Raw genomic sequence first — 72089 nt, forward strand, 5'->3', positions numbered from 1 at the left:
CTCTCACTCCCAGTGCATGGGCATTCGTCTTAGTATCGGATTAGCCGAAGTTGGCTTACCAGAGTATGTGACTAGTACTACAAAGTGTCTCGTTTAGAAGATTCACAATGAGTGGCCTTTAAGCGACATAGTCGGCAACATTACCCAATATTCAAGATAAGTCACCTGACTAGTCTCTAGTTCATTCTACCTTCTTTCTTTCTTTGGCCGGGATGTCATCTTTGATTGTATCGAAACTTTTACTTTGAAAGCATACTAAGCATTCTACGCCTTTGTAAATGAAATCATCTTCAAGGATGGTAAACAATTAACAAGGTAGGCAATGCATCAAGTAGGTAACATTCAAAATAATCAACTTAATGCAATAGATAACATAGGTGATAAACTTTTCAAAGTAAACAAGGTAATGGTTTAATGCATAAACCGGGGCTTGCCTTCGTTGACGATCTCGGGTTTCGGTTCAGTACCACAAATATCGAATCCCGAGACAACCGGGGATTCTTCCACAACTTGCTCAACTAGGATCGGTTCACTCTCGGATTCTACATGAAATAATAATATATGCTTCAACATGATGATAATGTAAACATGATGCTTTCATGGTACATGAAATATAATAACACCTTGAGTACAACTTTCCTTCACGGTACAGTTGCAAGCCAACAAAACCAACTTGCAATTCTACTATCTAGGACGACACAAGTGACTTGACCAAATTGATCTTGAAACCCTACCGGTCATAAAACATGACCAAAACAAGATCAAACCCTAAACTAACACTTAGGGTTTGCTTTTATCCATTTTTGAATTAAATTTGGAATTAAGCTAAAAATGAACTTGTTCCAAATGACCTCAAAATTTTATGCAAGCTTCCTCATGACAAATTAGTGTACCAAAACAAATTTCATAATTTTTGAAGTTATACAATGGCCTACAAAAATCATGGAAATTTCATTTATTAATTAATTGAGTAATTTTCATCACATTCAAAAAGTACTGTAAATCAATATTTCATATTTTTCCTAAATAATATTCATCACAGAGAGGTCACACAAAAATTTTCATAATTTTTGGAGCTCTAAATAAATCTACACAAAAATAACAAAAATAGACACTATTCATCCATTTCTAAAAATAGAAAAATTCCATTTGAACTACACAGTCGCTGACATACGGGACCCACTTGTCATCCCTAACCTTCGGCTTTGACCGTGACGATGACGGCGCTGACCAACGCTAACTCGCCGACGGTGAGTCTAACGGCGAAGGCAAAGGCACCACGGTGATCACTACAACAAGGCGCAATGATTGGTGGCACAACCGAGACCCTATGCGGCCAGAACCGAGCACTACACCGGCCATGGCGGATGCGGTGGCACAGCAGCGCTACGCCGGCGAAACAAGGTCGGTAGAGATCAAACAAAAGGCTTAGAAAGGATCAGCAGCTCACCCCGAACATGTTGAAGCAAAGAACGAGACCGGAGAAGCTACGGTAACGCGGGTCGACGGTGACAGCGGTCACGGTAGAGCAGACTTCGTCGGCGACGGAGTTCCGACAACTGTAGTGGGCAAAACGACCAAGCAAGAATGGATTAAGCACCACAGCATCGAGACGAAGCTGTAGAGACAACAAGCAAGGACAACGGCTCACCGGATGACGCTGGCCGTAATGAAACGGAGCTTCGGGTGAGGTCGCCGGCCGCGAGGAAGAAGGGTCACTAGCGGCGGTTCTTGGTGGACTCAGTAAACCATAGTTGGTGGGATGGGTTCGCAAGGAGGAGACGGAGCTAGAACACTGCTTTGCCAAGACTGGCTTGCGCTGAGGAGGCGAGGGGAGCTCACCGGAGCTGAGGCGGCGGCGTCGGGAAACAGAGGAGAGAAAGAAAAGCAGACGACGGCGTCGGAGCTTTATAGCACGGCCAAGAGAGCGAGGGAACAACACGCAGTAAGCATCCCGTGCCAGCGCAAAGCCGAGGGCGGCCACGGGCGCGTCTGGAAGGCCGGAGAAAGGACGCCGGTGGTGGGGCGGTGGTCGTGCACTGTTCACCAGAATTATAGAATTGCCATCCGTTTTAAAATTCAAATTACTCCCAAATTTGTATAACAACTCAAAAATCTCCAAAAATAAAAGTTGTTCAAAATCAAAAGTTCTACAACTTTTCTTCAATGAACATTTTCAAATTCTGCCTCCATTTTGAAATTTGAATTTGGGTGTATTTGAGCATTTGAATCATTTCAAAATTACTCCAAATTTTATATGTAAACTTTAAAAACTTTGAATACCAAAGTTGATCCTTATAAAATAAGCTTCAACTTTGCTTTTTGTCAGACCCCCAAATTCCAAATGGATTTTGAAATAGACAGAAGGGGCAAAAAGGACTTTCATGGTTTGAATTTGAATTCAAATTTGATTTGTTTTCCTCTTTACTTAACTTTGATTTTTGACCAGTAACATGGCCCATTAGGGTTATTTGAGTCAATTGACACATGGTCTCACATGATCACATGAAATTTGACCCTTGTGGTCATGATCTTTATTTAAAGTTTTGGATCACATTACATCACATAAAATAACAACTTATGAAATAAAGCTTATTTAGTGAATGCATTCAAAATTTTCTACTTTATGAATGCTTTGCAATGCATATGATGACATGTCAAGTTTTAGTGCTAGGTCAAAACACCAGAGGTGTTACACACCAGTGCTAGGGCAGCTCACGGTCTTGATGAGGGCCAAGGCGAGAGTGGCCAGGCCCATGAGCACAATGGGGAGAGCCATGGGGCTCCACTTCTGGCTCCTCCTCCTCCGCCACCGCCGCCTCCGATGACCCACGCAGAGATGATGGCGGAGCTATTAGCTGCTCGCCGAGAGATAGCTCATGCCATGGAGATCATGGCACAAGCTATCACGGGCTTCGCCCGTGGAGGCCACGGGGGCAATGGTGGGAACGGGGGTGTGAAAGGTCCTAATGGCTAGAGGGGGTGAATAGCCTATTAAAAATTTCTACAACAACACTTAACAAACCGGTTAGACAATTATGAGGTGAAGCAAGTGTTACGCTAGCCTACTAAAATAGCAAGCCACCTACCACAATTCTAGTTTATATAGTTTCTATCCACACAATAGCTATGGCACTACACCAAGTTAGTGTGCTCTCAAAAGCTAACTAAAGAGCCACACTAACCAAACTAACAAGCTCTCACAACTAGCTATACTAAAGAGCTTGACAACTAGTTTACGGTAATGTAATGAGAGTGAGCAAGAAGGTTATACCACTATGTCGAGGAAGGAGCCAATCAATCACAAGAATGAATAATAATGAAGACCAATCACCTCGGAATCAAATGATAAACACAATGATTTTTTACTGAGGTTCACTTGCTTACCGGCAAGCTAGTCCTCATTATGGGGATTCACACACTTAGAGGTTCACGAGCTAATTGGCATCACACGCCAAACCCTCAATAGGGTGCCGCACAACCAACACAAGATGAGGATCACACAAGCCACGAGCAATCCACTAGAGTACCTTTTGGCTCTCCGCCGGGGAAAGGTCAAGAACCCCTCACAAACACCATGATCGGAGCCGGAGACAATCACCACCCTCCGCTCGACGATCCTCACTGCTCCAAGCCGTCTAGGTGGTGGCAACCACCAAGAGTAACAAGCGAATCCCGCAGCGAAACACGAACACCAAGTGCCTCTAGATGCAAACACTCAAGCAATGCACTTGGACTCTCCCAATCTCACAAAGATGATGAATCAATGATGGAGATGAGTAGGAGGGCTTTGGCTAAGCTCACAAGGTTGCTATGTCAATGCAAATGGCCAAGAGTATGAGCTTGAGCCGGCTATGGGGCTTAAATAGAAGCCCCCATGAAATAGAGCCATTGTATCCCTTCACTGGGCACATCATGGGGTGACTGGACGCTCCGGTCGGATCGACCGGATACTGGCCCTCAGCGTCTGGTCACGTGATACAAGCCACATGTCTCCTCTCTTTAATCACTGAACGCCCGATCTCAACGGTCATATGACGACCGGACGCTGCAGCACAAAGTGACCGGGCGCTGAACCCCAGTGTCCGGTCGTATCCAGTAAGGTTCTAGAAACGAATTTCTTCGACCGGACGTGTCCGGTCATGCTTGACCAGACACAGCCAGCGTTTGGTCACACGATGACTTTCTTCTACGCTGTCTGACAACACGACATGACGTAGCCTTCTAGTGTCTGGTCATGAGCAACCCAACGTTCGGTCAGTTGACCGACGCCAGCGTCCATGCTGCTACAATGGACCGAACGCGCCAGTCCCTCTGAGACCAGCGTCCAGTCACCTTGTGACCAGCGAGACTAACTCCTTTTCACCTCTAACTTCTTCACCCTTGCTCAAATGTACCAACCACCAAGTGTATCACCTTGTGCACATGTGTTAGCATATTTTCACAAACATTTTCAAGGGTGTTTGCATTCCACTAGATCCTAAATGCATATGCAATGAGTTAGAGCATCTAGTGGCACTTTGACAACCACATTTCGATACGAGTTTCACCCCTCTTAATAGTACGGTTATCAAACCTAAATGTGATCACACTCTCTAAGTGTCTTGATCACCAAAAAAAATAGCTCCTACCATTTATACCTTTGCCTTGAGCCTTTTGTTTTTCTCTTTCTTCTTTTCAAGTCCAAGCACTTGATCATCACCGTGGCATCACCATCATCATGTCATGATCTTCAATTGCTTTGCCACTTGGAATGTGCTACCTATGTCATGGTCACTTGATAAACTAGGTTAGCACTTAGGGTTCCATCAATTCACCAAAACCAAACTAGAGCTTTCAATCTCCCCCTTTTTGGTAATTGATGACAACCCTTTCACAAAGATATGAATGAAATTTAATTGAATCTATGTTGCTTGTCCAAGCATATTTACTATGTGTAAAAGGATATGGACAAGTTTCATGAACTTCATATGGTAGCAATTGCTCCCCCTACATATGTGCTAAGAGTTTGGATTGTAGCTTGCACATATGCTTAGATAGAAATATTGGAGACAATGTCTACCAAATGATGCTAAGGTGTAAAAGATGGACCTTTGAAGCGTGATATCAATCGAAGTGCACCATTATACCATCCATAGCACCATGGTTAGCTTGATACCACATGGAAATACTTGGAAATAAAATCATGAGATATCATATGCATGCTAGTTTTTCATTTTATCATTCAAACCTACAACTAGCATACACCACACAAGCATGAATATTGAAATTTAAAACATGTGCCATGCAAGCAAACATATGAAATGCATCATACAAGTTCATGAGCTTGCTCCCCCTACTTGTGTGCTCAAACCTTTGTCATATCTCTCCCCCTATGTCAAGTTCTCCCCCTATCACTTATATCTTTATTTCTTTCCCCCTTTGTTGTCCTTTCACCATCTTAGTACATTAATATCTTTGTTTTTCTCCCCATGTACTAATATCTTTGTTTTTCTCCCCCTTTGTCATCAATGACCACAAAGGTTCAAAATGTAGATAGGTAGAGATTATCAATGTCAATCAGTGGTGTGAGGATCATATTTCCAAATTTGGTTCAATCTAGATCATTTGCCAAAGATATTTAACTCAGTTTGATCTAAGGACAAGCTTCTTCACACCTCCAAATAAGGGTTATCTTGTACCATGTTGAGTTAAACACTTAGAGCTCATTTTCTAGATCAAACACTAGGTTTACAAGCCCACAAACATGTCATATGCTACCACTAGATCAAGTCAAGCATAGAAGCAATAGTGGTACTATACAATCATCAAAATCATTTGATTTTCATGAATGAGCCTATTAATTGTGAAAGATGTCTAGATGCACTAAACAAGTCCTTAGCAAGGATGTATGCCATGCCAATCAACTTTTACCTTGGATTGCTCGAAGGAGAGGCATGTCATATGAGTGGGGGGTGCATCAACACATATTTGAGAAATCCAATATGTTCAACTCATTCCTTAGCTTACAAAACCTTTTCTCATCCAATGGCTTGGTGAATATATCGGCAAGTTAATCTTTGGTGCCTACACTTTCAATGCAAATGTCCCCTTTTTGTTGGTGGTCCCTTATGAAATGGTGGCGGACATCAATGTGTTTTGTTCTTGCATGTTGAACCAGATTGTTGGTCAACTTGATTGCACTCTCATTGTCATATAGTAATGGCACTTTCTTGAACTTGATTCCAAAGTCACTCAAAGTGGCCTTCATCCAAAGTACTTGTGCACAAAAACTACCGGCGGATATGTATTTGGCTTTGGCGGTTGATAATGCAACACTATTTTGCTTCTTTGATGACCATGAAACAAGTGATCTTCTTAACAATTGACATGTGCCCGAGGTGCTCTTTCTTTCAACCTTGCATCCCGTATAATCCGAGTTGGAGTAACCAACTAACTCAAACATTGCTCCTTTGGGATACCACAAACCAACATTTGGTGTATGCTTCAACTACCTCAATATTCTCTTTGTAGCCTTCAAATGACATTCTCTTGGTGAGGCTTGAAATCTTGCACACATGCATACACTAAACATGACATCCGGCCTTGATGCGGTCACATAGAGTAGGCTTCCAATCATAGACTAATACAATTTTTGATCCACCATATTTTCACTTGCATCACTATCCAAGTTGCCATTGGTTCCTATTGGTGTGCTAATGGCCTTGCTATCACTCATGCCAAACTTCTTGATCATGTCCTTGATATACTTGCCTTGACTCACAAAAGTACCATTCTTCAATTGCTTGATTTAAAGACCAAGGAAGTAACTCAACTCTCCAATCATGGACATCTCAAACTCATTAGCCATCATCTTTCCAAACTCATCACAAAAATCTTGATTGGTTGATCCAAATATGATGTCATTAACATAGATTTACAACATAAACAAATCTTTTTCAATCTTCTTGATGAAGAGAGTGGTGTCAACCTTACCCATCATAAACCCTTTAGAGAGTAGGAAGTCCCTTAATCTCTCATACCATGCTCTAGGTGCTTGCTTCAAGCCATATAATGCCTTCTTCAACTTGTATACATGGTTGGGCTTCTTGTCATCTTCAAAACTAGGAGGTTGCTCAACATATAGTTCTTCATTGATGTAGCCATTGAGAAATGCACTCTTAACATCCATTTGATAGAGCTTGATGTTGTGGGCACAAGCATAGGCTAGCAAGATTCTAATTGCTTCCAATCTAGCAACCGGGGCATATGTTTCTCCAAAGTCAAGACCTTCAACTTGTGTATAGCCTTGTGCTACCAATCTTGCTTTGTTCCTTACTACTATCCTATCTTGATCTTGCTTGTTTCTAAAGACCCATTTGGTTCCAATCACATTGTGTCCTTTTGGTCTCTCTACTAATTCTCATACTTAATTTCTTGTGAAGTTATTCAATTCTTCATGCATAGCATTCACCCAATCAACATCATTCAATGCTTCATCTATCTTCTTTGGTTCAATGGATGACACAAATGAGAAATACTCACAAAATGAAGCCAATCTTGATCTAGTTTGCACACCTCTTGAAATATCACCAATGATAGTGTCCAATGGATGATCCCTTGCAATATTTGTTGGTTGGAGGATTGGAACTTGATTGCTTGCACTTGCTTGATCATTGGGTTGAGATGATGTACTAGCCACTTGATCTTGTTCACTATCATGAGAGCTACTTCTACTAACTTGATTTGTATCATCTTGCACATTTGAGTTAGAGAGCACTTGCACTTGATCATCTTCATCATCATTCACTTGCCTAGGCCTCAATTCACCAATATCCATGTTCTTCATGGCATTTGAAAGTTGAATGCCTCTAACATCTTCCAAGTTATTATTCTCTTCTTGTGAACCCTTGGTTTCATCAAATTCAATATCATGAACTTCCTCAAGAGTACCACTATCCAAATTCCAAACTCTATATGCTTTGCTTATAGTGGAATAACCAAGTAGGAATCCTTCATCACATTTCTTGTCAAACTTGCCCAATCTAGTGCCTTTCTTCAAGATATAGCATTTGCAACCAAAGACCCGAAAATATGCAATGTTGGGCTTTCTACCATTCAAGATCTCATATGGTGTCTTCTCTTTCCATGGGTGACAATAGAGGCGGTTGCTATAATAGCAAGCCGTGTTGATAGCTTTGGCCCAAAAGGATTGACTCACATTGTACTCACTAAGCATAGACCATGCCATATCAATGAGTGTTCTATTCTTCCTCTGTACAAGTCCATTTGATTGAGGTGTGTACTTGGCTGAGAATTGATGTCTAATTCCAAATTCATCACACAACTCATCAATTCTAGTGTTCTTGAACTCACTACCATTGTCACTTCTAACTCTCTTGATGGTTGTTTCAAACTCATTGTGAATGCCCTTGACAAATGATTTGAATGTTGCAAACACATCACTTTTGTCCATTAGAAAGAATACCCATGTGTATCTAGTATAATCATCCACTATCACAAAGCCATATTTATTTCCACCAATGCTAGTGTATTGTGTTGGCCCAAACAAGTCCATATGCAATAACTCAAATGCTTTATAAGTGCTGATCATGCTTTTCTTGGGATGGGTGTTTCCAACTTGTTTTTTGGCTTGACAAGAGCTACAAAGCTTATCTTTTTCAAACATAACATCTTTCAAGCCTCTAACCAAGTCATGCTTAACTAATCTATTCAATTATTTCATTTCAACATGACCAAGCCTTCCATAACCAACCCATGCTAGACTTAGTGAACAAGCATGTAGATAATCTAGCTTCACTAGTATTGAAATCAACCAAGTATAGATTCTTATATCTAAAACCTTTGAAGATCAAGTTAGAGACATCTACACTTATGATCTCTACATCACCTACCCCAAATATGCATTTGAATCCAAGATCACACAATTGAGCCACGGATAGAAAATTGAAGTTCAAGCTCTCTACTAGCAATACATTGGATATGCTCATGTCATTAGATATTGCAATCTTACCAAGCCCTTTGACCTTGCCTTTGCCATTATCACCAAATGTAATACTATCATAACCATCATTGCCATTGGTGTTGATTGAGTTGAACATTCTTGCATCACCGATCATGTGTTGAGTACACCCACTATCAAGAACCCAATGCCTTCCTCCGGCTTTATAATTGATCTACAAAAGAAGATCAATTCTTTTTAGGTACTCAAACTTGCTTGGGTCCTTGAAGGTTAGTTACTAAGCTCTTTGGTACCCAAATGGCTTTCTTCTTTGAGCCCATCAATGGTTTACCAATAAACTTAGCCTTTACACCATTTACACCCTTGGTAAGCATATAGAAAGAATCAAGCTTAATGGAGGATACATTAGCATTTTTGCTCTTGTTTTTGCATTCATGCTCTTTATGACCAACTTACTTGCAACTAGTGCAAAACCGACCATTGTTCTTCACAAAACTAGTCTTGTGAGGAGCAAAGGCTGCCTTGCCTTTCATGGGGGTATAGCCCAATCCCTCTTTGTATAGAGAAGCTCTTTGGCTACCCAAGCACATAAGCAAGCGGTTCTCACCACCATAGGCCTTAGCCAAGGTGTGAGTGAGCTTGTTGACCTCCTTCTTAAGGTTCTCATTCTCAACCATTAGTGAGGCATCACAAGTGAGACCATCACTACTAGATGAGGTCGAAGTAGAAGTACTACAAGAAGGGTTAGTGGGAGCAACAATGATAGGCATAGATAATGATTCATCAATTATATCACAAGTTAAACCTACATCGCAAGTTTCAACATGCTTCTTTTTATTTTGCTCATTAAGCAAAGAGGAATGAGCTTTTTCAAGCTTCTTGTGAGCCTTGCCAAGCTTCTCATGGGCTTCCCCTAGCCTCTCATAAGTTGCTTTGAGCTCATCAAGGGCTTGCTTAAGGGCTTTTACCTCCTTATTTAAGCTCTTGCATTCCCTTCTCTTAATGTCAAAGTGTTCTTTGGCATCTTCTAGCATGTCAAACAATTCATCTTTAGTAGGTTCATCATCATCACTATCACTATCATTTTTATTTTCATTTTTGTTATCATGTTCATCATCACTTCCATCATCACAAGTTTGTACCTTAGTGGCCTTAGCCATGAAGCATGATGGAGTGTCGAAGAGAGAAGGCTTCTCATTGATTGCAATACTTGCAAGAGCCTTCTTCTTGGTGGTCTTGTCATCATCACTATCATCATCATCACTTGAGGAAGCATCACTATCCCAAGTGACCACATATGAACCACCCTTCTTCTTCTTAAAGGTCATCTTGTCATTCTTCTCTTTCCTTTCCTTCTTGTCCTTCTTCTTATTCTTCTTGTTGTCATCATCATTGTCGCTATTGTATGGGCATTGAGCAACAAGATGATCTTTGCTTCCACATTTAAAGCACCTTCTTGACTCTTCCTTGTTCTTGGATGAAGATTTCTTTCTTCTAGCACGGTACCCTTTCTTCATCATGAACTTGTCAAATTTCTTGACAAAGAGAGCCATCTTCTCATCATCATCATCATCCCATGAGCCATCATCTTTACTTGATGTATCTTGCTTTGCCTTGCCCTTAGATGATGTGGCCTTGAATGCCATGCTCTTCTTCTTCTCATCCTTCTTCTCATCTTTCTTCTCCTTCTTTTCTTCCTTCTCATCATCATCTCTATATGTATCATCGGTCATTATATCTCCCAACACTTGGTTTGGTGTCATGATGTCCAAACCACTCCTCACTAGAATAGTGACCAATGTGCCAAATCTTGAAGGTAAGCATCTCAAGAACTTGTGGGGGAAGTCCTTGTCCTTTACCTCTTCTCCAAGTGCTTTGAGATCATTGACAAGCACTTGAAGCCTATGGAACATCTCTGACACACTCTCATCCTCCTTCATCTTGAAGCTTGCAAACTTCTCTTTAAGAATGTATACCTTTGCACCCTTCATGGCTTGAGTGCCCTCAAATGATTCTTCCAATTTCTTCCATGCCTCATGAGCTCTCTCAATGTTCTTGATTTGCTCAAATGTTCTTTCATCCAAAGAATCATGGATGGCACTAAGAGCAATATCATTATTTTGGAGTAGCATCTCTTCAGCGACGGTGGAAGCTTCTTCATCTTCTACCTCAATCTTTATTTCTACCACCTTCCAAACCTTTCTATTGATTGACTTAATATATGTTGTCATCTTAGCCTTCCAATAGGGATAATTTGAGCCATCAAATTAGGGTGGCTTCTTGGTGTTGTTGATTTGAGCCATTTTTACACCGAAGGTTGTTAAGCCTCAAATCACAGTGACCTTAGCTCCAATACCACTTGAAAGGTCCTAATGGCTAGAGGGGGAGGGGTGAATAGCCTATTAAAAATTTCTACAACAACACTTAACAAACTGGTCAGACAATTATGAGGCGAAGCAAGTGTTGCGCTAGCCTACTAAAATAGCAAGCCACCTACCACAATTCTAGTTTATATAGTTTCTATCTACACAATAGATATGACACTACACTAAGTTAGTGTGCTCTCAAAAGCTAACTAAAGAGCCACACTAACCAAACTAACAAGATCTCACAACTAGCTACACTAAAGAGCTTGACAACTAGTTTACGGTAATGTAATAAGAGTGACCAAGAAGGTTATACCGCCATGTCGAGGAAGGAACCAATCAATCACAAGAATGAATAATAATGAAGACCAATCACGTAGGAATCAAATGATGAACACAATGATTTTTTATCGAGGTTCACTTGCTTGCCGGCAAGCTAGTCCTCGTTGTGGCGATTCACTTACTTAGAGGTTCACGAGCTAATTGGCATCACACGCCAAACCCTCAATAGGGTGCCGCACAACCAACACAAGATGAGTATCACACAAGCCACGAGCAATCCACTAGAGTACCTTTTGGCTCTCTATCGGGGAAAGGTCAAGAACCCCTCACAAACACCATGATCGGAGCCAGAGACAATCACCACCCTCCGCTCGACGATCCTCGCTGCTCCAAGCCATCTAGGTGGTGGTAACCACCAAGAGTAACAAGCGAATCCCATAGCGAAACATGAACACCAAGTGCCTCTAGATGCAAACACTCAAGCAATGCACTTGGACTCTCCCAATCTCACAAAGATGATGAATCAATGATGGAGATGAGTAGGAGGGCTTTGGCTAAGCTCATAAGGTTGCTATGTCAATGCAAATGGCCAAGAGTATGAACTTGAGCCGGCTATGGGGCTTAAATAGAAGCCCCCATGAAATAGAGCCGTTGTACCCCTTCACTGGGCACATCACGTGGTGACCGGACGCTCCGGTCAGATCGACCGGACACTAGCCCTCAGCGTCTGGTCACGTAATACACGCCACGTGTCCCCACTCTTTAATCACTAAACGCTTGATCTCAACGGTCATATGACTACCGGACGCTGCAGCACAAAGTGACCAGACGCTAAACCCCAGCATCCGGTCGTATCCAGTAAGGTTCCAAAAATGAATTGCTTCGACCAGACGTGTCCGGTCATGCTTGACCGGACATAGCCAGTGTCCGATCACATGGTGACTTTCTTCTGCGTGTCTGACAACACGACATGACACAACCTTCCAGTGTTTGGTCATGAGCAACCTAGCGTCCGGTCAGTTGACCGACACCAGCGTCCACGCTGCTACAACTAACCGAACGCGCTGGTCCCTCTGAGACCAGCATCCGGTCACCTTGTGACCAGCGAGACTAACTCCTTTTCACCTCTAACTTCTTCACCCTTGCTCAAATGTGCCAACCACCAAGTGTATCACCTTGTGCACATGTGTTAGCATATTTTCACAAACATTTTCAAGGGTGTTAGCATTCCACGAGATCCTAAATGCATATGCAATGAGTTAGAGCATCTAGTGGCACTTTGACAACCGCATTTCGATACAAGTTTCACCCCTCTTAATAGTATGGCTATTAAACCTAAATGTGATCACACTCTCTAAGTGTCTTGATCACCAAAACAAAATAGCTCCTACCATTTATACCTTTACCTTGAGCCTTTTGTTTTTCTCTTTCTTCTTTTCAAGTCCAAGCACTTGATCATCACCATGGCATCACCATCATCATGTCATGATCTTCATTTGCTTTGCCACTTGGAATGTGCTACATATGTCATGGTCACTTGATAAACTAGGTTAGCACTTAGGGTTCCATCAATTCACCAAAACCAAACTAGAGCTTTCAATCTCCCCCTTTTTGGTAATTGATGACAACCCTTTCACAAAGATATGAATGAAATTTAATTGAATCTATGTTGCTTGTCCAAGCATATTTACTATGTGTAAAAGGATATGGACAAGTTTCATGAACTTCATATGGTAGCAACTGCTCCCCCTATATATGTGCTAAGAGTTTGGATTGTAGCTTGCACATATGCTTAGATAGGAAATATAGGAGACAATGTCTACCAAATGATGCTAAGGTGTAAAAGATGGACATTTGAAGCGTGATACCAATCGGAGTGCACCATTATACCATCCTTAGCACCATGGTTAGCTTGATACTACTTGGAAATACTTGGAAATAAAATCATTAGATATCCTATGCATGCTAGTTTTTCATTTTATCATTCAAACCTACAACTAGCATACACCACACAAGCATGAATATTGAAATTTGAAACTTGTGCCATGCAAGCAAACATATGAAATGCACATTCAAATGCATCATACAAGTTCATGAGCTTGCTCCCCCTACTTGTGTGCTCAAACCTTTGTCATATCTCTCCCCCTATGTCAAGTTCTCCCCCTATCACTTATATCTTTATTTCTTTCCCCCTTTGTTGTCCTTTCACCATCTTAGTACATTAATATCTTTGTTTTTCTCCCCATGTACTAATATCTTTGTTTTTCTCCCCCTTTGTCATCAATGACCACAAAGGTTCAAAATATAGATAGGTAGAGATTATCAATGTCAATCAATGGTGTGGGGATCATATTTCCAAATTTGGTTCAATCTAGATCATTTGCCAAAGATATTTAACTCGGTTTGATCCAAGGACAAGCTTCTTCACACCTCCAAATAAGGGTTATCTTATACCATGTTGAGTTAAACACTTAGAGCTCATTTTCTAGATCAAACACTAGGTTTGCAAGCCCACAAACATGTCATATGCTACCACTAGATCAAGTCAAGCATAGAAGCAATAGTGGTACTATACAATCATCAAAATCATTTGATTTTCATGAATGAGCCTATTAAATGTGAAAGATGTCTAGATGCACTAAATAAGTCCTTAGCAAGGATGTATGCCATGCCAATCAACTTTTACCTTAGATTGCTCGAAGGAGAGGCATGTCATATGAGTGGGGGTGCATCAACACATATTTGAGAAATCCAATATGTTCAACTCATTCCTTAGCTTGCAAAACCTTTTCTCATCCAATGGCTTGATGAATATATCGGCAAGTTAATCTTCGATGCCTACACTTTCAATGCAAATGTCCCCTTTTTGTTGGTGGTATCTTATGAAATGGTGGCGGACATCAATGTGTTTTGTTCTTGCATGTTGAACCAGATTGTTGGTCAACTTGATTGCACTCACATTGTCACATAGTAATGGCACTTTCTTGAACTTGATTCTAAAGTCACTCAAAGTGGCCTTCATCCAAAGTACTTGTGCACAAAAACTACCGGTGGATATGTATTCGGCTTCGGCGGTTGATAATGCAACACTATTTTGCTTCTTTGATGACCATGAAATAAGTGATCTTCCTAACAAAACTAGAGTACCTTTTGGCTCTCCGCCGGGGAAAGGTCAAGAACCCCTCACAAACACCATGATCGGAGCCGGAGACAATCACCACCCTCCGCTCGATGATCCTCACTGCTCCAAGCCGTCTAGGTGGTGTAACACCTCGGGTGTTTAAAATATTAAAACCTGACATGTCATCATATGCATTGCAAAGCATTTGGCATTTGGTGAAAACTTTGAGATGCATACACTAAAACAAGTTTATATTCATGTGGTATGTGTTGAATTGCATTGTTTGACTCAAGTTCAAAGTTTGTTTGGATTTTTGAATTTTTCGAGAAAACCCCGCTTTTTAGCATTTAAATCCTACCCTAAAAATCCATTTCAAAATATAAGCATATTTTGGGGTTGAGCCCAAAAGCATAAGTGTAGAGCTTGACAAGTTATACAAAGTTTGTTTTTGGAGTTTTTCAAGTTGTTTAGAAAAATTTTGAGTAATTCAAAAAGGCGTAATTCGTTAAATTTCCCTATTCAAATTCAAAAGTTCATTTCAAAATCTAGACCAAATTAGGAGATGGTTATAGAAGCAAAGTTGTAGAACTTTTGATTTTGAACAACTTTTGTTTTTGGAGATTTTTGAGTTGTTATGAAAATTTGAGAGTAATTTATGAATTTTGGCGAATGGCAATTCTGTAATTTGGATGAACAGTGTCCACCGCCGAAGCTACATGGCCGGCGATCTTCGGTTTGCTTCCAGGCGCGGTCGTGGCCGTCTTTGACGTCGCGCTGGCGCGGTGAAGGCCACAGCGCAGCTTCCTTGCGCTTCTGAGCCGCTCTACTTAGCTTTGGCCGTCGCCGTTTGCCTCTGCTCTCTTGCTCTGTTTTCCCGACGCCACGGCCATAACTCCGGCGAGCTCGTGTCGATGCCGTAGTGCTTCACCGTCGCTGATAAGCTTGTCCCAGCTCCGTCTCATCCTTGCGCACCTAACCAACTAGCCCTGGTCGCTTGCCATCATCGGGAAACGCCGTTCGGCGCTTTTCTTCCTCACGGCCGGCAGCACCACCGTGGAGTGTGCGTCACCGTGGCTAGCGCGCTACGGTGAGTCTCTGCCCTTACTGAGTCTTGCTTCGGCTTCGCCTCAATGATGTAGTGCTTTGTGAACCTTTGATTTCTCATTTTGACCACCACAGCTACCGGAGCATCGCCGTCGTCGAAGATCGCTCCGCCGTGACCGCTTTAGCATAGATGATGAAGATGTGTTATGGTTTAAGGATCGTCTGGTGGTACCAAAGATTCTTGAGTTGCGGCAGTCAATTCTGGAAGAGGCACATGCTACTAGGTTATCTATCCATCCAGGAAGTAACAAGATGTACCATGATTTGAAGCAAAGATTCTGGTGGACTAAAATGAAAATAGAGATTGCTAGATATATAGCAAAGTGTGATACTTGTCAAAAGGTGAAAGCTATACATTTGAGGTCTGCTGGTGAATTACAACCATTACCTATTCCATCTTGGAAGTGGGAGGATATAAGTATGGATTTTATTGTTGGTCTACCCAAGACATCAAAGGGATTTGACTCAGTATGGGTTATTGTAGATCGACTCACTAAGTCAGCACATTTTCTTCCAGTCAAGACAATATATCCTACGATTCAATATGCCAAAATGTATTTAACAAGAATCATGAGTCTCCATGGAATACCCAAGACTATTGTGTCAGATAGGGGTACATAGTTTGTCTCCAACTTTTGGAAACAATTGCATTCTTCATTGGGTACCAAACTTCTGTATAGTACAGCTTATCATCCACAGACTGATGGGCAGACTGAAAGAGTCAATCAAGTACTTGAAGACATGTTAAGGTGTTGTGTCCTTAACTATTCCAATAAGTGGGATGAGTGCTTACCTTTGGCCGAGTTCTCATACAACAATAGTTATCAGGAAAGCATTAGAATGGCTCCATTTGAAGCACTCTATGGTCGTAGATGCAGAACATCGTTGAGTTGGTCTGAGCCTGGAGAAAGAAGATTCTTTGGAGTTGACCTTGTGAAAGAAACAGAAGACAAGGTTAGGCAAATACAGAATAATTTGAAGATAGCTCAATCCCGTCAAAAGAGTTATGCGGATAGACGACGAAGACCATTGGTATTCAACAAAGGAGATTTTGTATATCTGAAAGTATCACCAATGAAGGGAGTTAACCGTTTTGGTGTTAAAGGAAAGTTGGCACCCCGATACATTGGACCATATCAAATTCTGGAGAGGTATGGAAAAGTGGCATATCGCTTGAAATTACCTGAACATCTCACAGCTGTGCATGATGTGTTCCATGTTTCTCAATTGAAGAAGTGTCTCCGAGTGCCTGAACAGAATGTTGAACTTGAAGGAGTAGAACTAGAATCGGATTTAACTTATTCCGAATATCCTATCCGAGTGTTAGATCAGAAAGATCGTGTTACTCGAAGACGGACAATCAAGTTCTATAAAATACAATGGAATCAACATTCAGAAGAGGAAGCTACATGGGAATCAGAAGATTACTTGTTAGAAAAGTTTCCAGAGTTTCTAGCGTCAATATAGAATAGAATAATGTTAGTTGAACTCGGTTACTACAAGTTGTGTTTTGTAAAAGAACCTCAATTGTTTTATGGAAAAGTTCTGGATGTTTTTGGATTGACACATTTCCTTTTCCATTACTTACTCTATGGCTTTGAATCTCGGGGCGAGATTTCTTTTAGGGGGAAGGATTGTAACACCTCGGGTGTTTAAAATATTAAAACCTGACATGTCATCATATGCATTGCAAAGCATTTGGCATTTGGTGAAAACTTTGAGATGCATACACTAAAACAAGTTTATATTCATGTGGTATGTGTTGAATTGCATTGTTTGACTCAAGTTCAAAGTTTGTTTGGATTTTTGAATTTTTCGAGAAAACCCCGCTTTTTAGCATTTAAATCCTACCCTAAAAATCCATTTCAAAATATAAGCATATTTTGGGGTTGAGCCCAAAAGCATAAGTGTAGAGCTTGACAAGTTATACAAAGTTTGTTTTTGGAGTTTTTCAAGTTGTTTAGAAAAATTTTGAGTAATTCAAAAAGGCGTAATTCGTTAAATTTCCCTATTCAAATTCAAAAGTTCATTTCAAAATCTAGACCAAATTAGGAGATGGTTATAGAAGCAAAGTTGTAGAACTTTTGATTTTGAACAACTTTTGTTTTTGGAGATTTTTGAGTTGTTATGAAAATTTGAGAGTAATTTATGAATTTTGGCAAATGGCAATTCTGTAATTTGGATGAACAGTGTCCACCACCGAAGCTACATGGCCGGCGATCTTCGGTTTGCTTCCAGGCGCGGTCGTGGCCGTCTTTGACGTCGCGCTGGCGCGGTGAAGGCCACAGCGCAGCTTCCTTGCGCTTCTGAGCCGCTCTACTTAGCTTTGGCCGTCGCCGTTTGCCTCCGCTCTCTTGCTCTGTTTTCCCGACGCCACGGCCATAACTCCGGCGAGCTCGTGTCGATGCCGTAGTGCTTCACCGTCGCTGATAAGCTTGTCCCAGCTCCGTCTCATCCTTGCGCACCTAACCAACTAGCCCTGGTCGCTTGCCATCATCGGGAAACGCCGTTCGGCGCTTTTCTTCCTCACGGCCGGCAGCACCACCGTGGAGTGCGCGTCGCCGTGGCTAGCGCGCTACGGTGAGTCTCTGCCCTTACTGAGTCTTGCTTCGGCTTCGCCTCAATGATGTAGTGCTTTGTGAACCTTTGATTTCTCATTTTGACCACCACAGCTACCAGAGCATCGCCGTCGTCGAAGATCGCTCCGCCGTGACCGCTGTCAACGTCGACCCGTGTCACCGAAGCTTATCCGGTCTCGTTCTTTGCTCCAACGTGTTCATGGTGAGCTACTGGACCTTCCCATGCCCTCTGTTTCACCGTTTTCGGCTTCATTTCGCCGGCGTAGCGTAGCCGCGCCGTCGTGGCCGCCATGGCCGACGTAGTGCTTGGTCCAGTCCATAGTTAGTCAGGCTTGTGCTCAAAATGGATGCGCCTAGTCTCGGGGAGGGTGTAGGTATCTTGGTCGTCGCCGTTGGGCTCACCGGCGGCGAGATATCGCCGGTCAGAGCCGTCGCTGCCGTGGTCAACGTCGGAGGTTGAAGATGACATGTGGGACCCGGGTGTCAGTGACTCAACGTTCAAATGGATTTTTCTATTTTTCAGAATTAAATGAATAGTGCTGTAATTTGTTATTTTTGTGTAGAATTATTTAGAGCTCCAAAAATTATGAAAATTTTTGTGTGAATTCTCTATGATGTATATTATATGACAAAAATTTGAAATATTGATTTTCAGTATTTTTGGGGTATGATAAAAATTGCTCAATTAATTAATAAATGACTTTCCATGATTTTTCTAGGCTTATTTACTTGTCCAAAAATTATGAAATTTGTTTTGCCACTTAGTTATCATGTAATGAACATTTACTAAAATTTTGAGCTCAATTAGAATAAGTTGATTTATTTCATAATTTTGAATTAAATAATTAATTCATAAAAGCGAATAGTAACCTTTAATGATTTAGGTTTTTGTTTGGACTTTTGGATTGAGTGATGACCTTGGGTCGTTAGTTGATAATGATCCTTGGCAATTGATTTGGGTGTTGTGAAAAAGGTTGGATTAGTTTGACTTGCAACTGTACCGCGAAGGAAAGTTGTATTCAAATTATTAATTTTGCATCCATCATGGAGCATCATGTTTCGTATTCCACATCATGTTAAACATGGCATTGTTATTACGTGTAGTAAACGAAGGTGAACACGTGGTAGTTAATCAAGTTGTCGGGGAGGTTGATCCATCTGTTGAGGTCGGATCGAATACTTGTGTAACGTCGCAGGAGCCGGACTTTTCCGTCAACGAAGGCAAGCCCCGGATGCATACAACCCTACCTTGTGTTTTACAAATTAATTTTGCTTTTGTTTTCCATTACTGCATTAAGTGATTAGGAGTTAAGTAAGAGCCTAATTGGTGCATTACCACCCTTGTTATTCCATATTTACCATATTACCAGTTTTAAACTCGTATATGCCTAGTTTTGCTTAGCTATGCGTAGAACGATGAAAGTCGGGCGAATACCTGTCACCTACAAGTTTTAAATGGAACATTGGTTAATTATGTTAGCATGTGATATGGGAATGTGGAGTAATAAATCTAGACCGGGCGGACTCGGTGTGTGTGAGCCACAAGACATGGAGGTCTTGTGAGCAGGTTCTTTCCGCCTGTGTCGATTAAGGCACGTCCGTTGTTGAATTGCATGAGGTGAGAATTTGTAGTACTAACCACATACTCCGGTAAGCCTGAACTTGGCGATTCTATTACGAGAATGGCTACTCGCGCACTGGGAGTGGAGAGATGGCGGGAATAGCGTGTACCCACGTGGCCATGGGCTGGAATGGTGGAGTACTGTATTCTCGGGTGGCGCGGACCCGTTCTTGTTTCAGAGGATCTGAGGGTAGGTTGGTATATGTAGGTCGGGGACCTGCATATGTCGTGTGGTCTGGAAGTCCCAGCTGGGTTTATAATCGGTTTGAATCATCGTTGCTCCTCGGTTATGGAGACTCAACTCACTGTTCAGCATCGTAGTATTAATAACTGGAACTTAAAGCTGGTTTGAGAAGGTGTTGGTTATGAAGTTTCATGATCTCATTACGGATCGTGTCAGCTTTGTATATGATCTTATGAAGTTTTAAATGTTGACATAAAGAATTTCGTTAAAGAGCTTTTACGCAAAAGAACTTTGATTATTGTTAAAGCCATACCTTGAATCCCTGAGCCTACATTCCTGAGTTCTATCAATTTTTATTTCGGTTAAGTCTTGTTGAGTACTTTTGTACTCAGGGTTCGTTGACCCCTTGTTGCAGGTGAGCCTCATGAGCAGATCTGTTTTGGATCGTGCTGCATGACAGTTGTGCCTTGTGATGACGATGAGAAGTAAATGTGTGGCCCTTGGGCAGGGCAGTTTCATTGGGTGTTTTGTATTATATTATAATGCCACTCCACTATTTCGTTTTGTAATAAACATCGAACCTAGTTGCGAGGTTTGAAACTACTGTTTTGTAAATTATGTTATTGTAAGACTTCCGCTGTTTTTACTCTGGTGCTGATAATTGAATAAATATTGTAATACTACAATGACTCTGTAACGTGATCCTGCTCGGAAATTGTGGATGATTCGGGGTTCCCCGAGGACACCCGACAGTCTTTTTAAGTTAATGGAAACATATGCATAAATGTCAAAGGTCATTGGACAGTGACAGGTGCATGTGGGCCCTATAACTTAGGAGGTTCTGCCACAGGTGGTGGCAACCACCAAGAGTAACAAGCGAATCTCATAGCAAAACACGAACACCAAGTGCCTCTAGATGCAAACACTCAAGCAATGCACTTGGACTCTCCCAATCTCACAAAGATGATGAATCAATGATGGAGATGAGTAGGAGGGCTTTGGCTAAGCTCACAAGGTTGCTATGTCAATGCAAATGGCCAAGAGTATGAGCTTGAGCCGGCTATGGGGCTTAAATAGAAGCCCCCATGAAATAGAGCCATTGTATCCCTTCACTGGGCACATCATGGGGTGACTGGACGCTCTGGTCGGATCGACCAGACACTGGCCCTCAGCGTCTGGTCACGTGATACAAGCCACATGTCTCCTCTCTTTAATCACTGAACGCCCGATCTCAATGGTCATATGACGACCGGACGCTGCAGCACAAAGTGACCGGGCGCTGAACCCCAGCGTCCGGTCGTATCCAGTAAGGTTCTAGAAACGAATTTCTTCGACCGGACGTGTCCGGTCATGCTTGACCAGACACAGCCAGCGTTTGGTCACACGGTGACTTTCTTCTACGCTGTCTGACAACATGACATGACGTAGCCTTCTAGTGTCTGGTCATGAGCAACCCAACGTTTGGTCAGTTGACCGACGCCAGCGTCCATGCTGCTACAATGGACCGAACGCGCCAGTCCCTCTGAGACCAGCGTCCGGTCACCTTGTGACCAGCGAGACTAACTCCTTTTCACCTCTAACTTCTTCACCCTTGCTCAAATGTACCAACCACCAAGTGTATCACCTTGTGCACATGTGTTAGCATATTTTCACAAACATTTTCAAGGGTGTTTGCATTCCACTAGATCCTAAATGCATATGCAATGAGTTAGAGCATCTAGTGGCACTTTGACAACCGCATTTCGATACGAGTTTCACCCCTCTTAATAGTATGGCTATCAAACCTAAATGTGATCACACTCTCTAAGTGTCTTGATCACCAAAACAAAATAGCTCCTACCATTTATACCTTTGCCTTGAGCCTTTTGTTTTTCTCTTTCTTCTTTTCAAGTCCAAGCACTTGATCATCACCATGGCATCACCATCATCATGTCATGATCTTCATTTGCTTTGCCACTTGGAATGTGCTACCTATGTCATGGTCACTTGATAAACTAGGTTAGCACTTAGGGTTCCATCAATTCACCAAAACCAAACTAGAGCTTTTAGGGTGGTGCCCATCGTCTGGAGGGGCCCTCCTCTTACTAGGACTTCCTCACGACCCACCCGCCCACCTTCATGCTGATAGATGAGCCCCTAGATGCGGAGCACTGGCTTCGCATCCTAGAGCAGAAGTTTCTATTGCTTAATGTGGTCGACAAGCAGAAGGTGCGCTTTGTAGCGCAGTAGCTATTGGGGTCTGCAAGTGCATGGTGGGATACCTTCCATGCCATGCAGCAGCTAGATCATCTGGCAACCTAGCAGGAGTTCACCACAGCATTCAGAGAGTTCTATATTCCTGCCGGTGTCATCAACCAGAAGCTGACTGAGTTCCTAGAGCTACGTTAGGGGAGTATGACAGTGATGGATTATGTTAATAAGTTCAATCACCTGTCCTAGTATGCTGGCATTCATGTGGACACTAACAACAAGAAGAAGGACCGCTTCTTTCATGGTCTCTCTTCCATCCTTTAGGAGAAGCTGTACACAGTGAACTATCAGACCTTTGGGGCACTGAGGAACACCGCCATTTCCATGGAGGGTTTTCAATGGGAGTCCTAGGCAGAGTGGAAGAGGAAGCGGGTGGCTGTAGGGTCTTCCAGCCACCCTCATGCTTAGAAGGTATAGGTTGTTCGGCGAGGGCCCTATCAACCATCCGACGGGCCTTCATTTCGGCAGCCCCAGCAGACTTCTCAAACTTCTTCCACACAGCACTGTGCACCCACTCAGCAGGTGCAGCCCCAGCAGCCTCAGGGACAGCAGGTTCCACCTCACCAGGGATTCAAAAACAAGCCTGGTGCTTGCTTCAAGTGTGGCAAAGATGGCCACTATGTCCAAGCGTGTCCCCAGAATCAATCAGCTCAGTCTGCTCAACCATCAATGAACTCTAGGCTAGTGAAGTAAACTGTGATCAAGAGGAAAGTGCCTAGCAGATCTGGACAGGTGAATTTCACAGATGCTGAGCAGATATTGCAGTAGGAACCGATGATGGCTGGTATGTTTACCATCGATTCCCATCCAACTTATGTGTTGTTCGATTCTGGTGCATCACATTCCTTTATAAGCATGGGATTTGTGGATCAACACAACTTACCACTTATGGCTATACCATATGCCTATAGAATCTATACTATGGGTTCACAAATATTCATCAATACCCGAATGGACACAGTAAGCTTGGTATTAGCCACCCACACTTACCACCTATAGTTCATGGTAATGCCGGGGCAAGGCATTGATACTATTCTTGGAATGAACTGGTTGTGGGTATGTGGGGTAGTATTGGATATGAAGCAGAGAAGTGTCGAGTTATGGCTTCCTTCTTCTGAGGATAGGATGTCTCTGCTTGTACCCTCAGATCCAGTCTTACCTATTGTTGCCCATGCTGAAGCCTCTCCTAATCTTACCCCCATCCCTATGATGTGTGAGTTCCTAGATGTTTTTCTCGAAGATCTACCTGGGTTGCCACTGGATAAAGAGGTAGAATTCTCTATTGAGCTAGAGCCTGGTACTGCTCTTATCTCTAGATGCCCATACCGCATGGCTTCGAGGGAATTGTCTGAGATGAAGAAGCAGCTAAAAGAGTTGATAGAAAAAGGTTTCATCCATCCTAGTTCTTCACCATGGGGTTGTCCAGCTATTTTTGTGAAGAAGGATGGTACTCTGCGGATGTGTGTGGATTACCACCCTCTTAATGCGGTAACAGTTAAGAACAAGTATCCTTTGCCCCGCATAGATACTTTGTTCGATCTACTAGCTGGTGCCAAGGTGTTCTCAAAGATTGACCTCCGATCAAGCTATCATCAGATCAAGATCAGACCATAGGATATACCAAAGACAACTTTTTCTACTAGGTATGGGTTGTATGAGTACCTAGTGATGTCTTTTGGTTTCACCAATGCTCCTGCTTTCTTCTTGTACCTGATGAATTCAGTCTTTATGCCGGAGCTAGATAAGTTTGTGGTAGTATTCATTGATGATATACTGATTTATTCCAAGAATGATGAAGAGCATGCCTAATACCTTCGGATAGTACTGTCTCAACTAAGGGAACACAAGCTTTATGCTAAATTTAGCAAGTGTGAATTTTGGTTAGATCGAGTGTAGTTTTTGGGGCATGTGTTGACATCTGACAGCGTTTCAATAGATCCCAGCAAGGTACAAGATGTGTTGGATTGGAAGTCTCCCAAGTCTGTGCACCAGATTTGCTAGTTCCTTGGTCTAGCTGGGTACTATCGGCGTTTCATTCTGGATTTCTCCAAGAAAGCCCAGCCAATGACCAAGCTACTCCAAAAAGAAGCTAAGTTTGACTGGAGCCCAACCTGTGAAGAAGCCTTTCAAGCTTTGAAGATATTTCTAACCACTGCTCCTGTGTTGGCCCAATCGGACATTGATAGATCCTTTGATGTATATTGTGATGCCTCGAAGATGGGGTTGGGGTGTGTGCTTAAGCAAGATGGGCATGTAATAGCTTATGCTTTGCACCAACTGAAAAAAGTACGAGGTGAATTACCCCACTCATGACTTAGAGCTAGCTACTGTTGTCCATGCTCTAAAGATTTGGAGGCACTATCTGTTGGGCAATAAAGTGCATATTTTCACAGATCACAAGAGCCTCAAGTATATTTTCACTCAGTCTGAGTTGAATATGATGCAACGGAGATGGTTAGAATTGATAAAGGATTACAACTTGGAAGTCCATTATCACCCAAGAAAGGCCAATGTAGTGGCTGATGCTTTAAGCCAAAAGTCACACCAGGTTGAGGAAACACCTTTGTCTCTCAACCACGCAGAGGTGTTGGCTCACATTATATTGACCTTAGAATTGTGGGAGCAGATTATTTGGGAGCAAAAGGAAGACCCCGAAGAAATTCCCCACGTCAAGAAATTGATTGCCGAATGGCGTGGTCCTCACTTTAGTGTTGATGAGCATGGTGTAGTAAGATACAAGGATATGCTAGTGGTTCCATTCAGTGAGGAGCTGAGAAGAAAGATCTTGAATGAAGCTCACTATTCAAAGCTATCTATTCATCCTGGCAGCAACAAGATGTATCATGATCTGCGCCACTTATACTGGTGGTCCAACATGAAGCAGGACATCACTCGGCATGTCATGGAGTGTGACACTTGTGGTAGAATTAAGGCAGATCACATGCGTACTCCAGGATATTTGCAGCCCTTGCCCATTCTAGTGTGGAAATGGGAAGATATTTCCATGGATTTCATTGTGGGTTTACCCCGCACAACCAAGGGCTATAACTCTATCTGGGTCATTATGGATCGTCTCACTAAGTCTGCTCATTTTATTCTAGTGAAGGTTTCATATATAGCCAGGAAGTATGATGAGATATACTTTGATCGGATTGTGACCCTACATGGAATTCCCCTTACTATCATCTCTGATAGGGAATCTATTTTTGTCTCCTATTTCTGGGAGCAGCTCCAGGAGTGTCTTGGGACTAGTCTCCTTCATAGTTCAGCCTATCACCCTAGACTGATGGCCAAACAGAAAGGGTGAACCAAGTGCTCGAGGACATGTTGAGAGCTTATGCCATTTCTTTTCCTGAGAAGTGGGATGAATGTCTAAAGTTAGCTGAATTCTCTTACAATAATAGCTATCAAGAAAGCATCCGCATGGCACCATTTGAAGCTCTATATGAAAGAAGGTGTAGGACACCACTCAACTGGGTTGAAGTGGGAGACCGTGGGTACTTTGGGCCTAAATTCATCAAAGAGGCTCGAGAGCAAGTAGGCATTATTAGGAGTCACTTGAAGGAAGCTCAAAGCCGACAGAAGGCTTATGTAGACAAGCGAAGAAGGCCTTTGGAGTTTGAAGTTGGGGATTATATGTACCTCAAGGTGTCTCCTATGAGTTTTGGTATCCATGGCAAGCTAGCCCCCTGATATGTGGGTCCTTATCAGGTGTTGGAGCAGTGTGGCCCTGTTGCTTATCATCTCCAGCTTCCCGATATCTTATCTGCGGTACACAATGTGTTTCATGTATCTCAGTTAAAGAGATGTTTATGGGTTCCAGATGAAGCTGTGGAAATTGAAGGGCTTCCCCTCTAGCCAGATTTGACTTATATTGAGCACCCTATCAAAATCCTGGATGAAAAAGAAAGAGTAACCAGAAATAGTGTGGTAAAGTTCTACAAAGTGCAATGGCAAAATCTTTCAGAGGATGAGGCCACGTGGGAGCAAGAGAGTTACCTATTGAAGCATTACCCCCACCTCCTTTCTGGTTCAAATAGTTAGTTGCTGCGTCAAAATGTAATTCCTATCTCCTTCTCACACTAGGCACAGGAAATCTCGGGTCGAGATTTTGTTTTAGGGGGATAGATTTGTAACACTCTCGGTGTTATGTTGTACAGTTTTTGCTAAAAACCCTGCATGAGCATCAACTTGTGTGTAAATGCGTCTATTATAGAGTATAAATCAATATTCGGATCTTGAAATGTTCAGTTGAAACATGAAACGAAGGTTATATTTCGTGTCTCGTATTATCACTTAGGATTTTAAATGAATTTTTATCAGACAGAAATGCTACGGAACGCATCGGCGGAACATAGTAAAGTTTGTCGTACGAACTTCGTAAGCGACGATGAAATGCGTACGATCGAGGATGAGGTTCGCTAGCTAATACATCAAGAAGGTCGGAAATAGGAATTCGACGCGAAACCGTTCGAAGTTTAAGTCATTTCGCGTAAGTTTGAAAATGGGTCGACGAAGCCATGTTTGACAATTTTTGTAGAGCGATCGGGTGAAGAAGTGGCAAGATGTTTTGGCATGGTTGGCTAGCCCTAGGTACCCTTTTGAGTGTGGAATAACTGGTTTAGCTTTTGGGTCATTGGGTTTGAGATTTTGGGATGCTTTGAGAAGCGTGCAAGTCACTGTCTAGGCTGACCTTAGTGTCTGGGCACGATCACCGCGCCAACGCTCATCATCGCCGCATCTGCTGCCCAGCGAGAGTGCCATGCATGGGCCGCTGCACCGGTCGTCCCCGCCACTGGCATCGCCCTACTGACCGCGCCATGTTGCTGCCTTGGCACGCCGTGCAAGCTCTCGCTCACGCCCTGCCACGTGATCCCGTATCGCCGCGCTACGCTGCACCGCCATCGTGCCTACGCGCACCCGCCCACATGCATGGCCCTGCACTGCTAGCCATGTCTCCTGCTGCTGCATCCTAGCATGTGCTCACACGCACCACGTCTGTGGGCCAGGCTACTCTGCTCGCCGTCGCGTCGAACTATGCCCTGCCCACGCTGCGTGTCGACCACCGCCTACACGACCTCTGCGGCCATTGACCTTTAGCAGCGGCATGCACGTAGGCCTACCGTTCACCCTCGCCAGCACATCCGAGCGCACTACGTCGCCACGCTACCGCCTACGCGGCCACTATTGCCGTTGACGCCTCGAGGCTACACGCGCGTGGGACGGCTGCCTAACCTCGCCATCACAGTTGTGTTCGCGCTAGCACTACGTCATTGTTTTCTTGAACCTATCATCCTCTATGGCGCTCAGTACCAAGCCGCCACCGGCTAGCGGGATGGTCAGTGAGATCAACGCCTTGTGCATGCTCCATTGTTCCCCATCGTTGGGCGCTCCTGGTTTGCGTTGACGTCCGCAACAGCGCCGAGCCAAGCCATGCCTAATTTCCCCTGTTTCCTAGTCGCCTTGACATCGAGACCTTTTCCTCCGATTTCACCATAGTGAAGCCATCGTAGTGAAATTAACTCCGTCGTGTGTCCAGCCACCCAACTGACCCCACCTGGCAGCGAATTTTGCCTTGTCGTGCTCCAATTGGGAGTTGCCACTCTGATGGGTCCTTAAGACCGGGTTGGCATGCGCCATTGGCAAGCCGCTTTGCTAGAGCATCTTAGAGCAATTCCTTGCACCGCCGGCCTAGTCTCCACCCACTAGGCACACTACGCGCCTCGCCCGAAGCACTACCGTAGCCTAGCTTTCCCTAACGCAGCTGTGCCAATGCCGTGCGCCGCCGCACCGCCCATGCGCACGCGGCCAGCTCAGCTCGGGCCATCTCCGAACGAATCACCGCCTCGAGGAGTTCCGTGGTGAATCACTAGAGCTCACTAGCTACCCCTTTTGCCCTGACTTCGCTGACATTCACTGGAATGTCGTCGCCGTGACTGCAGGGTCTCTGCCACCATGGTCAGGCCGCACTGCTACGTCTCGACTCACGCTTCCTTCGCCCGGCGCTTTATGTTTGCTCCTAGGTAAGGGTCGACTCAGTAGTTAGGGAGGAGAAGGTCTGCTGTGGCCGGCGTATGCCGTCAGTGCTAGCGGCACCGCGCCAGAGTGCGTGCATGGGTGTTGGGGGTGTAGCTGTTGTGAACGTAGGATTTTCTGAGGGCGTAGCCGTAAAACAGTAGACTAGCGGAACAGTGCCTTAGCGCTCGTGGGGAATACAATGTAGTCCGATGGTGTTTTTGCTTATTGCCCGACGCGCGTAGGTCCCTCCCTCCGTGGGCCGTCGTCCAGCTGGGCCGCGCTGCACGTGCGCATGTCACGCCGTTTTGGGCCAAGCCGAGGCGCACGGGCCACGCGATTGAATTGCGTTTTCCAATTTTCAGTAAAATAGGAAGTGTTTATTCAATAAAGTTTTTAGGTGAACTTGGATAAATTGTAGTAAATTGTGTAGTTGTCCAAAAATAGTGGAACCAATTTTGTTAGATTCACAAAATTACCATCTACTTGTTAGTATAGTTAGATATGACGATGGTAGGGTCATAAATTCAAACTAAAGAGCTTAGTATTATGTAGATTAATATTTGTAGGAATATTTGTGGAAAATTGGTGATAGCTATAGATATGAAAATTTTATAGTTGGCTCACTAGGTTAGTAGGTACTTGCTATAAATTTTGTAGCCCTAGGGTAAGTTGATAAGTAGAGTAGCTATTATCCTTGCTTTATCGTATATAGTGTAAATCAACATTAGGAGTAAGGATAGCTGTAGTTGCCATAATAATAAATGACATACTTCACATTGTTATTGGTAACAATAGATAACTTAGTACCATGGTTGGTAGCAATAGCTTAGTAGTAAGCAGATGTACTTTTATTTTAAGAGTTGTTGTTGCTATATTACTAAGCATTGCATCATCATTTCATTCATGTAGATCACGAGCTGGTAGAATTCGTGCTCGTCGATGAACAAGAGTACGACAAGGTCATTGAGGAGTATGAGGAGGAGATCCTCATGCAGGAGGGAGCCCCAGAGCCATTTGGTGCTGACCTTACTGACCCGTCGCCTGCCCAAGGCAAGCCCCGGTGCAAAACCCTTATTTCTATGATCACTAAAAATATATATATATATATATATATATATATATATATATATATATGATGTGCATTTAAGTTATAGGCATTTTATGAAAACTACATGCATAAATATATCTACCCATGAGTCTTACTAGTGTAGGTCGAGTAGATGCTATGCTCAGGATATCGATAGCGTGAGTAACCTGCCGTTGCTCGCAAATAGGTGATAAATATGATCACTCATGATAAAATGCTGGAAAGGAAAATGGTGACCGAGCAGGGATATGGTTTGGGTACTGGTGGGTGTAAGGGGTTGTGTCCTGCGGCCAACAGGGCATAGCTCGGTTACACTTTTTCCCTGTTTGTGTCAATTAAGGACCGATCATTGCATAAGGCATCGTGGGCAAGTCATAGATTTATTGTCCCGAGCGCATACTTGGGTATGGATGCAGAGAAGACTTGTCGCTCTCTTGTTGTGGATCCGGCTCTTTCCGGGCCGACTAATGGGAGGCGAAGATGGTGGAGGTCCTTGCACCGCACTAAGTTCGGGACTCAGGAGTGGGGGCTTGGAGTCCAAGTTTGGACGGGGACCTAGACACCTAGGATAGGAGGGTGATGGGTTAGTCCTGCTTGTGCCTGGGGTACAAGCGGGGCATGTGTTTTTAGGGCACCCAGCTGGGCACATTGATTCGTGAATTGCCGGGCGATCCGGTATGGCTTGTTTCATGTCTAGCACCGTAGTAAGAACTGAAAGATGAAAGGTGATAAAATGGAACTGATTGCTCAACTCTTGCTTGAAAGTAGAACAAGTGCTTATATAGACTGGATAGATAATAACATAATACGGCTGATAATAATAATATAAATAATGACTCACTATTAGTATTGCTTTCTGCTAAAAGAAAACCAGCAAACCATAAAGCTTATCATGTTCCTTGGAGTCGGGAAATTATTCCCACTAGTCGGATAAGTCTTGCGAGTACATTGTGTACTCAGGGTTTATTTTACCCTTGTTGTAGGTGATGCATGAGAAGTACCCTTGTGTGGAGTATTCTTCTGGTGGGCTCAGATGGATCCTCGTTCTTATCGCTAGATGTTTACTTTAAATTCCGCTGTTTATCATTCCGTACTCTGACATTTGGTATTGTAATAATGTACTTTTAAAAAACTCTGATGTATGAAATGGACCTGTATTATAACTCGTTCTCATTATTGGATCCTTGGGAAAAATGTGGATCTTTTGGGTTCTCCCTTGGGGTGTGCCCGACGGATACCGCCCGCTGTAGCTTGCTTTCGGGGTGCTTAATGTCTGGCGGAAGACAAACAACTCTGTAAGCGTGTTATTTCGGACAGTTCTACCATAGTTACGAACAATATGTGTACATAATCACCCTAGGTGATGGTGGTCGGAGGGTGAACTTGAGTTGGTAGTCCGAGGAGACACAACAACAAAGAGCCTAGATGCCAGGTAAAGGCATTGTGCTTGAAATGTAGGCCACAAGCTAGACCGGAGGCGAAAGGGGTACCGTGCAGAAGTAATCACTTTCCACATGGAGATTTGCGCGCATTGGGCCTCTCAAGATGGACAGAATCCTCATTGGCTTCAACGGGGATGTCTAGAGCTTTGTCGCTATGTGGGCGAGCAGTCATAGTTGCTCATCTTTGTTAGAGCTATTTGGTAGGGATTGGGACCACTTTTTTACCAAACGGTGGAAAACCAAATTATTTGTCACATGGAGCTCCTTTTTGCGCTCTCACAAGGCACTAATGTGGAATGAACCTGAAAAAAGCATTCCCCTCGCTCTGTTTGCCACGGCGTGGGCTTGGACCCTTTTGGCCCGGACATAGGTGAAGCATGGGTGCGGTCGTGGCTAGGGGCGGCAACACGGAGGAGGGGACCACCACAGAGGAGAGGCGCCCTATGTGGAGGAGAGGAATGGTAGGGAAGGAGGAGGAAAAAGCGACGTGCTGTGACCGAGGGTGTCTTGGTAGTGGTGGAAGGCAAAGCACGAGCAAGGTGCAGTTGCGGGCATGACAACATGTGGGCGCTCGACAACAAATGTAGTGGAGGTTGGGGAGAGAAGAAGAGTTGTCATGTGGTGCAGTAGTAGGTGATCAAATAAGACTATGAAACGTAAAAAATAAAAACGGATTATGAATAATTCTTTATTTTGAAAGTCCAAAGAAACTATTCTATCATCATGTTCGCTTGGCTTATAAGTTGTGCTTTTTCAGCCAATAAATAGTATTTTTATTTTACAACAAATCAACCAATAGTACTTTTAGTCATGGCTTATCAGCTAAGCGAACAGGGCAATCATCGTTGGAGCTGTGTTTAGCTTTGGCTAGAGCTAGAGTTCTACCAAACCAGCCATAGCACCGTGGTCATGTGGGTCGCAAGGTAGTCCTCTACAGGAGCCTAGTATTATCGAGCACCCATAGGACTTAGCATCGTGGTCGTATGGGTCGCAAGGTAATGCTCTACGGGAGCCTAGCCATTATCGAGCATGTCAGGCATAGAGGGAGGGAGAAGAAAGAAGGGGAAATTATGTTCTTACCCTTGTTCAGGAGTCTAATTGTAATTTTACCCCTATTTTTTTACTTTGTGGTTTTGCCCTCACTTTTATGAGATGAAATCTCCATTTGCCCCTGTTTTGGATGACCGTTAAATGCACTTAGAAAAAAGAAATTAAAAAAAATCAAAATATCTAAACACAAAGGCAAAAGACCAAATTGCCCCTTATCTCTTCATTCTCTTCATCATCTGTTCAGAAGAAAACAGAGGCACGGGTCGCTCGCTCTCTCTCGTGCGTCGGGGTGAAGAACAGGGCCTGGCAGCGGTGCACGGTTCGGCGGCGGTGGACTAGGCGGTGGCGCGCGGCGCTCGGGGCAGCGCACGGGGCCTGTGGTGTGGCGGCGAAGCGCAGGGCGCGCCAGCCTGTGGTGAGCGGTGGCTAGGTGCGGGCCAGGCCTAGGTCAGTTGCCAACTCGCCATGTGAGTGATCCTTCCTCCCGTGACCTCCTGATTCTCCTCGGTCTGCTCTTCATTAGCTTCGGAATCCTGGTCCCCTGCGCCCAGCGCGCGCGTCTGGTGTATGAGTAGCTGTTACTTTCGATTGGAACTGGGTTGACCTAGCTAGGGATGTAGGCCCACGCCTCGCGCCTAAAGATTCCGTGAGCTAGCTGGCTGTGTGCGGCTGATTAGTCGCGGCTTCAGCCACGAGAGGGCAACAACACCCTTGTTGTCTATGGATTTTGCATAGCTTACTTGTTAGATTTTGGTTTTGTGCTTATCTGTGGGTTGTGTCAGCTTGATTACAGCTTTGGCTTAGTGAGCTGGGGTTGTGCTCGTGGGAAGTTGTTTATCTAGCCATTGTAGGTCACTGACTCGCTGCTTATGCTATCTCGTTTTACAAGCAGGCTCAACAGTATTCGTATGTTCATGAAGTTCCTCCTAATCTGCCATGTTTGGAAATGACTCTGTATTCGTGCAGCAGCTCTGTGCGGCGCGAGTGGCTAGGCGATGCGGGAGCGGACATGGCCCAGTGTGATCGGGTGGTAGGCGCCCTGAGCGGGCAGGCCTCTAGGCGCTATGCCACGCGAGGACAGGAGCAGCGAGCCCGGCGAGATGGATTTATGCGACGTTGGTGAAGAGACTAGGTAAGATTTGGAGCTCATGTGATTTGGTCTGTAGGAAAATTAGTATCAATCTGTAGGAAGAATGAGTTTCTGTCTGTAGAGCGATTTAGCTAACTGTGTATTTGGTGATGTGATTTGTAGGCCAAATCACATGGATATGAGCCTTGTTGTTAGAGTTCTGTCATTTTTCAGTTTGCCTGATGGGGGACCAAAATCATGGCAACAGGGTAGAACCTTGCCTACTCAAGTTGTTGACATACATAGCTTTGACCTACTACAGCTAGTTAATTTCATAGCTGAGCACTACATGTGGGGTTCAAAATAGTACATAAGTTTGTGGCGTGCATTGGATGAAATTTCTAGAGAACCTTCTATTGAGATTAAAACTGATGAGCAGTTGCTTGAGTGGTTTGAACTCAATAAAGAGAAGGGAAAGGTGTACATTAATGCCCAAATTAATGATTTTGAGGGTCCATTGCAATTTTCACCAACAAAACGTAGGTGACACCCTTCTGTAAGAAATAAAGTGTCCACCAATGAGACAAACACTGCTGAGAGAGCCACATCCACAAACAAAAAAGAGAGAGCCATCAAAAGAGAGAGCCACCAAATCCAAAGCAAAAAGGCGCATATCATGATGAGGGTGTAGGAGTTGATGAGGAGGGCATATATTCTGACACTGATTCACTTGTGGTAGCAAGTAATAGCAGCTATGATAGTAACTTGGCTGCATCCTATGATTCTTGTGATGATTGCTCTGACCCTGAGTTTAATCCCGATGAACCAGTTATTGATGATGATAAATATGACCCTCCACCCTTCTCATATGATGTTGATAATCCATGTATTGATGTAAATGTGGTGTTTCCAGACGTGGATCAGTGCAAGTCTACAGTTACACATCATACCATCTTGAATGATCATGCTTTTGAGATTGTGAAAAAGGACAAGAGCAAATTTAGAGCCATATGCAAGAGAGCAAATCAGGGTTGCAAGTGGTTGTTTTTTTGCATCTACAAGTAAAAAGTACATTGGCTGCAAGGTGTTTTCAAATTTTTTGTAACATTCAGCATCAAGTAAGAAGTATTAGTGTGCAACAATTTACTAATAAAATAGTTCTTTTCTTGCTGTTTTTTGCAGGTTAAGACTAGTGGTCCAAAGCATACTTGTGGTTCATTCAACAATTGTGGTGAAACAATGGCCTCTAATAAATGGGTAGCTGAAAGAGTTGTAGTTGTAGTTGCTTGCCATATTTAATGTCTGTTGCCTGCGATATTTAAATGACTACTCAAAAGATCATTACAACTGTAGATTTTTATTCAATTGCAAGTATTTCTTGAATTTAAATCAATAATAGAAGTAGCAACTGAAATCAGCCCAGCTTAAATGTTGATGGTTAGTCGGCCTTGTTTGCATAGCAGTAGAGCCAGCAGTCTCTTCATCCATGTGAATGGGCACAGTTGTACTCTTGTTATAGTTGATTTGTTGTCCAGTGGCATTTGCAAACTGATCAAGCAGTGTGGATCGACCTTGGATGAATCCAGTCTGGTCTAGATCAACAAGCTTCTTGATTTGTGACTACAACCTTATAGTCAGGACCTTGGTCAGTATCTTGACGCAGCAATTTTGAAGGCAGATGGATCTAAAAGCGGAGACTGTTGTTGCTCCAGGCTTTTTTGGCAACAATACCATGTATGATCTGTTCACCCTTTCTAGTTGTACTTCTTCTCTGTGAAAGGCATCCATGAAGCACATGATGCTGTTCTTGACCGTTTCCCAGGCTGTAAGATAGAAGCTTGGGCCAAACCCGTCTGGCCCTGGTGCACTATTTCGGTCCATAGCCTTCACTACCTCCCATGTTTCTTCTACTGTGAAAGGATCAACAAGGTCCTCAGTTGCCGCTGGACTGCCTTGATACAAGGTCTGACAGACAAATTGCCACACCGAGCTACCTTCAATGCCTATGATTATTTTGAAGTGATCATTCAGTGCCTGGACTTTGCCATAATGATTTGTTACCATCACCCCATCCACTTCAATGTTTCTAATCTTGTTTCTTCGCATACGGCTGTTGCCTTGAGCTTGGAAGAAAGCAGTATTGCTAGCACCTTCCCTAATGGCTCTGAATTTCCCCCTCTGCTTCCAGTATGCAGCTTTCTGCTTTAGTTCATTGGCTAGCCGCTCACTGCTTAACTGATGGACCTGAATTTTAGCATTAGAAAGGCAACAGTCTTCTTCCAGAGAGTCAAAGAGTTGTATAATAAATTTGCAATTTTGTATAATAAAGGCAACGACCTTGTTTGCATAGCAGTAGAGCCAGCAGTCTACTATCGTAGCACCCTCTTAAATGTTGATGGTTTACCTTGTCATATCTTTAGGCTGTTTCTGTGTCATTTGTAACTTATGCTTGTTTTGATGTTTCAGTGTTTTACAAAGTTTCATAGTAAAGAATTTCTATTAGAAAGTTATTATTGTTTGAAAAAATGCTTATTTAGTCAACTTGTTTACTGAACCAATTTTCTTCATTCATGTGAAGTGCAAGTGCAAGTGCAAGTGCAAGGGGAAGGGGAAGGGAAAGAGGAAGTGCAAGTGTAGGACCTGGAACAGAAGGGGCTGAAACAGAAGGATGAGGAAGAGGAAGAGAAAGAGGAGGGAGGTTGGGTGCATTATTGGGAATAGATGCATGAATGTGATGTATGACACTGAACATATAATATCTCACTATTAGCTATCGCTTTTTTGTTGGACTTGTATGTTGGATGAGGTATGGATGAGGCTTGGTACTGTATGGATACTTTTGCTACACTTTCATTTGATGTGATATTATCTATCTTTATTTACATGCTGTGTGGAATCATATGTAACATTTTGTGTAATTATGTTGCCAAATTTTTTTAGAAAATAGGAGTAAAATCACAATGTATTCAGATAAGTAGGGGCAATTTCACATGGGCAAACTTGTCCTTATTGAGCCCATTTAACACCGTTACTTGTTGTTTCCGGAGTAGGGGTAAACTTAAGCTTCGTTTTCAAAAAACAGAGGTAAAATCACAACGATAAGTAGGGGCAATTTCACATGGGCAAACTTGTCCTTATTGAGCCCATTTAACACCGTTACTTGTTGTTCCTAAGTAGGGGTAAACTTAAGCTTCGTTTTCAAAAAACAGAGATAAAATCACAACGATGACAGAAACAGGAATAAAATCATAATTGGACGTTAAAATAGGAGAAGAACGGCAATAGCCCCAAGAAAGAAACAGCAGATATCGTTCCATGACAGGGGAGAGCAAAGGAGATATCACGAGGAGGAAAGGCCAGCAAAAACATACCACGTCATAAAAATGTTACAATATTCTCTCCATGATAATTTTATAATTATATAATTTTAAAATTAAGTCTTATTATAAGAGCGATAAATAAATATTTTTAAGGAAGAGTGGCAAATAGATGGCGTGATGCCAACTCGTCTCGCTGGCTCGTACTACTCCTGTCATCCACACCGCTCCGCCGCGACCACGGCGAAAGCCGCGCAGCCACCTCCCCGAATCGAGCCAAATTGGCTCCCGCGCGGCCGCGCCACCAGCTCCTCCGTCTCCACCCCGATCGCAATGCCACCACGTGGTCAACCCAAAAGGTCGCCGTGACCCGTGCCGGAGAGATCTCGCGCTCCGGCCCCGGGTCACCGCGCAGCTGTGCTGTCGCAGGCCCACCCGTTCACCCACCCAGCCACGCTCTCGATAAGGCCGCCGCACGCGGCCGCCCGCACCGACACCCTGGAGCCGCCGCAGCAGGAGGCGGTGAAACCGTCGCCGACCAACGGTCGCATCCGCTACCGCACGCCCTCGGCGGCCGATCTGCTCCCCGCCGACGATCTCGCCGCCGCCCCCTCCGCCGCGGACGCCGCGGCGGCCACGGCGGCGGCCGCGAGGATGCGGCGCTACTCGGGCGCCGGAGCACGGCAGCAGCAGCAGACGGATGCGGTGGCCGACCGCGTGCATCGGTACCGTCGGGTACTAATGGTGTTGCTCTCGCCGGTACTCCTCATCTCGTTCGTGCTCCTTCTCATGCCGCGCGCGCCGGCCTCCGCCTCAGGGGGTGGGCTCCTCGCCGTTGGCGGTCGGAGGTGGGGACCCCGGGCCGTTGAGGACGGATTGAACAAGTATGCCGTTATATTTGACGCCGGCAGCTCCGGGAGCCGCGTGCACGTGTATTGCTTCGACGAAAACCTGGATCTAGTGCCTATAGGGAAGGAGATTGAGCTGTTCAAACAGGTGAATGGTTTAGGCTTTTCTCTTGTCCATTTAGTTTGAGTTGCGTCTGCTGTGGAGTGGCCATAAATGAGATTATTGATGCGGCCTGTTTGGTCTTCTACTATCTCAAGCCAAACTAACAGCACTGAAAATTCAGTAACACTACTACACTAGTAGAATCTAATTGGCCACTCTAACAACGAAAATCCAGTATGTATGGCCAATCTAAACAATGATTGTTTTCTACTTTCTCTTGACTAAATGTCGGAATTGTTCGTTTTTTGGCTATCCAAAACTTTGGCTTGGCTCTTGAGAGTTCACAACCAAGTAGTCCTGCACATATTTTTTGCAGAATTTGCAAAAGAAATCAGAAATTTGTATTGCAAATATAATCACTTAGGGCCTGTTTAACAATGGTGAACTGCACAACTTAATGTCTTTTTATTTGTTTTCCATAAATTGTTGGAACAAAAATCTACTGTATCTAGATTTTCACAGCCAGAAGAATATTGGCCGATGAAGTTATGCCACTATGTGGTTTTGTCTTCTGTATCAGGATATGATAAATTGCATGCATAGCAACCACCACATGCTTATTACTTGCGATGAGCTCTTGCCATACAAAGGCATTAAGCCAGGACCTTGTCATGATAAATTAGTGTTGTTAATTCAAACGTGAAATCAGTTGATTTTTACCTAGGGATGACAACTTTAGGGATATGACAGCTTTTGTTGTGTTTGTTGTTCCTGCAATAGTGCAATCAGGAATTTTTTTTTTTAACTATGTAATATTTGAATACATGTCAGAATGTGACTACAGCTAATTCTTGGGGAATACCAGAAGTAGAAGATTAAGAAGAACAACTTTCTGCCTCGATTTTGACCAAATGCTGTTTCAAAATTTCTTTGTAAATCTGCTTGAATTTTTTGCTGAACGTCAATCGTCAAGTTAACTAGCTTGAAACTTCTTGAACGGGGATTCCATTTTAGCTGTTTGGAGATAAAAAAAATTTAATATTCTGCTCCTCAGAAATCTATCATGTTATGGGTGCTAGAGCAAGAAAAATTGGACACTAAATCATCGGAAACCATACCAAAGTAAATGCACTGCAAAAATGCAAAGTTGCAGGTAGTTGTTCCAACTTCCAAGACTGTATCTCTATGAAGCAACCTAAAGGCTCAAACAACGTATCATCCTGGTTGAGCTTTTCTCTCACCAAAATAATATACCTTATAGCTGTATAGTTTCTGAAGGACTTGAGAACCCACTGTGTAAAAATGTTCATTTCTACTCATTAACCTGATCATCTGTAATTACCCTACTAGCTAATATATTGTCGTCCTATTATATATTTGAATTGAACAGACCAATTGACCATCCAGAAAAGAGAGGGATTCTAACTTCTCTGATTGTTTATCTCTCTCTCATGTTGGCTCTAGAAAAAACCAGGCCTGAGTGCAGCAAAGGGTCCACAGGAGGCTGCTGAATCACTTATTTCTCTTTTAGAGGAAGCTGAGAAAGTAGTTCCAGCAGAGTTGCGTGGACAAACACCTGTCAGGGTTGGGGTGAGTTATGGTTCCTGTATTGCTTCTTATGGTAGTGGAAACTGAAACAGTATCAGTTTTTGCAACAATGTTTCTAGCGAAAACATGATTTTGGACCCTTATGCAGGCCACTGCAGGTCTCAGAGCATTAGGGACTGAAAGGTCTGAAGAAATTTTGCAAGCGGTAAATATTCTCCATGTCTTGTCTTATCCATCAAGATCTGAGCATTCCATCTTTTCTTCTGTAGCCTTATTTTTTACATTTGTATTTGATGCGCTGCGTATTCTCTTTTAGTTTTGAATTGGCTGATTTCCTTTTGTTGTTGCTGAATATGAGTTCTTCAGGTTAGGGAACTTCTCCATGACAGGAGTTCTTTCAAATCCCAGCCAAATTGGGTCACTGTTCTAGATGGATCACAGGAAGGCGCATTCCAGTGGGTACGGTGTTGTTCTAATTTTCTCCAAGAACCTTTTTTTTCTTCCTTTGTTGTTTAGGTCTTTAGGATTGTTAACAGTGTTCTGTAACATTCCCCCCCCCCCCCCCCCCCCGCGGTTCTCTTTCCAATAGGCTACTTTAGCTTTGTCCAAAGTCAAACCTCTCTAAGTTTGACTAAGTTTATAGAAAATGCACCATCATCTACAATATCAAATTCGTTTCTTTAATTTCTCCATGAAATATGTCTTGATAGTGCATTCTATTTGAACTTCTGGATATTAATAAATTTTATAAAAACTTGATCAAAGTTAGAGACGTTTGACTTAGGACAAAACTAAAGTGACCTATAGTTTGGAATGGCGTGAGCAGTTGGTTTTAACTTGTTCCTGTCTTAACTTTTTTTTCTCGAATACGTAGGAGAGCTGTGTATCTTTGTATGTTCCTGTCTTAACTTTGACTTTGGCATTTTAACTTTGAAAGTAAAACGGTTTCTCCACTTGCTGTTCTTCTACAACCTTCACATTAAAAGAAGCAACATGGATGTCTTTTCTATTCTTTTATAGGTTACCATCAATTATCTTTTGGGAAAATTGGGAAAGCCATACTCAAATACAGTTGGAGTTGTTGATTTAGGAGGTGGTTCAGTCCAAATGGCTTATGCTATCTCAGAGAAGGATGCAGCAAAGGCACCTGAAGTGGCAGATGGTGAAGATTCATATGTGAAGGAGCTGCTACTTAAGGGAACAACATACTATCTTTATGTTCACAGGTCTGAATCAAATGTGTCATGACAATCTGAGATTTATCGTTGACTTTGTTCTACTGCTATTTTCTGCCATTCTAATATACCAATGATGCCTAAAACTGTAAAACATGTGACTAGTGTGGCGTACTCCGTTATTCTATATTGGTTAAACCATTCCATTTGCAGTCTTTATGACATTGTTGACTACTAATAGTAGGATTGACCGAGAACTATATATCTTATTTGAAGTTTGAGTACCACACTGTAGAAAGGTGAAACATGCAATTATTTGGAGGTTGCTACAGGTTGTTAGCAACTTGGGTGGTTGGGTCCAAAAATGGTTTTGTAATATTGAAGAGTTAAAACTGGTTTACTTGTTTGTCACCAAGTGAGGAATAAGAATATTTGGCATCCCATCATACTTGAAGTGTTTAGAGCATGTATAATAGCAGGCTATAAGCTAGCTAAATGCTGAGGTGGAGGAGAGAGGAGAGGAAAGAGAGGAGAAGTGGGTTGTAAGCTTACAGTCGACTTAGGCACAAGAACCAAGAAACTTTGTGAGAGAGATAAGTGGGCCATGTATTAATAGTGAAGAGCTAACTATTATATGAGTGGGCTGAGAGAAGGCTGCAAAAAAGCCTTACAGCCAGCAGCCGGCTGTATTATTATCCTTGCTCTTACTTGTCACCAAGTGAGGCCACTATATACGTATTTTGGTCAACTCTATCACTTCTTCCCCTTTTTTACATTATAATAAATCTGACATGGAACAATATCGTTTACCACAATGCGATGGACTACTGTTGGGATGGGCATCATAAGATTGCCTCCTTCTGAATAAGTTGTGTAGAGAACATAACTATAATATATAACTGCAAATGTTGTTATCCACAGTTATTTGCATTATGGTTTGCTGGCGGCTAGAGCGGAGATCTTAAAAGCTGGCGAAGGCAGTGATTACAGCGACTGTATGTTGGAGGGGCATCTTGGTATGGTTGCTTGCTTTAATCTACTAGGCCCAATATCTAAATCTGATATATCATTACGTCTGTCTTTTTGGAATGTGAAATGAACTTCCTATGTTCTTACTGAAATTATATCAGCATTAATAGGGCAAATGGTTATTTTGTAACAAAACCAAATGCTTGGAAAGACTATTGTCCTGAGCTTTGTTCTATTCTATGCAGGGTCCATGCCCTGTTGTGAAAATACATAAAGCAATATGTTGACTTGTCTTATGAATTTTGTGTGCTATCAAATATTAGTCAAAACATTACACCATTCTGATAATGAGGCCGTTGATAAAAGCATGCAACTTTATCAGCAGATTGATCCTGCAATGAATACAATACATATTTCAGTTTCCAACAAAGATGAAATTTACCCATTCAAACTACTATCATCAAATTGTCAGTATCTGTTTTCTGTTTATTGCTCATAAAATTATCATATCTTAAATGTGCTATTAAATTCAGGGAAATACAATTATGGTGGTAATACATTTGAAGCATCAGGCTCACCTTCTGGTGCTAGTTATTCCAAGTGCAGGGCTCTTGCAGTTAGAGCTCTTAAAGTTGATGAGCCAGCATGCACACATATGAAATGCACATTTGGCGGTGTGTGGAATGGTGGTGGTGGAGATGGACAAAAGAATCTTTTTGTAGCATCCTTTTTCTTTGATAGGGCTGCTGAGGCAAGTCTAATTTACAATTGTGCTTTCTGATCTGTCTGAAGTGAATTGCTATTGGCGTAGTCACGATTATCACCTAACTGTGTCTCATCTCTGTTCAGGCTGGTCTCGTGGACCCAAAAAAAGCAGTTGCTAAGGTTAAACCTTCAGACTTTGAAGAGACTGCACGCCGGGTTTGTAAATTGAACTTGAAGGATGCACAGGCAACCTACCCTGATGTCTCAGAGGAGAACATTCCCTACCTTTGCATAGATCTTGTCTACCAGTACACATTACTTGTCGATGGATTTGGTATGGCTTATTTCAAACTAAAAAAATATATCATGATAACTGTAAAACTTAGAAGTTATTACCCCCCACACCTATGTTCTTACACCTGCTTTTTTTGTTCTCTCAGGTGTTGATCCTTATCAAGACATTACCTTGGTAAAGAAAGTGCCTTATGGTGATTCGTATGTTGAAGCAGCATGGCCCCTTGGTAGTGCCATTGAGGTTGCATCTTCATCATAGAAACAGCACGGCAGTAACTTATTTTTCATTTTTTATATAAAATATATATATAAATCTCCATCGTTATAGTTTTTGGTTTAGTTTACTGATCTGTGGTAGTGAGTTTAGATCCTGGGTTTGATGCTAGGGTTTTGCCTTGATTCACCATTTGTTCTCCATTTTCCGTTCTATTTGTTTAGGTTTCTACACATTAACAAGGTATACATGGAGGAGTATGTATAGATTGTAGTTCTGTGCCAGCATTTTCCCCTTTCCATCCCCAGGTATTTAGAAGCCTTTGCCATTCATCCTTAGTATGCTTTGTGGGTTGTTCAATGTGATGCCATTCGTTTTGTTCCCTTTCGCCAACTGGGATTGCTCAATGTAATAAACGCATGGTTTGCCTTTGTTCCCTGGATGGTTCATTTGTAGTCTTGTAGATTTAAACTATATTTCCTCTTATAACAAATATAAGTGCTCGGTGCTTAATCCCGCTACTATCTAGGCCCTGTTCGGCACATATTCTCTGGTAGCTTCATGAGCTATTTGAAGTTGTTTTATGTTAAACGGGTATTTTTAAACAGTTTTGCATGTGAAGCTTCTTAAAACATGTTCTCACAAGGATTGGTTGAAATGGAGCTATTTTGGAGCTCAAAACAGCTGTTTCTCTCAACTTCAGCTCGCTTAGGTGGCCTCTTACATGTGATTTGTACAATGTTTTAAGGAGCTTCCACATATAGAGCTGTTTGTCAAAAAGTTTTATCAAAACATTTTTAACTCTATTGAAAGCGCCGCCACCCCCCCCCCCCCCCCCCCCCCCCCCCCCCCCCCCCACCCACCCACAAAGCTCCACTAGTTAAGCGGATTTGTGTCAAATGGTGCCTTAATTGCATGCCATGTTCATGGTTCAGCACCGCCTAGCGGCTATTTGTCGTGCCCGGGATTGACGATAGGAACCACGGAGTAGAGAGCAAGAACAACATAACAGTATTACGGCTGTAGACTGTCGATGCTTCTGAAGTCCTTTTGTCACCCTCTGAAGGCGCATGTTTTCAAATGAGGACAAGCAATCTGAGCTCACGCAGAGCAACAACCAGTCAACGATGCTGCTCCGAAGCCAATCGTGGCATGGAACTTCACCACCAAGTTCCTTCGGAGCAAGGCATGACCAGGCCTGGCTAATAGACTGTCCACTGTCCAGCAGTGATTTCCCCTCTATTTCACCATCATCTCTCAGCTCGATCGTGAGAGTGAGAGGGATGCTTCGGGCGGGAGCCTCCTCGCTCGCAGCCGCGGCGCCATGTGTGCCATGGAGCTTCCTGGTCTACGGTATGACGTATCCTGTCCCTGTCGCTCCTGAGGCAGGCCGGCCGGCTGCTGCACCGGCTGTGGTGGCGTCCCCGGCGGCTGGAGCGCGCGCTGCGCGCACAGGGCCTGCGCGGCACCCCGCACCGCCTCCTGGCGAGCGACCTCAGGGAGAACGCCAGGATGAACAGGGAGGCGTGGTCGAGGCCCCTGCCGCTGCGGTGCCACGACATCGCGCCCCGCGTCGCGCCGTTCCTCTGCAGGAACGTCCTGGAGCACGGGAAGCAGGCGTGCCTTCTCTGGTTCGGCCCGGTGCCCAGGGTGGTCGTCGCCGACCCGCAGGTGGCCAGGGACGTGCTGTCCAACAAGTTCGGGCACTTGGAGAAGCCCAATTTCCCGGCACTGACCAAGCTGCTCGCCGATGGCGTCGCGGGCCTCGAGGGCGAGAAGTGGGTCAAGCACAGGAGGATCCTCAACCCCGCATTCCATGTCGAGAAGCTCAAGGTATGCATACAGCAAGGTCTTCTCATGATATATTGTTTTCTGGGCATGCCCTTCCATTATTCCCTGATGATCGGCTTATTGCAATGCTCTTGTGATGTACTCTGACCCTTCATTTCAGAGTATGCTGCCGGCGTTTTCCGCGTGCTGCGACGAGCTGGTTAGCAACTGGGTGGAGTCTGTGAAGAGCCCCGACGGTTGGTGCGAGCTGGATGTTTGGCCGGAGCTCCAGAACCTCACCGGAGACGTCATTTCTCGCACCATATTCGGCAGCAGCTACCTCGAGGGAGGCGGATTTTCCAGCTGCAGGCAGAGCAAGCTGAGCGCCTCGTAGCCACCATTCAGAAGATATTCATCCCAGGCTACCTGTGAGTTCTAGTGTTCTACAGCATATATGCTCTACTGCTATTGAACTAATCTGACCAGACCGATGCTAACTGCTAACGCTATGGAACGCCCACCAGGTATTTGCCGACCAAAAACAACAGGAGGATGCACGAAATCAACAACGAAGTCAGCTCGCTCTTACGAGGATTGATCGAGAAACGGATGCAGGCCATGAAAGAAGGCGAGAGCCACGGCAAAGACGACTTGCTGGGTCTGTTTCTCGAGTTAAACATGAGAGACACGGACGAGCATGGGCAGTCCAGCCTGGGGATGACAATCGAAGACGTCATCGAGGAGTGCAAGCTCTTCTACTTCGCAGGAATGGAGACCACGTCCGTGCTGCTCACCTGGGCAATGGTCCTGCTATGCATGCACCCGGAGTGGCAGGACCGTGCGAGAGAGGAGGTCTTTGGCCTGTTCGGGAAAAACAAGCCGGAATATGATGGCCTCAGCCGTCTCAAAACTGTGAGTTCATTCGCCTGATACTCCATCTTTTCAGTGTACGAAACTTGTTCCCTCCAGACTTCCAGACGTAGGCCTGACTGAACATATATTGTTGCTCCATCGATGCAGCTGACGATGATCCTTCACGAGGTTCTCCGGCTGTATCCTCCGGCTATCGCGATCAGCCGGAAGACATACAAGGAGATGGAGATCGGCGGCGTCAGGTACCCTGCCGGGGTTGTGATCGACCTGCCCGTGCTGCTTATCCACCATGACCCGGATCTCTGGGGGAGCGACGTGCACGAGTTCAGGCCGGACAGGTTCGCCGAGGGGGTCTCCAAGGCGCCCGCCGCGTTCTTCCCGTTCGGCTGGGGGCCACGCACCTGCATCGGCCAGAACTTCGCGCTGCTCGAGGCCAAGATGGCTCTGAGCATGATCCTTCAGCGGTTGGAGTTCGAGCTCGCGCCATCCTAACTCATGCGCCACACACCGTGATCACACTGCACCCGATGCATGGGGCACAGATTAAGCTCAAGGCGGTGGTCTGATCGTTGAACACCATCCATCACTGATCACTCCTTTGATTGTCCTAGCTTGCTGAGCAGATGGTGTAAATATAGGGTAGCACATCGAGTGGAATGTTTTTTTTTAAAAAAAAATAGACGGCTTTATAAACGCACGCACGCAAAACTTACCCTTATCGGCGGATGAAGGATGATATAATAGCTCGATTGCCACCGCCATCTGCTAAATTTCCAATTTTCTGTGGATACTTCCACAACTACATTTCACGCTATATCACAGATCAAACATGATTCATTCGGAATTTCGAAGTGCAAAAGCATCGCTTCAAAGTTCCGATACGCTTTCGGACACAGTTTTTGAATGAGGTGACATGTCACTCTTCTTCCCTCGTAGATTTTTTTTATTTTTAACATATTTTTTAAACTAATTTTAAAACTAACAATGTTTATTTTTTTTAAATCTAACACTTTTGGCCACGCCTATTCGTAAGGCGCGGCAAATTAACGCTGTCGCGCCATGCATGGGGGCGCGGCAAGCTTGCCCACGTGGCAGGGAATAGGCGTATGACCGGTGACGTCGCCGGTGACGCGCCACGAATCATGGCGCGGCAGTGACGCGTCCTGATCGGTGGCGTGGCAGAGCCGGCTAAAGGCCCGCGGCCTAGTCCTGCCACGCCACGCCCTGCCCACCGAACGCCCGCGCCCGCACGTCTGCCCGCCGCCGCGCCATGCACGTCGGCGCGTCACTCCCGTCGTGCCCGCACGCTGGCGCGCCACCCTCTTCGGCCGCTCGCCGCGCCCTCCGGCCACACACGGCGGCTGCTCGTCGTGCCCGCCACCGCCCTCACTGCCGCGCTGCTGCCCTCACTGTAGCGCCCGCGACTGCCGACGCCGCCCTCACTGCCGCATTGTACATCGCTCCCAACTGTCGCACGCCCTTCTCTCTATCCCGTGTCCACCCGCCGCTGCCGCCGAGGCCAGCGCCCGCGCCTCCCGGCCCGGTCTAGCGCGTCGCCGCCGCGAGGACGAGCGTCACTGCCGTGAGGTACTCCCCTAGTGTATTTGTTGATTGAATCGACATTGTTAGTATAATAAGTTAGTAAAATAAATAAAGTTAGTATAATTAGTAAAGTTAGTTAGTTTAGTTAGTATAGGCAATATAGTAAGTTAGTATAGATAGTAAAGTTAGTTAGTTTAGTTAGTACATTTAGTGAGTCTAGTTATACATTGTATTTAGTATAATTAGTTGTTGTAGTTAGTCTTGTATAGTTGTTAATATTAGATTAGTTAGTATAGTTATAGTTAGAATAGGTATTAATATTACTATGAACATTACGTACGATGATTTTGACGACTTGATGAAGTTTCTTAAAATGCTTTTATAGATGAATTGTTGTGTTGGAGTTTTTTATGGAGGAAGTGTTAGGAGAGAAGATAGAATGTTTGAGGATATGGAAGAAGAATTGAAATGGTTTTATGAACCTCCTAGCTTCAACGACCTTTGTGTCCGTTTGAATGCAAAGTTTAACGGTGATTTCACACTGAAGGAGAGGTTTGATACTGGAAAGACTAGGGCACACTATGTTCTCATGCCCTTGCGTGACCCTGCTCACTGGTCCTGCTACACTAGGGTGCTCCAAGGTTCCAATGTGTCCATGGCTGAGGTGGTAGTGGAGAATGAGTACATGATGCAAGGTGTCCTGGACGGGCCGTCCATTGATGGTGTTGGAGGCAATGAGCAAGAATTGGGGGTCGAAGGGGAAGCAGCTCAGGGTAACATGGATTTGGACGGTCAGTTGACGCAGGAGCAGTTTCATTCAAGTCAAGTAGGTTGTATAAGCAGTGATTTCGATGTGAACGAGTTCGAACTGGAAGAGAAGGAGCAGAAGGAGGAGGACAGGATCGGTGATGTAGTTAGCAGTGATTCGGACGGTTCAGATGGTGACCAGGGAGATAGACATGCTATGCCCACACTGGTTGATGCCATGCCAGTACCTGTTCATGGTATGCCATTACCAGTACCAACTAAGGTTTTGCATGCTATCTAGGCTCAGGGTAGACTAGTCATAGATTTGCCAGCAAATGATACCCCTATGATTCATGGGGTAGAATTAGCGAAGCGCAACAGTATGTTCCACCACCACCTTACACAACGACTAAGCTTGAGCAACTAAGGTCGATGAACGTACCTTTCAGGGGCGTTTCGAACTATAGGGATGTCAGCATGACGGATATGGCAGTTTGTGACATCGGTCTCTAGATGTGTAGGAAATCATTGTATGACCATGAGAAAGAAACCCTTAGGAAGGGGATGATATTCAATACAATGTCAGAGATGAAGCTCTTCCTTCAGGACTATGTTTGTATCACCATAGGCCGTACAACGTCACTCATTCGGACCAGGAGTTGAGGTGCCACGTGATTTGTAAAAACGGTTGTATATGGAGGTTAAATGCATGAAAGAGACAGAGTGATGGCAAGTGGAGGATAAGTAAAGTTGTCAAACCCCACACTTGCCTAACAAATAGGGAGAAGAAAAATCATCAGCAGCTCACTGCATGTTACCTTGCCCGTCGTATATTAGGGCTCATTGATGACAATAACGACATTTCAGTGTCTTCTTTACAACGGTCCATATCTAGATTCGTTAAGTATGATGTGAAGTACGGAAAGGCTTGGCGTGCTAAGCAAATTGCCCTGGTGATTCGATGGGGTAGTTGGGAGGAAGCGTACAATAGGGTGCCCCGCATCTTATGTGCAATGCATTACTACAACTCTAGCTTGAAATGGTTTGTGGACACCGGAGGGATGTATTTTCATATGCTAAATGAAGCGGGAAAGGCCTGGTTAGAGGCGCAGATGGAACAGAAGGCTCAGTGGGCGTTAGCATATGACGATGGGGGTTTTAGGTATGGTATCATGACCACTAACTCCTCGGAGTCCTTCAACCGTGTATTCACCGGAGTTCGATCGTTGCTTGTGTCTAGAATTGTTGAGTTCTCCTTTCATAAGTGCAGCGAATATTTTGTCAAGAGGTGGGAACTTGCGCAGAGGAATATAACTGAGCAGGGGCATTTTGGAAAGGCCGGAGCAGAACATTTGAAGGAGCCTGAGTAATTGGCCAAGCAACACATCACCGAGCCGTATGGACCCTGCCGCTATATCTTTAGTGTATGGGACAAGGATGGCACAAGCTTGGGCGGCAAACATTATGGTGGACGAAACTACCGAGTTGATCTTGAAAAGGTAGAGTACAGTTGCAACATCCCTCAGATCATGCATGCCCCTTGCTCTCATATGATCATGGCCTGTAGGGTTCGCAGGTACAACTTTGAGGATCTGCCATATATGCCACACTTGTATCTCCGTTCGAACACCGTTAGTATTTGGGAGATAAGCTTCGAGCCATACATTGACCTAACAGAGTGGCCACCTTATAATGGTTATGACTACGTGTCACATCCAGATCTAATGAAGGTAGGGAAGGGTAGAAGGAAGAAGAAGCAACTCAAGGGGGACATGGACGCTATGAGAGGATACGACGAAGACATGTACGGAGGGGGAGACTTCAACGAGACCCATGGCAGAAATCTTTGCTCCATTTGCAAAGACCCCGGTCACATGGCTAGCAGGCATAGAAGACGAGGGCAGCATGTCCATACATAGAAGTTGCTTATTTTCCTAGTGAAGTTGTTTAATATGTCTGTTAATGTTACTTTGAATATATACATGTGCTTTTATATTATGTTCGTATTGCATAACAAGTAGTTCAAATTTTGCAATGCTACATAATGTTAATTTGAATACTCTAACCCTTTGTTTATCAATTTGTAATAGGATGGCCCCTTGAAAGGTCCTAATGGCTAGAGGGGGGGTGAATAGCCTATTAAAAATTTCTACAACAACACTTAGCAAACCGGTTAGACAATTATGAGGCAAAGTAAGTGTTACGCTAGACTACTAAAAATATAAGCCGCCTACCACAATTCTAGTTTTTATAGATTCTAACCACACAATGACTATGGCACTACACTAAGTTAGTGTGCTCTCAAAGGCTAACTAAAGATCCATACTAACCAAACTAACAAGCTCTCACAACTAGGTACACTAAAGAGCTTGATAACTAGTTTGCGGTAATGTAAAGAGAGAGAGCAAGATAGTTATACCGCCGTGTCGAGGAATGAACCAATCAATCACAAGAATGAAAACCAATGAAGACCAATCACCTCAGAATCAAATGATGACACAATGATTTTTTACCGAGGTTCACTTGCTTGCCAGTAAGCTAGTTCTCGTTGTGGCGATTCACTCACTTGGAGGTTCACGCGCTAATTGGCATCACACGCCAAACCCTTAATAGGGTGCCGCACAACCAACACAAGATGAGGATCACACAAGCCATGAGCAATTCATTGGAGTACCTTTTGGCTCTCCACCGGGGAAAGGTCAAGAACCCGTCATAATCACCACGATCGGAGCTGGAGACAATCACCAACCTCCGCTCGATGATCCTCGCTGCTCCAAGCCGTCTAGGTGGCGGCAACCACCAAGAGTAACAAGCGAATCCCACAGTGAAACATGAACACCAAGTGCCTCTAGATGCAAACACTCAAGTAATGCACTTGGATTCTCTCCCAATCTCACAAAGATGACGAATCAATGATGGAGATGAGTGAGAGGGCTTTGGCTAAGCTCATAAGGTTGCTATGTCAATGCAAATGACCAAGAGAGAGAGAGCTTGAACCAACCATGTGGCTTAAATAGAAGCCCCCATGAAATAGAGCCGTTGTACCCCTTCACTGGGCACAACACGGGGTGATCGGACGCGCCGGTCATATTGACCAGACGCTGGACCCCAGCGTCCGGTCATGCGATGCACGCCACGTGTCCCTTCTCTTCAAATACTGAGCGCTCGATCCCAACGGTCAAGTTATGACTAGACGCGCTACTGTGAAGTGACCGGACGCTGGACCTCAACGTTCGGTCATTTCTAGTAAGCTTCCGGAAACGAGAAATCACGACCATACACGTCCGGTCATGCTCGACTGGACTCACCCAGCGTCTGGTCACTCGGCGTCTCCTCTGTGCACTGCCACATCAATGGGACCAGACGCAGCCCTCCAGCGTCCGGTCACTAAGTGACCCAACGTTCGGTCAGAGACCGACGCTAGTGTCTTCGCTGCTTCTGCTGACCGGACGCGCCGGTCCTTCCGAGACCAGCGTCCGGTCACTTACAGTGACCTTCGTCTTTTCTATCTAGGGCGCCGGTGAAGTTCCTAACCCTTGCTCAAATGTGCCAACCACCAAGTGTGTCACCTTGTGCACATGTGTTAGCATATTTTCATAAATATTTTCAAGGGTGTTAGCACTCCACTAGATCCTAAATGCATATGCAATGAGTTAGAGCATCTAGTGGCACTTTGATAACCGCATTTCGATATGAGTTTCACCCCTCTTAATAGTACGGCTATCGAACCTAAATGTGATCACGCTCTCTAAGTGTCTTGATCATCAAAACAAAATAGCTCCTACCATTTATACCTTTGCCTTGAGCCTTTTGTTTTTCTCTTTCTTCTTTTCAAGTCCAAGCGCTTGATCATCACCATCATCATGATCTTCACAATTGCTTCATCACTTGGAGTAGTGCCACCTATCTCATAATCACTTTGATAAACTATGTTAGCACTTAGGGTTTCATCAATTCACCAAAACTAAACTAGAGCTTTCACCCCTCCCACGCAGCACCAGTTGTATCCCCTTCTTGAGGTGGAGTACGACGACCCACACCGAGCACACTTCTTGACTAACACCGACGCAGAGGTGCCCTTGCCTTCTTTGAGGCCTCGCATGCACACCAGGGCGCACCAGTGGGACGAGCGTTACGCGTCGTACATACGGCGTGTCGGCTTCCTCGAGTTTGTCTATGTTGTCAACTATGGTCTTCCACCCCTTGACCCAGCACTACTTACTGCTGCTGTAGACAGGTGCGAGTGCCTTCATTTTACATAAACATTCTTATAACAAATTTGAGGTAACTAACAGTCGTTCTACTCTTATAACAGGTGGAGGCCTGAGACCCACATGTTCCACCTACCTTGCGGTGAGATGACCTTGAGCATGCAGGACGTGAAGGCTATCTTTGGCCTTCGGTTGGGGGGACTTCTAGTGATAGGTATAGTTGACAACAATCACTGGAGGGAGCTGGTGGCTCAGTTCACTGGCTTTCTTCCACCGGACGATGAGGTTTCCAAGAAAAATAAGTGAGCAATTCAAGCCTATTTAATACTTGCATTGCTTTCCTATAGCCATCGGGTCTCATTTTATTTGGTGAATTTTAGAAAAAGTTCTAGTGTTTCGTCGTTGTGGATCACAGAGCGCTTTGATTACTTGGACCCATAGGCTAATGAGGCTCAGATCAACAGGTTCGCTAGAGTGTGGCTCTGGCACTTCCTTGGTGCTTTCCTATTCCCAGACGCCTCGGGCAACACCATCAGCTAGATCTTTCTTGACATATTACGCCAGCCGTGGGATAACATAGCAGCGTATAGCTAGGGCAGCACAGTCCTGGCATGGACATATCGACAGCTATGCATTGCCTACCATCGTACCTTAGGGTATGCGAACCTTGGGGGTTGCTCCTACCTACTCTAGGTTTGGTGTTGGGAACAATGGCCCATTGGGAGGCCCCTTGTTACTGGTTTCCCTGTAAGTACTTCGGTTCACTATATTCTTTGAGGCAGTTACATATGATGAAATTATTAATGGCTAATTCATTATCGTGTTCAATGCAGCATTAGAACGGGCAGGATATACTACCTACAACTCTGTATATCTAGACGCAAGCAGAGTTAGTTAGAGGGAATGTGAGGCGCAAGTATAGGGAGTACACAGACTGTCTCGACGTCCTGACACAGCACCAGGTTACGCTCTCTTTACTATCATACATGATGAGGACATCGCCACGCTGGACACACCGACGCCATGGTCTTCCCCAAGTTGCAATTCGTTCCCAACTCAGCTGCCACGTCACCCTCGGATTCAGCAGACACGTCGTCACTGTTTCGGTCATAACTTCCTCATACGACGTCGAAACGGGCCGTTCTTGGATGCGTTGGAAAGGGGACGACGACGCCGTCGTTTTGGATCTGGTCCCAGCTCCAGAAGGTCCGTGGATCATTCTGTGTGACCACGGCAAGGTGCTGCGTCACCTATTTGGGCCAACTTGGCCATGTATCGTGTCGGGCCTTAAGCCCAAGTTGTGGGCGCCCAACCCCTGGCCGTCCCCAACCCTAGGTCGAGTCTTAGACTATAAACACAGCCGCCGCCGCTGCTACACAATTGGGTTTTGTTTAGAGTTTAGTTTTCCATCGAGAAACTGAATCGTTCATTGTAACTGTGGTGACAAATCCTTTTACAGTGATCCAGGGCCCCCGTTCTTGATCTCCTCCACTGTGTCGATTAGTCCTTTGGAACCGAGTTCTTGAACCCTCTATTGATATTCGCGTCATTCATATTTGCAATTTCAAATTGCGTGTTTTACCTTCTTGCTTGTGCTCTTCGATTCGCTTACAGGAAAAGCCTTCTTGGCGAGGTCAATCAAGTTGTGCTTGGTTGATAACCAACGGAGCGGTGGTGTAACGGTTGCAGGGTTTGAATCATGTCTGATTTGAAGCCGGATCGCCAGCGTCGAGATCTCCACAAATCGAACTTACCGGCTACCTCTCGGAAGATCGGGCCTGTACTCATCAATTGGTATCAGATATTTCAGGTTTACTGCGAGGTATAATCTCGTTTGCCTTAGATTCATATTTGTTCATTACCTAGAGTCCACAAAAAGCCCAAAAATATTTCAATTTCCGCTATCCTATCGCCCTTTGTGCCTTTGCAATTTCGTTTCAGATTCGTGTTGTTGAGTTTGTGTCCGTGGTCGAGTCTTGTTGCTGGTTTAGGATTGTGTTCGTGGTCGTAGTTCAATCGCCCGTTGCTATGATTTTGTTGTCCGCTGCTATCCCATCCACCGTTCCCAAACAACAAGTCGAAGCCACCACATTACTCGACTTGCCCCGCTAGCCGCCTTGTGTAACTTCTCGCCGCCGCGCAAACCCTAGACAAGTTGCCAGCCGCTCTTATTTTGCCTGCATCGCAGCCCTCCTTACATCATCAGGCGAATACCTACTGCTGTTAGTCACAGTGACGATCCTGTGATCGGTGTTAGAGTTTCGGGACGCTTTGCCCTAACTGCCGCCGCCGTGTTGTGCCTCCCGGAAAACATACCTTGAGATACCTTCGGTAAAACAGGCATAACTTTTCGCTCGTTTATCCGAAAAATCTGAAATTTTTTCAGCAGCTTCTTGACACCATTTGGGGCCGACCCAAACTGGGCTTTGCCCTGTTTGGTTTCGTCAAAATTGCCAAAAAAATTCGGGAAAATAAAGAAAAAAAATTGTCAAAGTTTTTGCACGCTTTTCAGAGCACGTGCTGAATTTCTGTAGACCACATCCCACCTCAGTTGTAGGTGCCAATTTTTGTGGTTGCATCTTTTGTGATCCTTGTTCAGAGAAAAGTATAAAAAAATAGTAAGAAAAAAAATTTTGTTTCCTACTAGTGCCTTTTGGAAAAATCCGGAAAAAAAAAATTCAGGAAAAAGGAGAAATCCGGGCTATTTGCTTGTTCTGCGAGTTCTTTCGATCGTCCTTTGTTTCACCTTGTTGCGCTACGTCTCGACACGTCTTAGCCAGCACCTGTGATTTGTACTTTGGATCTGGATTGAACAATCATTAATCTGCATTCGTTAATTGCTAATCCTTGCTGTCATATTGTGTGCCTACCCATAGCTCCACATATTCTTCTGTCAGCACAGGTTCATCTTGCAACTTTTACCCACGCTCCACAACAGATTGCTTCGCCACTTTGGTTTTGCTCCTGTTTGGCGTTGGTAAGAATACAGGCAAGACGGTGGTAAGCCGCTTGTGATTTTGCATTCCACTTTCACCACCATCACCACCACTTGTTTCCTTTTAGTTGATAGGGATAATACTTTGGTGTTGTCTTTTTCTATCTTCTAACCATGGCAGGAACTCCGACGAACTTCAATGAGTGCGTGTCCAAGGGCGAGCTTGCAACGTTCATGACTGAACAACGCAATCTTATGATCGAGCTGACGCGCAACGTGAACAATCTGGTCACCCGTATTGAACAGCTTGAGCAACGCCCTCCGCCTTATCGTGCTGATGATGAAGATGCGGATGCTTTTGGTGATGAAGATGCGTATGCTGACGGTGGTGCCCGTCGCCGCCTCAACTTCAATCGTCGCGGCATGGGAGGTAATAATCATGGTAATAATGATCCTTTTGCTAAAATTAAATTTAGTCTACCTCCTTTTGCTGGTAATGTTGATCCAGAGGCATATTTAGATTGGGAGCTTGCTGTTCAACAAAAATTTGATTCTCATAATGTTCCTCCTGAGCATAGAGTTAGACTTGCTACTAGTGAGTTTACTAATTTTGCTTTGTTCTGGTGGAGTGATCTTTGCAATGCTAATAATGCTGCTGCTGTGCCTCAAACTTGGAATGTTTTAAAGCAACGTATGAAATCTCGTTTTGTTCCTCCTTATTACCAACGTGATTTACGTTTGAAACTACAAACTTTAAAACAAGGTGATAAAGGAGTGGAAGCATACTATCAAGAATTGCTTATTGGTTTAGCACGTTGTGGTATAAATGAAGATGATGATGATGCTAGTGCTAGATTTTTTGGTGGTTTAAACCATGATATACAGAACATACTTGATTACAAAGAATGGTGCAATTTTTCCCAATTGTATCATCTTACTATTAAGGCAGAACGAGAAGTACAGGGACGCAAACAACACCAGCCTTTCAGGTCTAACAATGGGAGGAATTTTCAGCAGCGTTCCGAGCCGGAGACGCCCAAGCTTCCTGTTGCACCACAGCCATCTACACCTCCATTTTCTTCTAGGGTAAGTAAATTGTCTAATGTGCAGTTTCCACAGCTGAAGAAAGGTGGAACTCCGGGTGCTTCTACTAGCTCCTCCTCGTCCAGCTCTAAAATCATTTGCCACCGATGCAAAGGCATGGGACATGTCATGAAGGAGTGCCCCAGTCGTCGCGCTTTCATTGCTACCGAGGATGGATATGTAAGTGCTAGTGATGTTGAAGATGATTTAGCCCTTGCTGCTAACATTGATGCAGATCCCACCGAGGGCGATCAAGACAAGGAGACCATCACCATTGACTCCGTGGCTGCTGCCGCGGACTACCCTAGCCTTCTTGTGCAGCGTGTGTTGAGTACACATGTGGGACATGAAGAAGAGATGAAGATCCAACGCCACAATTTGTTCCACATGTATCTCATTGTGCAGGGTTGTCGTGTTCTCACTATCATTGATAGCGGGAGTTGCAACAACTTGGTGAGTTCAGATTTGGTTGACAAGCTTGGCTTGACCACACGACAACATTCGTATCCATATAAACTTCAATGGTTCAATAATAGTGGTAAGACTAAGGTAACTAAATCAGCACGCATTAGCTTTTTCACAGGCTCTTATCATGATACTGCTGATTTTGATGTTGTCCCTATGCAAGCTTGTTCCATTTTGTTAGGTCGCCCATGGGAATTTGATAATGATGCTTTACACCATGGTAGAACTAATACATACACTATCATACATAAGGACAAGAAAATTACATTGCTGCCTTTGTCTCCTACGGATATTATTAAACATGCTAATGAGATCAAAAATAAACCTCCAACAGACATTGCTAAAAATAATGGGATTAAGTTAAAAGGAGGTGCTTTTCTTGCTACAACTCCTGCTACTGCTGAGTTATGTGATAATCCTGATGCACCATGTTATACTATGTTTTGTCAACCTTTTATGTCTGGTGCATTGCCTACTGTCACTAATCTTTTGCAGGAGTTCGCTGATGATGGGATGGAGTCGAGGACGACTCCAATTCTACAAGGAGGGGATGATGAGGACATCGCCAAGATGGAGTCGAGGACGACTCCAATTTGAGAAGGGGAGGATGATGAGGACATCGCCATGCTGGACACACCGACGCCATGGTCTTCCCCAAGTTGCAATTCGTTCCCAACTCAGCTGCCACGTCACCCTCGGATTCAGCAGACACGTCGTCACTGTTTCGGTCATAACTTCCTCATACGACGTCAAAACGGGCCGTTCTTGGATGCGTTGGAAAGGGGACGACGACGCCGTCGTTTTGGATCTGGTCCCAACTCCAGAAGGTCCATGGATCATTCTGTGTGACCACGACAAGGTGCTGCGTCACCTATTTGGGCCAACTTGGCCATGTATCGTGTCGGGCCTTAAGCCCAAGTTGTGGGCGCCCAACCCCTGGCCGTCCCCAACCCTAGGTCGAGTCTTAGACTATAAACACAGCCGCCGCCGCTGCTACACAATTGGGTTTTGTTTAGAGTTTAGTTTTCCATCGAGAAACTGAATCGTTCATTGTAACTGTGGTGACAAATCCTTTTACAGTGATCCAGGGCCCCCGTTCTTGATCTCCTCCACTGTGTCGATTAGTCCTTTGGAACCGAGTTCTTGAACCCTCTATTGATATTCGCGTCATTCATATTTGCAATTTCAGATTGCGTGTTTTACCTTCTTGCTTGTGCTCTTCGATTCGCTTGCAGGAAAAGCCTTCTTGGCGAGGTCAATCAAGTTGTGCTTGGTTGATAACCAACGGAGCGGTGGTGTAACGGTTACAGGGTTCGAATCATGTCTGATTTGAAGCCGGATCGCCAACGTCGAGATCTCCACAAATCGAACTTACCGGCTACCTCTCGAAAGATCGGGCCTGTACTCATCAATACATGTGTCTTGTTCGATGTACACTATATCACAACCTAACTCAATTATGAAATGTTCAGGTGCATTGGTGTCCTTGGGATGCTCCGGAGCTCCAGGACTATCTAAGTCCTATCACTAGGGATGAGTCAGACGAGTATCGTTGCAACGTCCATCTTATTTTCTTCCATGTGGTCGAGATTCACTTGCCCATCAGGATTTGCAGGTAGTTTGGAAGAATGATAGGCTACCCACCACCACTTTACTCTAACCAAGAATTGCACGGATGCATTATTGATTAATAACAAAGCTACAATTGAGAGGTGTGTATGGTACAACTAACAATCGTTTCATTACAGGTATGACCGCAGGAAGAGGTACAAGACCAAGGATTGGTGCATGACACACAATGTGTACATCCATTTGTGGTAGACCAGGGACCAGCAGCCGGTCGATGCGGGTCCCCATGTGACCAACACACCTTCGATGAGTACCTACAGTGGCTTCATAGGTCTACAAGGACACATATCAAGCCCCCATACACTGAGGAGGCGATTGACGAGGATGATGTGATCGAAGATGTGTACGACGTTGCCACTAGGGACGACACACAACTACAGAGAGCCTCACTTCAAAGATACGTGGTAAGATACTCGAATGATACAATTTGTTATCCATTTGGTATCAAGTATGTGTGCTAAAACTATCCAACCGTGTTTCTGTACCCAGGCGACACAATTGTCAAGGCTGTTCAACGAAGCAGCGTTTTGGCTTCACGAGTCTAGAGGGTAGGGGTCAGGCATTCTCGAGGCTTTTGTGGAGGTAAACATAAACTTGTCCGTTCCAAAAATGCTTCTTTAGTGTATATGCGTTTGGGAAATGCACTAACTTTAACGTCTATTCATGCAGAAGGTGAAGCGGAGCTACAGGGAGCTAGCTCAGAAGTTGAGTTGCATGGACACTCATTGGGTGGAACCCGATTACCCGACGCGGTTGGGTGCTATGTCTTCTAGCTCTTTGAGGACACTAGCCGGCTCTTCTCAGCCGGTGATAGGTGTCGCTTCCGCTGTGCATACACCACCACATTATAGCGCTGGGAAGGACCCTACAAACGAGGACGACGAAGATGACGACAACGATGACGACCCCCCCCCCGGGCTTCCGCATACAGCACCACCAGTGGGACCCTTGGTAGCAGGACGAGACCAATATGTCTCAGCTAGGTGGTGCCCTGCTTGGTACCCAAGGAGCCTCATAGGTAGTAACAAAGGTAGTTTCTTTAAATACGTAGGCTCCATTACTAATGATCATAAAGATTATAAGTAATCATGCATATCATATACTTATAGGGTATGAGCCGTAAGCACCGGCAACGTGACCACACCGACATTGGCTACACTCCCAATGTGTTGCTAATAAATCCAAAGAGACAGAGGTGTTCGAGGGATCCTTACACTCTTAGGACTTAGTTGGTTATGTTGAACTTATGTTGAATGAATATTATTGTCTAAAACTTGTAGACTCATGAACCAATGAAAATGTTATGTGGCAACTTGTCAACTTACGCACAGACTCCATTTATTTGCTTTGTATTCATTTCAATGCGTCGTGGCAGCACTTGTAGTTGTTTACAGCACCGACAGCAGCTCCCGTTCAATTACAATTGAGGTTGGTCGGCTTCTGTCTATGTCCAGGTCTTGTTGCGCCGTGGGCCTTGGTGCGTCAGTGTCGCGTCGTGGGCTATGGCTCGATAGAACCTAGGCTTAGGGTTGCGTGCCAAACGTGACTCATGAAAAAAGAATGCTAGAGTAAAGTGATAACATTATTGTTATTTTACATTGATCTGATGGTAATAACATAAATTACATGCTACTATTTTAAAATACATGGGAAACATGCAAGATATATATGCCAGCCAACCGTATTCAAAATAATTTCACTCGATTTTGTTCATTTTAGAAATTCTCAATGCATTCGCTATTATTAAAAAAACTTGGATGCATCGAAGAGCGACAAATGGATGGGTCGAAGGGTGACAAACGGATGGGATCACTTAAGATCGACCATGGGTAATCCGAGTACATGATACATGGGTACAATACATCAATAGTTCAAATGGAAAACAAGACAACATAATGAAAGTTCTAATACATAGCTACATTGATCATTAATAAAGCATGGAACTAACAGACGGCATAATAAAAAAAACCCCGGTCAGAAACATACAGAGTAAGCAACTCGTTGTCCAAGTACCAATCCTCTACGACAACCCTGTTGTTGTGGCTAGGGTCACCTGCAATGCCCTGATCTGCCTTTTACCTGTAGTAAGCGGCCTCCGCTTCATCTATGGCCTGAGATAAGAACGCGTTCTCTTCCTCCTCGTTCATGTGGCTTGGCTCACCCGTATTGCCCTAATCTGGCTATCGCTTGTAGTAAGCGGCCTCCGCTTCATCTGTGGCCTCTGTGGCTTGAGAGAAGAATGCTTCCTCATCATCCTCTGCCTTTAAACCCACCTCTGCTAGAGCGATGAGCTCGCTCAGTCTGTTAGTGTCGTCTTCATCCTTCTCCACCTATAAGCTCGCCTCTGCTAGAGCGATGAGATCGCTCAACCTGGCAATGTCGTCCTCATCCTCGTTCCCCTCATTGTCCGTCGATAGAATATCGTCGACAGTCCTCCGAAGGGTATCCCATGAAGATAGATTGATCGTTAGAGAAGCGTGTGATCAAGAATAAGAAGGCAACAGAGACACATGAGTTAGATAGGTTTAGGCTATCAGTATGACGTAATACCCTACTCCTGTGGTCTATTGGTTTGTATTAGCTATCGTATGATATTGCGTGAATTTGGAGGGGGTCCCTGCCTACCTTATATAGTCTAGGGAGCAGGGTTACAAGTCGGTTAGATCTGAGAGATAACCAGAAAGTAATAACTTCTTACAGGAATCTTGGGATCATACATATCCTAATAGATCTTGTAGTATCTTCAGGATATCTTTCCGGTGTCTTGCGGGAGGAGCCGAGTAGAGTCGTACCCTGCAAGGCTTCGTCTTGTGGGCCGGGTCACCCCTAGGGGCGCAGCCCATGTGGTCTGCCATGGGTATCCATGGTCGTACCCCCCACAGCTAGTCCCTGAGCCCCTTATACCCGTTGTGCAACACCGTCCTGAGCTTGTCCGAGCAGGTGCAAACAAAGCCGAGCAGTCAAACTCATGGTTCAACCACCATGATGAGTTGCCTAGCAGTTGTGAGCAATTGCCGAGCAGTTGTGAGCAGTTGTCGAGCAGCATAACCCAAATATAGCTTGCCATAAGAGTGTAAGGAGCTCAAGTTCAGAATCAAAAATTTCTTCGTAGTGGACCAAGTGTGCCCACTTAGAGTCCGACCACGAGAATAGGAGATAGTCTTCTTCAACTTCAAGAGGCGCAGAGTCATCGAAGCATGCCCACTTAGTCCCTGAGCCTAACAGTAGATGATGTAGTCATGTGGTGCCAGGGTCCAAAGTAGAAGAATAATAGAAGACTAGTCGAGCAGACAGCCAGTCCCTAGGTGTAGCCCCAAAAAGCACATTCAGCGCAAGGTGAAGTGTGCCCACTTAGTCCCTGAGCCTGATAGTAGATGACGTAGTCATGTGGTGCTAGGGTCAGAAATAGCAGTCAACTTGCAGAAAACAGAAACGCGGAGAAATCACTAGAGTAACGGCTGTACAATAGCAATTACTGAGCCGTAACGGTTGGCGGAGAGGTCGGCAAGCCGTAACATATTGTGGAGATAAGTCAGGGATACGGGCCGAGGTTGCATGAAGGCCCAGGTAACAGCCCACCTTCAGTTGCAGAGGATTCGGGGTGACAGAAATCATGGGAATGGTTCCCCAAAAACCCTTGAGTGCGAGAAGGTAGGGAAAGTGCTTTATAACTGCGCCGCCGCATCCCACATTCCTACCTTTGCCATTTTGCCATTTTGTCTTCCTCCTGAACCCTCGCATCTCTAGATTCACATCCACACTTGCTTCTGCCATCAAACCCTAATCAGATCAAAGAGATGGCGCCGAAGAAGGGAGTTGCCAAATCGAAGAAGACGAGCCCCAAGAAAGCGAGCGCTGAAGCCCGACATGACGAAGAGTGGGTGCCGTCGTGAATGGGAGAAGCAGAGCTCAATAGATTGGTGGAAGCTAGCATTCTTCCTGATCGTGCTACCACCGAATGGCGGTCGGCCCTCGGTGAGCCCTTCCCAACACCTCATACCGATGAAGTGGTGGTATTCGAGGATTATTTCTGGCATGGGTTGGGATTTCCTATTCATCCATTCCTGAGGGATTTGATGGAGCTTTGGGTGGTTAGTCTGTGCAATCTCCACCCAAATACCATTTTACATATCTCTATCTTCATCCATTTCTGTGAGGCATATCTCAGAATCCTTCCCCACTTCAACCTCTTCCGTCACCTATTCTAGCTAAAGAAGAGAGGCGGCGGTGGTTCCAAGGTGGTTGGCGGAGTGTACCTTCAGTTACGCAATAGAATGGTGGGGGAGTACCTTACTGTGCCGCTGAACACATCACTGAAGAACTAGAACACTAGGTGGTTCTACATGAGACAGAGCCACCCGATTGTCCGCTGCAACACCGACCATATCCTAGAGATCCAAAAGAGCTAGTCGGAGATGCCCAACAGCGTTGACATGGAGCAAGTAAGGGAGGTCCTTAACTTAATAAAGGGTGTGAAGACCAACGGTGAATTGGTGGCGGCGAGCTTTTATAGTGTGTCGCATTCAGCCCTATAAGGATAGACCCCACCCCACCTTTGAATTCAAAGGAGAAACTGACTGTACCCGAGAGAAGCCGGAGATGCTGTCAAGGGACGTTGTGGAAGATCGGGCTATAGAGCTATTCGCTCCGTTTGCCTCATTCAATATGTCAGGGTATACGAAGCCCTTTAACTGCAAGAATCTGCCTCCTCAGGTAAATATCTCAGTTGTAAGCTCTTGATGCTTTGTACCTTTTGTCATTTCCAAGCATTGGACTAATTTACTTATGCGAAGATCCACTCGCAGAATAGGACGGTGTACTTCTCAGGCATGCCAAAGTGCGAATGGCCGAAATGAGTAGATTCTTGGCCACCGCCATGGCCAGAGGAGGACACCGTCAGCATCTCGTCGGAGAGTCCATCCCCAGTGTCGAAGAAAATCTGGGGGGAAAGGGCTACGGCAAACGAGCCAGCCTAGAAAAAGAGAAAGACGGTGGCTGTCGCTCCCTTCAAATGGGGTAGCATCTCGCTTGGTGGTGACCAGACCACTCGAACACGAAGGATCATGGTGTTCGAGTGGTCGGATGACGACAAAATTCCGGTGGCTGCTCCACCAAGCATTGAAGCACCTCCACGCAACAGCGCGCAGAAGAACAATCAAAGGGAGGCGAAGAAGTGCCCAAGCAGTGGGCGTGGAGAGTCCCTAAGCAATAGGCGATGGAGGCCTCCATGGAGCAGGTGACGGGAGTCCCCGAGCAGCATACGGAGGAAGTCCCAGAGTGACGGGTGGAACAAAGGCCGACAGTGGAGGAGACGACACCTCCACCCCAAAGCATGGGAGTCGGCCCCATGGCCACACCTGGGGGCTCAAGTGGGCAGCGCCGGTTCAAGAAATTGTACCAGCAGTCCAAACCGTAAGTATATTTGCCTTGGAGTTTCTTTGCTGTCATTTCTTAGCTTTTTTGGCGACTGATGAGATGATCTGACGTAGTGCAAAGCTTACGAAGGTGCCGACCCCACCCGTCTGGACTGCCGAGCAATCGAAGGCTGGTCTCGGAGTAGAAAAGGTGTCGGTTGACCCCATGCCGGAGTCCCCAGTTGCTCGGTGGCCTATGAAGGAGTCAACTGCAGCAACTGGTGGACTTGGCGATGGTGAGAGGTTGGCTTACGGATCGGCGACAGTGCCCGGGGCAATGGCATCATTCGCCAGATCTCTGAGAGCAGAGGCTGGAGCCACCAATGTCGCGTTAGTGTTTGGAACAGAGGGGCCTACGATGCCAGAGGAGCAAGCGGCCCTACCTGAGGTGTCTGAGGGCATGGTCGGACACGCTATCTGGCGATCGAGCCCCCAGGTGGTGCATCTAGCTGTGGTGGAGGAGGAAGAGGTGGAAGAGATCGAGCGTGCTAAACCTCAACCCCTATCTGTCTAAATTCTCCGCAAGCGCGGCGATGAGGTGGTGGTTGTCAAGGAGGAGGACACCACCAGGGAGATGAGGAGACTGAAATCCGTCATTGCCGGCGTGATGAAACAAATTAAGGTCAATACTGCATCTAGAGAGCTTATCTTTGATGTTGGAGAACGAAGTTCATCATTATCTTTGTGCATTTGCAGGGGATAACCCGGACCGTCGATCAACGGCACCAGCTGATAAAGAGGATGGAGCCCCTTACTGAGGAGAACAAAAAACTAAAGGCGGTGATGAACCTCATGGAGAGAAACATCCAGAAGGCCTAGCGCGAGCGAGACCTTGCAGAGTCCAACATGCGGGACCTAGAGTACCAGAAGGGCATCTTATCCAAGCGGCTGGCAACTGTGTCCGAACAGCTGCGGAGCAAGTTTGAGTAGCTGGCCACTATCTCCAAGCAACTGACGGGTGCTTCTGAGCAGTTGGAGCAGCTGCAAAAAAATCCGAGCAGAAAAAAGGTATGTCATATCGGCGAATGTGCTTTGGATTGTTGAATAGCTATATCTTTGGTGATGAATGTTGTACTTGTAGAGCAAGACGCAGAGCTCGGCCAACTACGCTAGGCCCTCGAACAACTCCGAGAGTAGAAGGCAAAGGAGTCGAAGCGAGTAGACAAATTGGCTGAGGAGCTAAAAGGTGAATACCTCCCGGTTGGAGTTACTATTAAAGTAGTTTCCTTGTATGATGGAACATTGTAATGCTTGCAGGCTACCGTCATAAAGCCAAGGCACAGTTTGATGTGCTGGTGGAGGAGGCCAGGACTCAAAAGGATAACTTTGACGTTATAGTTGCCGTAGTTAAACTGGTGCTCGACTGCATTGACCTAGAACCGGCTCCTCAGCCGGACGACAAGCGACAATGTTCAAACACCATCGTCCAGAGGTGCAAAGCAGCATGGGAGAACTTCAAGAGCTTCAACCGCGACGCCATTATGACCGCCGTTGCTCATGCCCTTGCAGTGGTTCGGTCCTAGTACCCAGCCATCGACCTTCAGAAGATAGTGGGCGGGTTCACCAAAGGGCTGAGCGAGGCAGAGACCCAACAGCTAGAGGATGAGGTGGAGGACACAGCGAAAAAGCTGGCCGACGATATAGACCTATTCGGCGAGACGGACGGTGATGGTGGAGCACAATGATCTGCTTGGAGGGTATTGTCTATAACATCTTTAGAGGATTGTTAGAACGCACGAGAGCACAAAAAACATTTATGTATCTGTATAAATGTTATAAAGTGCATGTGCATGCAGTTTGCTGGCATTTTTGTGAAAAAATCTTCGTAGTTTTAACCATAACGCAATTATACGTAGTATAAGTAGCGTTTGAGCAGTTAGCTCGCTACTAAGCCCTATGGCCTTGGCTAGCCCATAGTCCATAACATCGAGCGCGGAGCCTGTGCACATGTAGGAGTTGCAAGTGTGACCAAGGAACCGTAGCTGACCACCCATAACGCAGAGCATGGAGCCCATGGCACGTGTAGGGAGAGATCGGAGACTGGGTCTTCTCCATAGAGCGCAGAGCGAAACATCTATTGCTCGACGGTTGGCAAAATAACTTAGAGATAAACGTAGTCAAGTGGCATCCGAGCACTTAGTTCTTAACTGAGCTCTCAGCCTTGGCTAGCCCATAGTCCATAACGTCGAGCGCAGAGCCCATGGACGTGTAGGTGGAATAGGCATGACCAAGGAACCATAGCCGACCACCCATAACGCAGAGCGCAGAGCCCATGGCATGTGTAGGGAGAGATTGGAGACTGGGTCTTCTCCAAAGACAACAAAATAGAATATATGTTGCTCGCTGATCAGCGAAATATCTTGGAGATTTGGAGCAAAATGTTCAGCGATTTGGAGAAAATGTGTTCGGCAATTTGGAGAAAACGTGTTCAGCGACAACGTTGGAGATTTGGAGAAACATGGTCAGCGCGGTTATGGCGATTTCGTATTGGAGTTCATCATGGAGTAGCATAGAGCTTGGCGACCATAAGTGGAGTTTAAACTATAATGGAAGAAAAAGTGGAGACAAATTATGGAGACCAAAACTTTATTCATCATAAAGTGGAGAGTACATATCTGGGGCGTTTCAAGGATAGAAATGTATGAGGTGCTCGATGTGCCATGAGTTGGGAACATCGATTCCATCTAAGTCACATAGGCGATAAGACCCTAGTCAGACAACCTCTATGACGACATAAGGCCCTTCCCATGGGGAGGAGAGTTTGTGCATCCCTTTGATTTTTTGTTTCCTGTGGAGAATGAGGTCGCCAACAGTGAATGAACGACCTTTAATGTTGCGGTTGTTGTACCTCTGCAAGCCTTCTAGATACTTGGTTGTGCGAACGCAAGTGCTTAGGCATTCTTCCATGGCCCTGTCGATGTCCTCTATCCAAACAGTTGCGCTTGCTCTTCATCATAATTTTCCACCCTATGTGCTCAGAAGGCAATATCCACTGGTAGTATGGGTTCTGAGCCATAGACCAAGAAATATGGAGATACACTAGTGCTGCAACTAGCTTGAGGGTGCAGTCCCTAGACTATAGCTGGTAGCTCCTTGAGCCATCTGCCCAGATGCTTTTCTTCTTTCTGATATAGCCTCTTTTTGAGGGCATCAAGGATCATGCCGTTCGCCCGTTCGACCTAACCGTTGGCTCTAGGATGGGCAACGAAGACGTACTTGATGGAGATGCATCGGTCTTTGTAGAAGTCCCAAAAGTGGTGGCCAGTAAACATAGTTTCGAGGTTGGTGATGATGCTATTCGAGAGACCGAATCTGTGGATGATATCTTCGAAGAGCTTGATAGCTTTCTTTGCAGTAGCCGAGACGAGCGGTTTATACTTGATCTACTTAGAGAACTTGTTGATGGTGATGTATATGTATTAGAAACCACCTAGCACTAGCTTGAAAGGCCCTATCATATCCAGTCCCCAGCATGCGAAGGGCCAAGAAGCTGGGATGGTCTGCAGCTCTTGTACGGCACATGTATCTGCTTGGCGAAAAATTGGCATCCTTCACAATGTTGGACGAGGTCTTCTGCATCGGAGATGGCCATCGGCCAATAAAAACTAGCTCGAAAAGCTTTGCTGACCAGTGTTCTCGAGGCCGCGTGGTTGCTGTAGGAACCAGAGTGAATTTCGAGAAGTAGCTTCACTCTGTCTTCTTAGGTGATGCATTTTTGCAGTATCCCTTTCTTAGCACTTTTCCTCATCAAGTTGCCATCCACCAGCACGTAATGCTTGCTTCGATGGATTAGACGTTCGGTTTCAGTCTTATCGGCGGGTACTTCGGCGCTGGAGAGGTACTTGATGAACTGTTCCCTCCAATCGACGGCCGACAAAGGTACCGTAAGTACCAGCTGCTCGGCGGGGGGGACTTCTTGAATTTCCTTATCTTCCTTAATGGATGGCGCTAGAAGATCTTGAACAAAGACCCCCAGCGAAATCATGGTGCGAGAGGAGCCTAACTTAGATAGGTGATCGGCGAGCTGATTTTGATCGCGTACCACGTGGTGGTACTCGATACCGTAGAACTTCCCTTCAAGCTTCCTAATTTCGGTGCAATATGCATTCATCTTCTCGCTGGAGCAAGACCAGTCTTTGTTGAGCTAGTTGATGACCAGCGCGGAGTCCCCATATACCATGAGGCGTTTGACGCCAAGCTCAACAGCTATACGGAGTCCGTGGAGACATGCTTTATATTCGGCAGCGTTATTGGAGGCTAGAAAGTGTATCCAGAGAACATATCAGAGCTTATCCTTGGTCAGCGTAATGAAAAGAATGCCCGCACTGGCACCATTAATGTTAAGGGCACCGTCGAAGTACATCACCCAGTGCTCGGGGCAGGTGGCGGCGATGGGCTCTTGGATCTCGGTCCACTCAGCAACAAAATTAGCAAGCGCCTGAGACTTGATGGTAGGCCTGCTTCTGAATTTAATAGAGTATGTGCCAAGCTCGACAGCCCACTTGATGATATGGTCATTGGCCTCTTTGTTGTGGAGGATGTCCCCTAGAGGGAACTCAGTGACCACGGTGATCTTCTAATACTCGAAGTAGTGACAGAGCTTGCACAAAGTAATCAGGATGGCATACAGCAGCTTCTTGACCTGAGGATAACAAGTCTTGGGCTCATTAAGAACCTCGCTGATGAAATATACCGGATGTTGCATCTTATAGGCGTACCCAACCTCCTCACGTTCGACCACAATGGTTGTGCTGACGACGTGAGAAGTAGCGGCGATATAGATTAGGAGAGTTTCGTCTGACCATGGCACCGTCATGATTGGAGGATTTGTTAGAAACAACTTAAGCTACTTGAAGGTCGTGTCTACCTCTTCTGACCAGGAAAAATGCTCTAAGGCCTTGAGGAGTTTGAAGAACGGTAGCACTTTTTTGCTGAGGCACGATATGAAGCGGCTTAAAGCAGCCATGCAGCCTATAGGCTTCTGTATATCCTTGATGCATGTAGGCCGTTTCATATTGGTGATGGTGGAGACCTTGTTAGGATTGGGCTCAATGCCTCGTGCACTAACAATGTAGCCTAGGACTATACCGGATGGAACTCCAAAGATGCACTTTGAAGGTTTCATCTTCCATCGATACCTTTTAAGGTTGGCAAACATTTCTTCGAGGTCAGCGATAAGATCATCGGTGGTCTTGGACTTGACGACCACATCATCAATGTAAGCTTTAATGTTGTGGCCGATCTGTTGATCAAGGCACATCTGGATAGCCCTTTGATAAGTTGTCCCGGCGTTCTTAAGTCCAAAGGACATGGTGGTGTAGCAATATGCACCGAAGGGCGTGATGAATGACGTCTTGATCTGGTCTTCTTCCTCAAGGGAGATCTGATGATAGCTGGAGTAACAATCAAGGAAGGAGAGCAGTTCGCAGCCGGCAGTGGAGTCTATGACCTTGTCTATCTGAGGCAGACCGAAGGGGTCTTTAGGGCAGTGTTTGTTAAGATCAGTGTAATCAACGCACATTCTTCGTTCTTTATTCTTTTTTTGAACGAGAACAAGGTTTGCTAACCACTTAGGATGATGCACTTCTTTTATGAATCCGGCAGCTAAAAGTCATTTTATTTCTATCCTAATAGCCTCCTTCTTGTCTAGCGTGAATTGGCAGAGTTTCTGCTTGATCGGTTTGGTGGTCGGTGAGACATTCAAGGAGTGCTCGATCTTCTCCCGTGGTACCCCCGACATTCCTACAGGTTTCTAAGCAAACACGTCAGCGTTGGCATGTAGGAAGGAGACAAGCGTGCTTTCCTATTTGGGGTCAAGGTAAGCCCCAATCTTCATGGTCTTAGAGGGGTCGTCGAGGTCGAGGCCGACCTCCTTGATTTCCTTGGACTTGGCGGAGGCGCGAGGAGGCTCCAGCTCTGGGATCTCCATGTCATTGGCGGGCACCGTCTTAGCTTTGGTGACCACGCTAGCCATCTGGATGGAGAGGTCGGTGGCTTTAGTGAGGGCGAGACTCTCTGTCTCGCAGGCGTAGGCGATGGAGAGGTTAGCCTGTAGGGCCAGAACTCCTACTGGCGAAGGCATCTTCAGCACTAGTTACGCATAGTGTGGTATAGCCATGAACTTGGTCAGAGCTGGCCGACCAAGTATGGTGTGGTAGGCGGTGTTGAAGTCGGTGACGTAGAAATTGATGTGTTCGACGCGGTAGTTGCTTGCCATGCCGAACTGTACTGGTAGGGTGATCTCTCCAAGCGGTTTGGAGGCCCTACCAGGTACCACACCCCAAAAGGAGTTAGAGGGTATGAGATGTGCTAACCCGAGGCCTAGCTCCTTTAGGGCTCTAGCGAAGAGGAGATTCAGAGTGCTCCCACCATCGACGAGCACTTTTCTAAAAAGCACCTTCTGGATGGTTGCATCAAGGACGAGGGGGAAACGCCCTGTATAGGGAATGTCTGCCCACTGGTCAGCCTTGCTGAAGGTGATAGGGACCTCGGACCATGGGCGATAGCTAGGGTTGGCGATGGCATCTTCCATAGTGACGGTGAGCACCTGTCGTGCGGTGAGCTTCCGTTCCCTTTTGCTCCTGGTAGAGGTGAGGCCCCTGAAGATGGAGGAAACCACCTTATTGTGGTCCTAGAAGGTATTGTCATTGCCCCTAGGTGGTCGGTGGCCTCTGGCTCCGTCGTTGGTGTCGTCGTCTAGCTTTTTGTCCTAAAACTCCTTAGCCAACCCGATGTAGTTCTTCATCTTATGCTTGGTGTTCTTATGGAGAGGGCATGGGCTATCGAGGATCTTCTTATATTACTCATCATAGTTGCACTTGGCCCGAGGTTCATTGATGGCGGTGACAATGTGGTCTGGCCGGCGGCGGCGATTTTGGCCAGGCTTGGGTCCTTTAAGCCGATCACAACCGCTGTCACGATGGTAACTTCGGTCGTCGTAGCAGCGGTCGTTGTGGCGTCGGTCATTAAGGCGATCGTCGTAACGGTGTGTTGGGCGATGAGTGCCCGCATCCTCATTGAAGCACACCTCGGCTTCCTTGGTGTCGGCGTGCTGGTTAGCGGTCGTGATCATCTCGCCAATCCCGGTAGGTGGCTTGTGGTTAAACTTGGAGCAAAGCTCGCAGTGGTGGAGTCCTTAGATGAAGGCGGTGATGACCTCAGCTTTTGTGATATTGGGAATAGAATTCCTCATCTCGGAAAAGCATCGAATGTAGCTACGGAGGAGCTTAGATGGCTTCTGGTTGATACGGTTCAGATCATGCTTGGTGTACGATCGAGTACATGTAGCCATATAATTGTCGGTGAAGACTTTTTTCAGCTCTTCCCAGGATCCAATAGAGTCCGAGGTAAGGCTTATAAACCAGCTCATGGTGGCTGGCATAAGCATGATGGGAAGATAGTTCACCATGACACTGGTGTCTCCTCCGGTGGTGCGGACAGCAGTGGCGTAAGTCTACAGCCACTGTGTCGGGTTCATCCTTCCTTTGTAGGGCTCGACCCTAGTGATCTTGAAACCACAGGGCCACTAGAGTGTTCGGAGTGCCTTGTGAATGCTAGAGGCCCCTCGGGGTTGTCGGTGTCGTCGTCTATAGCGTTGCTGTTAGCGAGCGGCACGAGAGCTGAGTTTGGGTTACCGTACTCTTGCTCATACACCTGGCGGCGGTGTACTTCGTCTTCATGGCGACCGAAGCGGCTTTCGTCGATACATCATCTTGCATCTCGGAGATTGTTGAGGTGCACTCAGATGTCCTGGTCGACCTCCTGGTCGGGGTTGGCGGTGATGTTCAATGTGGTCTCCCCTGGCTCCGCCCTATAGGGGTTGCCTATCACCGTGGCGCTAGTTGGTGAAGCAACTTGGGCGGCGATCGGATCTTGTGGCGACTGATCAGCGAATCGAGGTTATGGAGTAGGAAGGTCTCTGATCCTGGCGGATCTCATTGACCTGACAATGCGCCGCTTTGAGCATTACGGTGACCCTAGCGACCTCTGGTGTCTGCTGGAGCCGTTCAAGCTCAATGGCGGCCATGGCCAGGTTGGCGCTTGGAGTCATGTAGATGTTGTGGCCGTCAATGCGAAGAAACTCATCATCGAGGTTGCGCTGGAGCAGCCTTCCTTGTGAATCAAGCTGCTACTCAGCCATCGCAAGGGTAATCTTGTTTGCTCGGCATTGTGTGCGGTTGACGTTCTGGTTCTCACGAGCGACGCGTTCCTCCTCAATTTCGCCATTCCGAGGGGGGCTGTCGACGCTGATGTTGAAGATTGTGCCACCACGGAATGGAGGGAGAGGAAGTTGCTCGGTGAAGGTTTCGGCGAGGGTCTCCGTAGAGCCCTAGCACTTGAAGCCCGGATTCTCCTTCGGGATGGTCTGGAGGGACGCTCCAGAGCGTCGACAGATGTGGAGCATGTTGATGGCCGGTGGGGGTTGGTCAACAATCTAGTCGGCGTGAGGATGGACGTCCCCTCCTTGGTCGGCAATTTGCCCCTTAGGGTGTCTTGGAAGGTGGTGGCGACGTTGGTGAGCCCAAAGGGCAGAGCCGCAACTCCTGGAGTTTTCTGAGCAACCTTCGGCAGATCTGTATCGGAGGATGGTCGGCACTGGACCAGAGTGTCCAAAGTCAATTAGGTGACGGAGAGGCAATCGGCAAGCTTCAGACCAACCTGATCGATGGATGCGACCAGATCGTCATTGTTGATCTACCTCCTCTGGTAGCGAGAAAGCGGGCGGCGAGTTGTTGATGAAGGTAACCTCAGAGGTGGTTCCAAGATTAGATCTGTAGTTGTAGGTGCAGGGGTGATCGACGCAGAATCGATCTGCACCGGCTCAAGGAGCTCTCTGACTCCATCAGTGTTGATGATCCACGAGATCGATCTGACCGTGAAGATCTGGCCGGGCCACAGGAGGAACGAAGAGCCTATGGAAAAAGCCATCTTGTTTGACAAGGAAACAACACATAGACCCCTACCTGGCGTGCCAACTGTCGATAGAATATCGTTGGTAGTCCTCCGAGGGGTATCCCACGAAGGTAGATTGATTGGCAGAGAAGTGTGTGATCAATAACAAGAAGGCAACAAAGACACACGAGTTAGACAAATTCAGGTCGTCAGTATAACA

General features: G+C 45.4%; 1 protein-coding gene and 1 pseudogene across 1 annotated transcript; both read left to right on the forward strand.

The window, feature by feature from the left end:
- Positions 1-36639: 36639 nt before the first annotated feature.
- On the forward strand, positions 36640-42825 carry LOC136545381 (probable apyrase 1). The gene is made up of 9 exons (XM_066537404.1): positions 36640-37448; positions 38868-38993; positions 39100-39156; positions 39318-39410; positions 39972-40177; positions 41048-41142; positions 41629-41846; positions 41945-42134; positions 42241-42825. The coding sequence occupies exons 1-9, from the start codon at positions 37107-37109 to the stop codon at positions 42351-42353; spliced, it is 1440 nt and encodes a 479-aa protein (XP_066393501.1). The 5' UTR covers positions 36640-37106; the 3' UTR covers positions 42354-42825.
- A 363-nt stretch (positions 42826-43188) lies between these two features.
- Positions 43189-45701, forward strand: LOC136545370 (cytochrome P450 CYP72A616-like; annotated as a pseudogene).
- The last annotated feature ends 26388 nt before the right edge of the window (positions 45702-72089 follow it).

This window comes from Miscanthus floridulus, chromosome 1, assembly GCF_019320115.1.
Source record: "Miscanthus floridulus cultivar M001 chromosome 1, ASM1932011v1, whole genome shotgun sequence".
In the NCBI taxonomy this organism is placed as follows: Eukaryota; Viridiplantae; Streptophyta; class Magnoliopsida; order Poales; family Poaceae; genus Miscanthus; species Miscanthus floridulus.

What these genes read in the sequence shown, in the direction of transcription:
- LOC136545381 (XM_066537404.1), top strand. Translation starts at nt 37,107, where the DNA reads ATGCGGCGCTACTCGGGCGCCGGAGCACGGCAGCAGCAGCAGACGGAT. An exon ending in CTGAAGAAATTTTGCAAGCG is followed by an intron (nt 39,157 to 39,317) that starts GTAAATATTCTC and finishes TGAGTTCTTCAG; the next exon opens with GTTAGGGAACTTCTCCATGA. An exon ending in TACTATCTTTATGTTCACAG is followed by an intron (nt 40,178 to 41,047) that starts GTCTGAATCAAA and finishes TGTTATCCACAG; the next exon opens with TTATTTGCATTATGGTTTGC.